Source organism: Oenanthe melanoleuca, chromosome 3, assembly GCF_029582105.1.
Source record: "Oenanthe melanoleuca isolate GR-GAL-2019-014 chromosome 3, OMel1.0, whole genome shotgun sequence".
Lineage (NCBI taxonomy): Eukaryota > Metazoa > Chordata > Aves > Passeriformes > Muscicapidae > Oenanthe > Oenanthe melanoleuca.
The window spans coordinates 80,495,059-80,557,043 of NC_079336.1; the positions used below are offsets into that span (position 1 = coordinate 80,495,059).

Here is a 61,985-nt window from a genome sequence, read left to right on the forward strand (position 1 = left end):
CTTTCAGGGAGCCTCTCTGCAGGACAATGCCTCCAGCATCCCAGTCCACATTAACTCTCTCTTCCCAGAGAAGCCCTGCTGGTGTGAAACAGCAAATTCCCTTGGTCAGTTAGATGAGTATTTGTGGGTGTTCTGTTTTGGACCTCTGTGCTCTATCAGTCATGGTACCACTCCCTGTGCTAGGCTGGCTGCATAGTCCAAGAGAACCAGTGGTGCTACTTTGTTCAGCCCAAGATGCACAACACCTGCTTGGACACCTATTTTCCACAAAACATCAACCCCTTTGCCCCTCAAAAAAACCCAACCCCTAATGAGTCTGTTTCCTTGGGAGCTGGGAATAAAATCAAGGCAGTAAAGGGCAGTAGTGCACCCCTTTTCCCCTAAGTCTGCCCTCGTGCCACAAGTCAGCAGGAGTTGCATCAGCTGCATTGCACAAGCAGGTTATTTGCCAAAAAGAAAGTGAATATCCATCACCAACCCCTCCAGTACCCCAGGCTGCACAAGACCTAGTGATGAACAAGTTTGGGGGGAGAGCTAAGGGCCTGCCAGGAAGAGGCAATGCTTTGCTCTCAGTGAGGTACGTGACTCTGGTCAGGGCTGGCTTTACCCCCATTCACCCATCACTTCCCCTTTTTCTTCAGGGATGAAGCACAGCCCACAATCAGCTAGCAAAGCCAGGCAGGGCATGCAGAGAAAGCCCAGTCTGGGTGCAGGTCAAGAGAATTATCCAAGAAACAAAAAGGAGTAAACATCTAAGGAACGTTTTCCTCAGCACCTTTTATATATCACAATATTAGTTATCTTACCAAGGGCAGGGAGAGGCTAAAAATATAGCTTTTTAATAGGTAAAAAAAAAAAAAAAAAAAAAAAAAAAAAAAAGAAATAAAAATGAACAAACCAAAAAACCCCAAATGCCAACCCTTGCTGACAGGCACAAGGTACAAGTCAGAAATTTAAAAAGAAAACCTTTTCTCTTTAAACTGTAGGTAACAGAGCTCCACCACCTCCTCAAAGAAGAGTAGAGAGAGGTATTTTATGGGTTCTTCAGGACCTAGGGCCAGGAAATTGCCCTGAATGGATTAGTATTTCAATGTTTAAAATGGTCCTGAACCACAGCTGGTCCTGCTTTCTTACTATCTTCATCTCTCAGAATTAAAGGTTTGAGTTCTTTTTCCACAAGCTGCAGGTTGCTGGTATCATGTTGCACTGGGCACTGTAAGGCCTATGATACACATGCAGTGAAAACATATCAGGCTTTTTAAGTGCCAGCTGGTCTGTGATTTTTTCTGTCTATTAAGCTATTGTGTTCAGAGATCGCCTGCCAGGCATGGACCATAAGAACAGCCGTGTAATAGATACAGGTTTGTCCTGTTTTCCTACTTCTTGATACCCTCCCCTCTATAAATTAATGACACTACTAAAATTCTGAGTGCAGAAGGTGAACAATAGTCTCCAACCTGCTGGGAGCTGGTAGAAATATTACTGGCTGCTTACCAAACTCCTGCTATGTGCTGCCCTCAGTTCCATGAGGAGCTGCCACCTCCCACTTTGGCTCTTTTCGGCATCAGTCACCAGTCAGGCACCTCCTCCTTCACTGCTCCTGTGTAGCTGGAGGAAAAGCAGAGGTTGGCTATCCTCACTCAAATGTGAGAGCATCCACTCTTTGCTCCCATGCCCATGCACCTCCTTACTCTCCTAGCTCGTGCCTCAGCAATTCCACTCAGCTGTCTAAGTGCCAAAGTTCAGGCTCTTCCTCCTCAGGCTGAGGTTGTCCCAGTTTCTTCAGATGGCTCCATCTCTACCATGGGTATCACCAAGTCACATTTTGCTGCTCGTTAAGGCAGGTAGTTATCTATTTTCCAGTGTGTTGCCAAGGGAACTGTTAGAGTTGAAGGACTGCAAATACTTCTAGCCTGAAAAATGGTGAGCATTGCTACTAGAAATATTGGGAAAATTCATAAACAGCTACTCATATTTTAATAGCTCTGGCATGAGATTCAGATACCAATCATAAATGTCCATTTTATTTTATCACAGTACTGATTAATTCTAACACTTCCCATCTCTGTGCATCTTCTTTAAAAGCACTGATAAAACATAGCCCTTAAAATAAACTGCAGTTTATTTCTCTACAACTGTCCAAAATCCACATTGAATAACACTTAGCTATGCTGTATCTAATTGAAGACCAGATGCCATTGAACTGAAGTCATTAATATCCCATACAAGTTCAGGCATCTGCCTGCATAAAACAACTGGCTTTTTTGGCTCTTTACCTTCCAGCTCTTTGGGCCAGGACCAGTCTCATCTGTAAGGTGCATTACGAGTGTAGGTAGTTGTAAAAAGAAATATTGACTGCCATTCTTCTCATGACAGAGAGGATAAATTGTAAATTTTTTATTGCAAAATATTAAAATAAATTACATTTTACAAAGACTTAGCAAATATTTACATACAGTGTGATTCCAGTGACAATCAGCAACAAAGAACAGACAGACAGGCATATTATGGAGTGATAAGAGTCAGAACTGCACAAATGTCAAAAGCTGTATGAAAGACAAGCTAATTTTTAAAAGTTAAATCCATCACAAATGGAATAAATCCCACGAGGCACAAAAATTACATGTCTACAAAGTTCTTTTGTTTAGTCAACAGACATATTGCTTTTTGCTCTCCTCGTCTGTCTCTACTCTCTCCCAGATCAACTGGAGGAAAAAGAAAAACTTCGCATATACAGCTGTGTTACCATGGATCTGTTATCAGCCTGGTTTTAATTCTGCGTGCTCTGTGATATCCATTGCCAGCAACAGACTCACGAATCATTAGTTCAGAAAAATGTAACACTCCAATCTTGTATTTCCTCAGTGACGTCGTACCAGTGTATCAGATGTGTCAGGCTGCCTGATGTGAGACAGGTATCTGAAAGTGATGCCCTTCTGGTAAAAACAGGCTTCCATAGCACAATACAAACCCAAGGAGCATCACAACGATGCCATGAAGAATGGGGTCACATAGTCTTACAGCACTTAAAAGGCCTTTTGTAGGAACAGACTTCCATGGTCACGTTTCAGGATTTAAGTTTTGAAAAAAAGAATAAAATTGAAAGTACTGGCTCATCTTGGCAAAATTAGTAAGTGAACCCATCCTTCACATGATGTGGCTGGAAATAAAAACTACTTGTAGGCAAAAGCTAGAAACAAGAGTTTTCACTGCTATTCCATCCCTTCCTTACACATGCTTTTGAGCTTTTTCCTTGTTTAAAAATCCCCCTTTTCTCTCTTTCCAGGAAGAGATCTGTCTCACCTATAAAATAAATTCCACAGCTTTAAGAAAACTGTTAACATTATTAGTTAGCCAAAAGAAATCAACTGGCATCCAAAGAAAATGTTTCCAGATTGACCAAATAATTGAAATAACTATAAGACATAAGCAGGTAGCACTGGGGAATTCATTCAGAGACACTTTTGGAGCTGAATAGAACAAAATCCAGCCTGGACACCCCTCTAAGTCACTACATGTAAATCTGAAGGCAGAAAGACATTAGTTTAGAACCCCCAGGCAGCTGCTTTTCTCAAGATGTGGAAGACAGGCAGGCAAAAATCTGTCTTGTTTAGCACTTCGGCACTTCTGAGATGGCACCATAATTTTAAAAACCCTGGGAATGGTTCAGCTTTTTGGAGAGAGCCACTATGAAAGCTATGCACCAACTAAATCCCTCCAAAACTCTGAAACATGTAGGGCTTAATGAGACCAATTCTGTTGGCCCCTGTGTAAAGAGGAATTTTTTTCCCAGTGTTAAGATTACATTAAGGCACATGGTGGGATATCTTGAGAACAGTTTTGTGAGGTGTGATCATGTTTCCCCGAAAAACTGGGAATATTGTACTTTGTTTTAATAAATTTAAACTATTACTTTAAATCCCACGATACTTATTATGCAGACTTTTAGTCTATGCTGACTACACTGGGAAAGGCCAGAGAGCCACATCTAGCTTGATAATATGAAACAGATCCCATCTATTCTCAGCTCTGGCGTACAAGTGCACTTCGCTACGCAGAACAGAGTCTGGGTTCCAGTGTGCAGCATCCCCTCCCAATCACAGCAGCCCAGCCAAGTGTCTGGGTTGTATTATTTCAGTATTAAAGAGACTTTTTTCTTTCTTTTTATTCTTGTTTTTTAAATGAAGATTGGACTATGCTTTTCCATTCCACGCACTTGCTGGAAGTCTTTTCTCTCCTTGTTGTCCTGTATCTTTCTAACAGTTACTAAAACTTTGATCTTTGCATCAATAATGGAAGACAAGTTGGAGGACAACAAAAGCTATATGGAGTGCTTTCTCATTTTCTTTTAAGTTAGTGTGGACTTGTTTAAACAAAAAATATTTAAAAAAAAAAGAGAAGGCTAAACTGACTACACAAGCATCCTGCGCATATGCACATAATCCTACCTAACATTTCTTACAGTTATAAAGTACAGCTGTCAACCACAACCCTTCAGATACAAAAAACTTGAAGGGCTTGGAGTAATTTTAGAAGAGTGGGGATTAAGGTATTTTACTAGGAGTAAGTAAGAATCATCTTGATATGGCCTCTCCCACTTTCCTGTTCAGACACAAGTCAAATTCATCCAGCCACCCCTGATCCAAATAGCATAAATACAATAAAATTTGATTACAAATGAGAATCTCTCTTCAACAACACTACCATAAACTGCAGATTAAATACAAATCAAATTATGTTGACTCCACAGTTGTTTAGTATAACAGAAGTGGACACGAGTTGGCCACAATTTGGCCATTGTGTTCATATTCTATTTGAAAAAATGCCATATATATGCAAAATGCTAGGAAAGAAACAGAATAGTAAAGATAGTCCCTTTTCTTCCCTTACTGTTATCACAGTAGATAACTTCAAAACTTCCCATCTAAAGGCTATCCAGTCAGAGTACCAGCTCCTCATATATCCTTCTTCTGTGGAACAGGCCAGCAACTGAAGCTGCAGCCAATATTTGTAGTTATCAGAGATAGCCAGTAATTTAAGATTAGCATTGCAAGGTTCCATAAGGTCTTCTTACAGAGCTAGTGAGTCTGCCAGCATTTCACTGAAAACGAAACAACTTTTAACTGTTCGCTGAACTCTGGAAACTTTTGGACATGCCAGAATGACTTAAATATCCTAAAACTAAACAGATCAGCAGAACCTGACATGTTAAGGTTTAAAGGTCTTGGCTATTTTCTGTTCCAAATATATTGGATAAAACTGAAGTCAGTACCTTTTGCCAGCATATAATCAACAGCCTCATTTGAAAGAGTTGTCAGGGTTAATGCATAGATATAGAAAAAGAAAGAAAAATAAAACCATGGTAAAATTTCTTTGTAGCCAAAACAATTTGGGCACTACGTGTTATGAACAGACATGTTTCCTTCTAGTGAGTAGCCATCTCCAAGTCAAAAGATAATACTTTTAGAAGCTTAGAGCCAAAGTTCCTTCTAAAAAAAGTGCCTTATGGCCTGAAGTCACTTGATCATATCTCAGTTTGCCCACGGTTTGATACTGCCCAACCTTCTATCAAATGGGATAGAATAACCATTGTATATGCATGTAAGTCAAACTCTAAAAACAACCAAAAAAATATACGAAGTGTAATCAACTGTTTCAGAAATCATCTCCCATTCAAGTCATGTCTAAAGTACCAAGGCAGGGAGGAACATCAAACAACAATACTGACTAACACACTGCCCAGATCAGCAGCAGTGCTATAGGTCCCTTCTAACAGGCATTAGGGCATTTGGAGCATATCTGTGCTTCCCAAGGTGATTTTTTCCTAAGGAGAACAGTGTCAATAGAACTTCACCTGTACACAGATACTGTATAAGGTTCATTCAAGTATTTCCTTTAGGAAATGGACAGTGGAAGGACACTTTCAACACTAAAAAAGTTCATTGCATCCTGCTTGTGCTCATACACACTTAAATCAGTCACTTTACTCTTTGACAGTGTGGGGCTGATGTGCAGCTTAGCAGCCCAACTGGCAAGCTTCATCCCAGATGATTCCTCCTTGTTAGAGGGCTCCTTCTCCATCCATTCCTTTGGAACTGTTAATTTTAGTATTTTATTTATGAAATTAGAATTCACTATAATTTGACAAGCACTACAGAGATGTTTCAGAAGCTTCCTTCTCAGTCTACCTGCACACCTCAGCTCAGATCTGTGTGTCCTGGCATTCCATCCAAAGTTCCTCAATAAGTACAGCGTGCTAGCGCCGTATTTTTGGCAGTAACAACTCAACAATGGGCAATCCCCTTGATTTCATTTGTGATAAAAGCAGGATTCAAATCCACGTTTTCAGAGGTGAAAGGCTAATGGAGTAACCGAACATATCTGATGCCCAAAACAGTCTTGCAACAGTATAGTTACACTCCCAAAGTATTTCCTCAATGAAATGCATGAACTCAGAGCAGATCCAGTGTATTAACTAGTCTTTTCTATTTTGTTCAAGAACCATAAAATCCAAAATAGGAGTAGGACTCCAAATTCAACTGTTATTTTACAAGTCTTTCAGAAAAGCAAAGCTGACGGGCTCAGAAGCCAACTTAGGATGGGAAAAGCATACTGGAGTTTCTTAGTTTGGGACTTGCTTTTGTTTTCAAGAGACAGGAGAAACTGCAAATCAACTTTTCTCCTTGCTCTGTGTTCAATATGCACTGACCATTTCGGAAAACCATTGTCCAGCATGCTTCACGTAGCAGCCTTCACATTGCTTACTGTATTATACTCATTCATCAGTTGTTCATAAGGCACAGAAAGTTCTAGCTCATTATTGGTAAAGGTAGATTCATCAGAGGATGGGAATTTTACCAGTTTTTTTGCAGCTTCAGATTCCTCTGGAAGATTATCATCCATAGAGGATTTTGATGTTTCCTCATCATCTGAGATATCTTCCTCTTCATCATCATCTTCATTTACAAATGTTATATTGGCATTCTCAAATATTAAGGGTCGATAGTCTCTGGAGTCCCACACTTCACCTTCTTCTTCACTAATCCTGTCCAGCTGGTTCACAAACATGGTTCCTTCTAGAGGGCTGTCTCCAACACGTTTGTTATGGAGTGGTCTCAGTACATGACCATTCTGAATGTCCAGGGAAGCTTCATCATACTCAAATGACTCAGTCTTTGTGTAAGTCACCTGAACATCTATACTGGCATTCATTTGTTTGGCATTTTCCACTATAATCATTTTGTCATTGCTTGTCTTCAGGGCCTTCTTCCCAATTTGCTTTATAAGGTCATTGTAGGTCTCTTCCTTCTTTGAAAGAAAGCTGAAAATGTTGACATCCTTTGAGGTACCCATTTGAAGGGGTTTTTTAGACCGAGGATGGTTGTCAAATGACTCTTTTCTTTTTTTCCTCCGTTTCTTGATTGCTTTGTGGACTTCCACAAACATACTGACCTTCCAGTTAACAAAGAGTGAGAGCCAAGCTAGTCCCAGGTAGATCCATAACTCCACAAAATATCTGTAAAGCGCGTGATAGTTTACATTTGGATTTACACCTAAAGAAAATTAAAAACAAAAACATTAATGAAAGAAGACTCACAGCTGATAAACCTTTGAAGTTATGACCCTGAGAACTGCTCTCTTCCTCACTAAAAAAAGTGCCTTGTTATTTGAACATTGGCCAGAGAGGTAAAGAATAGGGAAATGAAATAAAAAGCTGAACCCACATCTTTCACTTCTTGGCCACACATATTCTGACCACTGGACAAAAAATAAAAATGAAGGATATTTATCCTCTCCTTATAAGATACAAAAGTGAACATTTTCCTGTTTGAAAATTACAAGTCTTCTTCCTGTCACTGAAGTATGTATATATAGGTACCCCTCTTAAGAAAAAGATTGAGAGTTCCACTTATGAGGACCAAAATGCTGAACAAAGCAGTGGATTTTAGAGAAAGAAGAACTTCAGGAGGAAGAGGGGAATATGCTCAGGACTCCCCCTTGATTAGTTCTAGGTAGGTGTAGAAAGCATTGCCCAATGCCTAAACATCCTGCTATACTGGATCCCATTCAAAGGTTCACAACTAACATGGTGGGCAGGATAGCTCCTTGCCTGAAATAAAGACCTGGGGCAACTGAAGGACTTATGAACTCTAGAACTTGGCTGCAAAATTAACCCAATAAAGGTCTTAGGTGTCTACACCAGCACTGAAGAGCCAGATCTAGTCCATTGGATCAGTACCCAGCATTAACAGAATTTTCTATCCTGCAAAATGTGCTGGAAAAGCTTAGAAAACATATTTTCAAAATAAATTTGGAAGTAGAATTCCCACACTATGCATGTAACGAAATAATACATAAAATACAATTACTAACCAGCAACAAAATCTCCAAATCCTATGGTGGTGATAGTGATGAATGAGAAATAGAGGCCTTCAATGTAATTCCATTCTTCAGTTACCATGAACACAAAGGGAGGAATAACCAGATGGACCAAGACACCCCAAACAATGAAAATAGCCGTGCATGTAATTTGGGCCTTCCTCTGTGAAGAAAAAAGAAAAATTCAGTGAAAGATCTCTATTTTTTCCCCCCCACCCATGGCACCAAGAATCATTTGACAGTACCAGATATTTCAGTTTTGTGCTAACAATTTAGCCACCATAATTAAAAGTCACTAAAAGTGATTGAAATAAACACACCTTTTTTTTTTCTTTTAGGCAGAACTCCCTATTATTACAACTGTTTGCTCAAAAAAGATTGTTTGCTCAGTTTTCTTTCATGCTCTTGGAAGAGTTTAAGGAATTACTGGTATTTTATAAACTCACCTGGGATATGGACATAGCACTCTAGACTAAAAAACCATCAGTACCTCTAATTTTCCTTGTACTCATTCAAATACAGAAGATCAGAAGTGTTTCAAGGTTTTTCTTTCTTATTTCTATTTCTTTCCCTTTGCCACTCATGCCAATCTCTGCACAAACCAGCACATATACATGCATTTCACTGTTATTTCCTATACTTTCTTCTCAGGTGCAAACCCAAGAAATTTCTTGCTCTGATTCTGAAACCAATCCCAGTGCCCTCCAGGCACTATGACTCTGCACTGCCTCCTATTTCTGGGCAGAGTTAGAACTGAGGGAGGGGGAGAAAGAAACCCAAACAAACCACCACTAAAACCCAACAAAATGCCACAAACAAAAAACCAAAAGCCTGTAACTTGGAACAAAATATTGTTTTGCAGTAGGTTTGCTGCATAGCAGGAAATAGTCATGCAAGCATGCAGGCAGGTGGGAGCCAAGCAGGACAGACAATTTTCATTTCTGTGCCTGAGGAGCTTGAATGAAATGTCTGTGAAATTGAGCCTCGTGTACATTTGTCCTAAAGGTCTTCAAAATAAGACATAGTACCAAAGGTTTGTATGAGACCTCAGTTTGCTAAACTTCTTGCAGAACTAACACATCAGACCCCATCCCTCTTTTATTTCTTTCAATGCAACATTTGGGAAAATTTGTATTTGTGCAAATGCTCATTTACTACGAGATAAGCAGGCAAGTTAAGAAGTGCAAGCTTAATTCAGGCATCAACACTACACAGCTCAAGGGTAAACAAGTAAGGGCTTACCAGGCTTACTCCTCTTTTTGTCAGAAACTGGCCCAGCCTCTTGGCACGTCCTCCAAAGAATTTCCCCAGAGCACTGATCCACGTCAAGCAGAGAGGGACTCCAAAAAGCCCATAAAATATGCAGAAGAGACGCCCAGCGTGCGTCTTTGGGGAAACATTTCCGTAACCTGAAAAAGACAAGTGTGTCTCATGTGTGCTCTTGAAGAGGATTCAAGGCAGCTCTGCCTGTGCACAAAACAACACTCTCTGGGCTCCCACTGTGCTGGGCACTCCTCACTTCACCATCTAAAAGGGATTTGGTTTACTCCAGCTGCTCATCTTCTGAAACTGGATGCCTTCCAAGTCTACTCTATCAAACACATATTCCATTATTGCACTTTAAGTATTCCCTAGATTTTCTGCACCTTTTTCTGGACAGGATGGGATAAATCGAAAATAAAGCTCATCTCAGAACTTCTAATATGTTGCTCCAATCTTAAGCAGCACTGTTAAAACTTGACTGATTTAATTTTATGGAATGAAACTCAAAATTCATCCTGAAGCTAGCTCCCAGGTGAAAGATCCACTATACACATTTAACTTGTGACCTGGTACCTTTGCAGGGTAAGGGCTTGGGAGTTAAGTCCAAGGCAAGAATGTCCTAGATATTTCAAAGGAATTTATTTATTTGGTGATCACAGAACCCAAGGACATTACAGATTCAGGTTCTAAAATCAGCAGCCTATTTTCTGAATTTCTGACAGAGTTTTCTTATTTAGGTGTGTAACTGACTTCAACATTTTTTCCTAAGTTATATTACAAGCTGGATATTGTGAATTTTAAATAATAAAGAAAACCACAGTACTTAATATGGTTTAACAGTAAGACTCCTACATTCAGTCCTCTTTGGTTGTTTTGCATTACTTTTTTTTTTATTGTTGGTACACCAAGTGTGCAACAACACCATGTACAAAAGATTTTTCTGTAAAAGCAGAAGGCAAATTATGTTGAATCCTGAAAACCTATATATCACAGGAGGAAGAATTCTTCCAGTGCAGAGGGTCTTACAAGCACAAATCAGTACTGATATTTAAAAAGCAACAGTTCTGCTTCACCTGTTTTTTAAGAGGTGGGTAAAAAGTCTAGTTAGTTCTACAAGCCAGAAACACTGATAATTTAGTAGTAGCTCAAGAGGACATGTGTGTATAAAATCCAAAAACCTCATATGCACTTGCTTTAGGTATTAGTTTAATGGAACACTTTGCTATGCTTTTGTTTTGGAATTTTATGATTTGGAAATTTAAGTGTATGAATCAATGGAACTGGAATGACACCAGCCAACCCCAAAAGCACCTTTATTCCATTACTTATTGGAAAGACACACTTTTCTCTTCTGTACACGCACACAGAGTGCCAAAACCCTTGTTTTTTTCCCCTATGAATCTGCAGGTGAACACGTACTTCAGGCAGCTTCAACCATGGGGACTTTATTTGGTGGCTACCTTGACACAGAAATGGGAGAGTACAAACACAGCAGAGCCTACAGAAAACTGCAGCTAGGAAGGTTGACACAGTAAATATTTACCAATTGTAGTGATCACAGTAGCAGCAAAGATCACAGCGTTGGGCCAATTCCAGTTGTTGAAAGTATTGTTCCCAGTGATGGCAACCCCCTCTTCATGAGCCTCAGACACAATCTGTAAGGAAAAAGTAACAATCAATCTTGTAAAATCCTATCAGCCTAAAAGAGAAATGTGGCTGTCCCTCTCAGGTTTTGCCCCTTAGGTCATACTTTCAAAATAATCTTCGAGTGTTTTGTGAAGGCTAGCCTAGTATATTCACTAACAATAATTGTATGAAATACTGAAAGCTTGCTTCATACAAGAAGCATTTCAATAGAGGGTTTTAATTAGATAAACTTTTACTTGACTTACAAGTTTAAAACTAATGGATCTCTTCCAGACAGCAAATAACATTCGTGCAGACTAAACTAGCACTTAACCTCCAGTGCAGACATTGAATTTGGTTTAATATTAGGGACAACTTCAGAACTACTATCCATTTCAGAACACTGTTACATGCCTCAGCTTGACTTGGGTATGAATGTCATGGAATCCTTGGCAAAGCTCATGTGATTCATGTTAATTCACCTGCTGTCTCTACCAAAGTCAAACCATCTACAAGCAAACAGTAAAACCATACTCTTCAAAGACAGAGAAATCAACATTTTTTTCACAGCATTTTATGCAATAGGACTCCAATCACTGTCCTTGAATCAGGCCCTTTTCTTCTCCCACACTGGGATCTGGTATGCCACGATGAATGCAAATCACTAATTACTATTTAGTACAGAATATGAAAGTTTCAGATCAAAACCATGCATCTTACTGATTCTGGAGTGCACTTCTATCTCCCCAAAGTAAAAGGAAAAAACCAAAGAGATACCGTATTCTCTCTGGGAAACCTCTAGTTATTTAAATCTTTACTCTGTCACATCATGATGCAGTTAAAGCCCTACCAGGTTACTCTGTTTTTTTCCCTTCAGTCTTTACACTGAACAAATCTCTAAGGCTACACCCATACACAGAAAAGATGAAGATATCTTCAAATGCTGATTTACAACATTACCCACTGTCTACATTTCTCCCTCAATAAGTGTTGAACATAAAAACTACCAGTAGCTAAATATCTAAAAAAATTAGAAGTCATATACTTTTTAAAAAAATTTTTTTGAAATAAACATGGCAGGTGATGTTTATCTTAAACTGTCAAGAACTTATAAAGGTAAGTACAACCAACTCTTCCCCCATCACCCCTTCCTTCCTTTTCTACTTGATTAAGATCTGATCTTGGACTCAGCAGAGACTCAACATGAAGTTCAATCACTACTGAAAACATACACAAGTTAACACACGTTTTAATTATTCTTGAGACTTACTACTTATCACCACCCTCCTACTGTAATAAAAATGCCCTCAAAGTGAATGTATTGTACATATACAAGATGCAAACAATTTAATTAAAAATGCACTTTCAACACACAGGCTGTTCCAGAAGATAAAAAGAGAAGCATTGGAAGTGAATGAAGGTAAATAACTAGATTTTTTTTCTCCTGGTAAACTCGAAGTGTGTGTAAAACTGTATGCAATGTCTTTCCATAGCCTACAGGCTCTGGATAAAAGAGGAGAGAGCTCTCACCAAGGCACTCATTTATCATGAGAAAGTGGTATGCAAATGAGAGGCAGCCCTAAAACAGGCAGGTTGAGAGCAGGCAATTAAAACACACAATGCCACCCCTCTTCCAAAAAAAAAGGGTTACAAGAGCTCATCTGAGAAGAAACCAGTCAAAGTACAATCACTCATTTCTGCCATGGTCTGCAGAGGAACTTCCTGAAAGTCCCAAAGGACATCCATATCACCTGAAAAACACCATCTGTTATCTATTATTCTTGAAAAAATGCTTTGACTTCTTCCATTGCCTAAATGTTACACTAAGCACTAGTTTTCCAGTCATTTTCCATTCCATAAGCAGACTTGGAATTTTTTTTAGTTGTTGTTTCCTCGCAGAGCAAGTGATCTCCAAGAGACCCAGTGAACTATTCACTCCCATTGTCATGGGCCATTATCTCATTGCATTTATCCCCTTGGCCTGACCTCATGAGCTCAGTTTCCCTGTACATACAATTATGTCAAGACCTGCCAGGATTTGAGGTCTGGAGGTCTAAAGAGGGCCCAGATCTGAGGGGAAGAAGCTGCTGGACTGAGTGGCACACAGCTGCCCTTCACAGCCAAGCAGCTAACACTTTTGGGGGAGATGGCCAGCTCTGCAAGTTTGGTATAGAGAACCCCAGAAAATTAATTCTCCAGACACAGCTGACACCCTCTTCCTGTCCCTATTTGCACACAGCTATTGGCATACAATTTTCTATGATCTATAGTCCAGTCTTTTAATTTATTTTATGCCTGCAATAAGTCTGAATGCACTATATGCATCCCCACTGCAGGAACAAAGATGGTCACAAAACATGCTTAGATATCTTTGGTGCTGTGGGAAATATGTAGCTGCTTTCCGAGCAGCATAACTTTTGCCCATACTGAAATAATTAAAGATTTTGGCTTAAAACAAAAAAAAAAATTGACTGGACACTATACAACTGAACTGCAAACTGTTTGTTTTTTTTTGCTTGGCAAATGTGTTAGGCTCTAATGTCAGAGATGATTTTGTTTTCATATGCTAGGATACAGAATGCCCCAAGAAGGCTGTGCTTGATTTCTTAAACTACAGAAAATTTCCTCCAAACAGTCTTTGGATTGTAAAATAGGAAGCAAGGAAAAAGAGGAAGAAGAAGGTAGATGGTGCAAGTGTTCTTAGTATTTTGAAAGATGTAATTGAAGTATGCCCAAATGCAAAAGCTGAAAATAACTCATAATTTATATATCACCTTAGGTCTCACGTCAAGACAGTTCATATTGATAAAGGCAGGACTGCATTTTCAGTCAAATGTCTTTTGCCTCACAAAATCAAAACCCCTCTTTTCCCTCATTCCCTACAAGTCCAGTTCTGCTTCTTGGCAAAGGAAAAAGGGGAAGAAGTTTTAGAGATTCTGGTGTTATGGTTGAAAGTTAAACAGACTTAAAACTACTACCTCTTCTGGTGACATTAACAGAAGTAGAAATAGGGATGTAATTTGAAGGTAATCAAGCAGACAATAAGTTCCATTTGCAAGGTACCTCACCACTTCTCCACAAATCCTTGCACTGCTCCAATACAGGCTTGTGTTTCCTGCCTTTGGTGACATTTTTATTAATGCTCTGATGACCAGGGGAACTCCAGATTCACCAGGTTTCACAGGAAATAGCTGTTAAATCTCCTCTCTATCTTGGACCAAGAGGAGGAATTTCTCTCAGATGTTTTAGGCACCTGCCATTTGAATCCCTGGAGCTGGAAAGTTCTCAAAACAAATTTAAAAACAGAAGGCAAAGCCCATATAGATCACACATCACTAATGATTTTATTCTGAGAGTTAAGGAGTGCAAGAAAATCTTCAGATACTCAAGTAAGGAACAGTTGGGTCTGATGACAATAAGCAACAGGAAGAAAAAAGGACATCTAAGGTATTTGTGGCCAGATAAAGAATACACCAGACTGAAGACAGAAGACAATAAACCGGTTATATATAAACTAGAGCAACACATCCTGCCCCTTAGGCACCCATACATACAGGAAGAACAGCCAGATATTGCTCAGAGCCAGGTCTCTTTTGAAGAGGCTAAAGCCTCCCATTTATTCAAAGCATTCCCCGGGGATCTGACATATAGATCTAATGGCAGCTTTAAGGTTCTCCCAGGGTGTGAACAATTGTCTTTTGAAATGCTGTTTTTCCACAAGAAAGGAGATGTAATTGGACTATTAAGCCTGAAATTAGACCCAATGGCTTTCATTCTACTCTCAACAGAATTACAGGGTAATGGACAACCACAGCTAGATCCAAAAGCTGAATCCATTAAACCAACGACTGCCCATCCTTTGAGGACTCCTAGGCTTTGTCCTCACTTCTAACTCCAAAGGAACATAGGAGTAATTTTGCTTCTTTCTCAAGTTCTTTTATCAAGGATGTAAAGATTTAGTGCACTGAAAAACACCATTTCGGATCTACCGTACTTTAAAAACCTTCCTACAAGGAATAAAGCTTTTTCAGCAATCTTTTTTCACCTTGACATCTAAATCTTTTATACAATTTGAAGAAACCAGGAAAGTGCAGTAGTTATCTAATCATAGGTACGTATAATATTGACAACTTAGCCAATCACAATAAAATTGTCCTGGGTAATAAATTTTAAATTTAAACTATCAGATGACCAGTACACTGCTCATCTTTAACTAGATTCAGTTTTTAGTTCATCTTTAACTAGATTTCAGTTTTAACCAAAACCAGTAGCAGCAGGGTTAAACAGATAGGTGAAGTGGTACAAGCAGTTCTATGAACAAAAAGCCTAAAAGAACTCGTAGAGACTTTACATAGACAGTTAAAATCCATGCCATGCAAATTGCACGCCCTTTTACTTGTCCCACATGGGTTTTACAGTGATTCAGGTTTTCTGGCTCCAGTTATAAAGTTACAGTAGCAGTCAGCTGTTTACAATAATCATATCCTTAAATGCAATAAAACCATATTTAATTGCTAATGAATATCTTTCCAATAACAACCTGAGTCACATGTTAAGACTCCAAGGTCGGAATATACATTACAAAATTCTGCTGACCTGGATAATATTGTCTCAGGATTGACTATACATATGTAAAGAGAAAAGAAACCCTCTCAGCCAGTAACCCTTTTGAAGGAAAAATGCCTGGGTGGTCACAGCTAGATTGACAGGACAGCTTCCTCAGACTCATGTACATGGACAGCACAGTGGCCATGGCCAGAAGTTTCCTGTCCTGTTGGCATATTGCACTTTGATGTCTGCTTGCACATTAAAAGCAGCAGAACCTATTTCACAGGCACAGTCTGAATTTTGCAAGTACTTTATAACTAGTCAAGTTGTAGATTCACAGTGAAACTAGAATATATTAATCCTGGCTTACAGCTGGCATAGCTCAACTACTGAGCAAGTTTATGTGTTTAGTTTTTAAACAACAAATATATATCTAATGCAATATTAAACACCATAATCTATTGTTCTGAGTTATAGTCAGAACAGAGGAAAACAACAAACAAATAAACAACATAGATATTGAAGGTGATTGGCTTTCACTCTGTACACCCAAGTGCCCCAACTTAATGGAAGATACTGTCCATCAGAGAAAATATTTTCCTCTCTGGAATACCTTGGCAGCTTGAGTTTTGGGTAAGGAAGGGGAAAGTGAAGCCAACTATGCAACTAATGATTTTACCAATGAATAAAAAACTCTTTCTCCCCTTTACTTTTCATGACTAGATATATGAGGTGTACACAAGTAATGTTTTATTAAAATTTCCTGTTTGAGTTCTTCATATTAACCTATATATTCTTTCACCTCTCTTCCCAACCTCAAAGACAGATGCAGTATTGCTAAGAAAATCTTGCTGTGCCACGCTGCTTACTTTGGTAGCCAGAGACACAACGTGGCAGAGCTGCAGAAAGCAGAAAGAATTCACATACGGTGAAATGATTTCATCGAGGCAGCAGAAAAATCAGCTATTCCCATGTCATCTTTAGAACGGCTGCTCTACATGTGTCAGTGCACAGAAATGGAAGCTCATCACTTCTTGGAATGGAAAAAAAAAATTCTTTAAGGATTAGAATACAAAAAAAACACACAGCCTAGAGTACAAAACAGCAGCACCCTATCTGGACATGTTTCTGCCACTTGGCACCTGGCACCTTCAATATGTTATCTGCTCAAGGCAAGAGTTCTCAGGAAAGGATGGTAGTAACCACCCTCCCCTTCTGAGCAGCTCAAAGCCACCAGAAAAGCACAGAATTATGGCTCTTGTAATTTTTTTCACTGCCATCTCTAGTGTAAAGACAGACTTACACTAACTGCTCGCTTGGACTCAAGAGTTTGCAGCTGAATCACGCTGGCAATACAACCAGGGCCAGCACACAGGGCCAAGGGGACAAGCCTTTGAGGCTGCCTTTGCCACTTGACAGTCTCTGCAGGATTACACGAACCAGCAGGACTTAGGACAGCTGACCTCTCATTTCCCTCTCAGCATTATCTGTGTTTGCAGTATGAATTTCATGTTTGTCAGGGCAAGAACCACGCCAGATGTAAAAAGAAGTCTTTTAGCTGAGTCCTGGATTTCCTACTTCTCTTCTGTGGGAATGGTTTGCGACCTTTTTTGAGAAAGAAAAATAAGACAAATGAACCACATTGTCTCAGTCTGACAGGCAACACCCTTGTGTCTTGCTAACCTGTGAAAGTTTTACTGTCCTTTACTGACCTATGCAGAGAGTTGAGCTGGAAGGTGGTTGGGGCAAGAGGTGCAGGATATGAGTCAGCAGCACCTGCATTACAGAAGGATGGTGGGAATTAATAAATTCCACATTAAGTGAAGAGTACATCAGTTGACTACACACGTCTGATTCCGGATCAACTAAGCATAAAGCAGTGAATACCCAGCTGGCCTATATTAAACTAGGTTCTGCAAGGCTCTTGATAATCCTAGAACTTGTATAGTCTGTTTTAACAAACAAAATCCAAGACAGAAACAGCTTGTTTCTAACAGGACAATGGGGTTGTGGATGGCAGCCACCTACCACAAGGTCAAAGTTGAAACTGAAGCAAAAAATAGGAAGTAGTCTTCGGGGGAATAACGTTAACTTTCACTTCTAGAATAACAGAAACTCCACAAGCTTCATGCTTGATGTTGACAGATGTAAACAACACACATAACCAAAAGCATACACGAAAATTATGCAAAATCTAGAGCAATCACTACGAATATGCAGGATTCCTTCCCCCTTATCTATGAATTGAAATAGAAGAAAAAAATAAAAACAAACCCTGGAAAGCAAGTGTTATGCCTGAGGTTTACATTCTATGTAGATCTATTGCAAATAGCAGGGGATAAGTTTTCCCCTTGCTGTCAAAACCAATTCCTTTATAAATGCAGTGCAAGTGCTATTGCAAGTACATACATATTTTGCATTTTTCAATCAACAGTTTAGTCTTAAAATACAGTTCTCTTATCAAAGGACAAAGTTTTGAAAATTCCCAGTAGGAGAAAAAAATCTTGGCAAAAGATAGATTAACATACTTCAAGGAAGGAGCTTTTTCCAAAAATAGCAAGATTTAATCCAGAATGAGATTATATTTTCACACTTCTACAAATACAGCTGCAAATACAAATACAGATAGAATATTATCTTCTCACTTTTCCAGAGTCTTTGGAGAAAATAGAACTCAAAGAAGTTTTGTTTTTTAACTGCTTCAGCATGTGAGTGGTTCTTATTTATGTGCTTTTAATAAGGCAATTATAAAAGTTAATTTAAATTTGCTACAAGTGACTTAAAATGATCCACCAGTATCTTACAGCATACAAAACAGAAAACGTATATGTAGAGTTCGAATGAATTTGATATAACACACTTTATCCAAAAGGTTATATAACAAGATTGAACTTGCTCTGCAGAAGTTTGGCTAATCTTGTTGATTCTTCATTTACCCAGCCAACTTCTTAGTGTTTTATTCTGTTCATGCTACAGTGCTTCTCAATGCATAAATGAATTACAGAACCAAGACACTCTATTGCTTTCCCTTCATTATGCTTTACTTTGGTCTGTCAGGAGCTTGTGCCTTCACCTAAGCAGAATTTTTCTTACCTAATTGAGCCTCCAGCAAATGCCACTTCATACAAAGCTGTCCCTACATCTAAGCCTGATATTTAAAGAATGCATGTAAATACATGCCTGGTTTTCTCTCTGCATAGTTTTGTGATACAACAGACAGCAAACTAGACATCATTTTTGGCTGTTAGTTTAGAACACAGAACACCCAGAAGGTTTCTTTACATGTCTTTTTCCTGATTTCTTATCTAAGTCACTTTGTCACAATTCATTATTGATTTATTTTTAAGTGGGAAAACTCCTGTTCTGAGACTTCAATGTGGCTAGCACTTCTTTTCATTTAAAGCAGTCTTGCTAGTTTTATTGCAGTATTTCATTATCTCCATTTACATGGAGAAAGCACAGAGTGGGATACTTTGTCATGTACTGGACTTTGAAAGCAGATTCCAATGAAAGTAATTAAGCACATGCTATGAAGAAAATAGCATGTGGATTAGAGCTCAACATCCATTTTAATTTACTGATTAACCAGCACAGAACAGGCTGTCCAGTAAGAACACCAAAGATAAGAAACTACCAAACAAGATACTACGAAACACAGAGAAACATGGAAATGATCTTTACCAGAGAGAAAATACTCTTGACTAAGTAACTGCATCACTGCACTCTAAAGAAGCCTTGTGTATGTCCTTCAAAGGGCATAACTGAGTTTGAAGAGGATTAGAAACATTCACATCTTAATCCTACATGCATACCTTTACACTTGAGAATATTCACCATTTAGTATAATCCTGAGGAAGCTTCTATAAAGTTTATTTAGATGCTCAGAACTGAGGAAGAACACTGACATACCCCAAGGCAAACTGGAGCTCCTCAACATGAGCTCCAAAATCTCTCTGCAAAAGAGTTTGTTGGATACACCAGTGAATTCCTATTTACATCCAAAGTTCTATCACGTTAATAGTTTTTAAAATTAATGTACCCAATCCCAGAACTACCTGTAAATACAAAGAGTATTTAAACAACAGCATCCTTGCTATGGGTGAGTCTATTGTGTTTGTGTGGCCAAGCTTTGGTAGTTGGGGGTGCTTCTGAGAGTATCTGCTTGAAGCTTCCTCCATGTCCAGCAGAGCCAATGCCAGCCAGCTCCACAACAGATGTGCCACTGGCCAAGGCAGTGATGGTAATACCTCTATGATAATGTAGTTAGGAACGAAAAAATGTTATTGCTCAGATGTAACTGCAGCCAGAGCAGAAAGGAGTGAGAATGTGAGAGGAATAACCCTGCAGACCCCAAGGTCAGTGCAGAAGGAGGGGCAGGAGATGCTCCAGGCTCTTGAGCTGAGATTCCCCTGCAGCCCATGGTGCAGCCCATGGTGAGGCAGCTGTGCCCCTGCAGCCCATGGAGGTCCATGGATGCAGAGATCCACCACAGTTCCACCTGCAGCCTGTGAAAGAGCTCCACACCAGAGCAGATGGATGTCCAACGAGGCTGTGGCCCCATGGGAGGCCTGTGCTGGAGCAGGGTCCTGGCAGGAATGTGCAGACCCATGGAGAGAGCTCACTCTGGAGCAGGTTTCCCGGTAGGACTTGTGACCCCATGGGGGACCCATGCTGGAGCAGGCTGTGCCTGAAGGACTGCACCCCCATGGAAGAGTGACCCACCCTGCAGCAGTTCAGAGAATTGCTGCTCCTGTGAGATGGACTCATGTTGGAAAGTTCATGGAGAACAGCCTCCTGTGGGAGGGACTCCATGGCAGAGCAGGGGAATGACCCTTCTCCCTGAGCAGGGGCAGGAACAACGTGTGATGAGCTGACCCTAAATCCCCATTCCCTGTCTCCCCGAGCCACTGAGTGGGAGGAGGGAGAGCCTGTGAAGGAATGTGGGGATGAGCACAAGGTGTTTTTAAGATTTATTTTACTGTTCATCATCCTGCTCTGATTTTGTTAGTACTAAATTCAATTAATATCTCCAGGTTGAGACTATTTTGCCTGTGATGGTCATCAGTGAGTGATCTGATCTGTCCTTATCTCAACTCACAAACCTTTCACTGTATTTTCTCTCTCCTGTCCAGTTGTAGAGGGGACTGATAGAAAGACTTTGGTGAGTGCCTGGCATCCAGCCAGTGTAAACCCACCACATTTTACTATTGCATACAGTCTCCAAGACCTTCCAAAAAATGTGTGTGGGTGCAGTTTTTCAAAAGCATTTGTGTTTAGATACAATGCTATTATAAATAAAACATAAGAGATAATACTGTCACAGCTCCCTACCTTTATTAAGGCTAGTGGCTTAAAAATCTATCCTGACTTTGCAGAATAGACCTGCTTTCTAATAATTCTGCCAAGTGTAAAAGTTTTCCCACACCTTCTCCCAGGCACTGATGATAGATAGATAGCACTTTTCCACCCTTTCCCTTTGGCATCGTTATTTAAACACAGCACCAATCACACACATGTTAAACAATGCAGAAAGTTCTTCAGTGGACTGCGTCCCAAATTTCAATCTGGGCGTTTCAGGGTTTTTCCTCCTGGGTTTTATGTTTTTGCAAGTGTAGAGTGTCTATGGGAGCAATGCTAAAATTATAAATTTGTAACAGGGACCAAGCAGTGAGCTTTATTAATCCATAACTGCTGACAGTGACAACTCAGTGAAGAGAGGAAATAATTAGTTTAACATGCAAAGGGCAGTCTCATTAAAGACAGTAGTACAGGCACAAGCACTTCTTTTTGTCTCTCTGTCCTCTTTCTCTATTGTTTCCTAGTAAGCAAAATGAATGAGGGTAGAGAATGAACATTTGTCACAGATCAAAACACTTCTTATTTCAGTCCTTTAAGTGCTCATCTGTTTTCTTGTTTTTCAATTAAAATTTAATCAGACTAAGTGATCCTTTAGAAAGGCAATCTGTTAATTAACCCATATTAGACAGCAGAAATCATGTACTTCAAGCACAATCTCAATTTATTATCCAGAAATAGCTCTCATTAGTCAGAGATGAGGGGGGGGTAAGTTTTTACATACAAATTTAGAAGACATATGCTCTACTCTGGTTTTAGCTTGTTATCTCAAGGCCATGCAATAAATCATAATTTAGAGGAGATGTAAAGAACCATCTTTTTTACAAGCTTGAACCTGAAACACACATAAAACCCTAATTGTGGCTTAAATATAATATTTATGAGTCTAGAAACTTCAGGACACAGTCCAGTGGAAACAAGTTGTCAGTTTACAGATAAATTAATTCCACATCATTGTTTAGAAACAGAAAAGGTAAATAATTCTGCAGCTATTCCCTGCTTGAATAAATGATCAAAATTAGACAAAGCATGAGCAGCATGAAACAGGATACATAAGACTTCAGGATAAAAATGTTATGGCACTCTATAGTGCCAGCATTTGCAATATTAAACATTTTTTTCTCCTCCTTTTCCCCAGCACACACTTCACCCACTACCTCCTACCCCCCAATTAAAACCAGACATTCACGTGCTAGCCATTTTAGTAATTCACATAGATGTAAATGCTGATCACTGCAATGAATTCTACTCTATCTACAAAAAGTCCTTAGGGTTGCTTCTGCTTGGAGAAACCATCTTAGTATTGCGCAACTTTGTGCATGATTAGCTGCTCAATCAGTGCTGGAAACTAGCACCACCACCTTTTCCTTCCCTCCAAGGTGGACACAAACAGCACAAAGTATATTGACATGCTTGGGTTTTGCAGGGAAAGTTACAGCTGAGTAATAAACCTAATCAAGAGAGCTTTCCTGAGGATATGATGCTTCCCAAGATGCAAGTGAACATTTTTTTGTGTGTCACTTGGCATGGAGAACAAAGACTGAGAGTTTTAAAGTGAGTGGAAACTATCCTGGGAAACAATCCCCATTGAAATGATGAGAGAGCTATCTCTTGTGGGACAAACAAATGGGTGGAGATCAAATTTAACCCTCCTAGCTTCCCAACTTCTGCAATATCAGAAAATTAATAGAAAAACAGTAGCTCCAGGAAAGGCTTGCAATAACAGAAAGTGCCCCCTGTAGAAGAGAACCCCGGAAAAACCATTTGACTTAGTTCCATTATAGAGACAACAGACTAGCAAAACACAGTTTAAAATGCATCTAATTTCCTTAATTTCCTACTTCAGTCCATGTTGTGAACTTAAATTCTCCTTGAATTATCCTGCAGTGAGAGTTCAAAAACTTCCATGTCTTGAAACTGGACCTTATTGCCCTTGAGAACAATATAGGTTTTGTCATCAATTCTATTTAGAGAAGATAAGCAAGTTGTACTGCAAAAATAAAAGGTGAGAGGAGACAGCGTTGCTTTTTTGTACTGTATCAAAAACTATAATGCAAGACCACAAAAAAAAAAGCCATTTAAACAAAAAGCCAGTTTGGTATCAGAATAAACTAAAGAAAAAAAATAAGTGGAACTAAACTGCAAATTAAAACAGTCTCTAAACCAAGCAATAGCTGTTAATCAAAGCATTCAGCATGGTAGTGTGTAAGAACCTCCCTGTGCCTACACCAAAATCCAGATTAACAGTGATTAGTTTAGCTAATGTAAATATTTCTGCAATGTGGTATTAGAGGTAAGATTTTGGATCTGGACTCTTTATTACTACTACAGTGCACTGGGGAGCATATTTTTGTCCTCCAGTAAAAACCTCTTAGTAAGAGAGAAGGAGCCCTTCAGAGTGATGTTGGAACAAAGTGTTTACTCTTTTACCATTTTCTGTGGCTCCATTCAAAGACATCCAGGAGATCTCTTCCTCAAAGCTGGACACGGTGCCGAGTGCCCGAGAGACAAATGATGAAGAGCAAAACAAATTACTTGGAAAGAAACAACTCTACTGATAAATAGAAGACTAATACTTTTGCAGCATGAGCTTGATTCATTTTTTCTCCTGACTGACTTCTAACTAGGTCTTTAAGTAAGATTTGAGCCATACAGAATACATATCTTTTCTTCTACTGAATATATAGTGGCTCTACAAAGTGGATGCATTTCCTAACTGACTTTGTGAAGCCTTATCTTAAGGTCACACTGAAAAGAAGTACAAGTTAAGATTTCTGATTTTGTAATGATAATTTGCACTCCTTATTTGTACCAAGTGCTATTCTACTGAAGGTTTACAAATGGCTGTTACGTCTACAGCTACAGACATAACACAAGAGCTGTCCTCTTAAGCAAATTTTGCATTAAAATATTCCATCTGACAATGGAAACAGAGCAGGAATCTGAGCAACATGGTCCAGTGAAAGGTGTCCCTGCTCATGGCAAGGGGGTTGGAACTGGATGAACTTTAAGGCTCCTTCTAGCCCAAACCATTCTATAATTTTGTTCTTTTGTTTTATAAGAAGCGATGCAACAGTAACCTTTGTCATTACAGCTCTCCATCATTAGCATCTATTTTACAAAATAGTGTTTTAAAAATAGGCAGTATTAGACATTTTCAGTCAAAACACACATATGTGTTCTCTAAAAAGTCCTCACATTGTGTACATGAGCGTTTGTGGAAACCTATTGTAGACTGCCCAGACATGATCTGGATAATGCTTATTGATTTCATGGTCTGCAATGAGTTCTATGTTTTGCCTTTCTCCATCCTCATGGAAACTTCCCACTGCTTTCCCAAACTACCTTTACTGAAAGGAATGTCCAAACCTGAGGCTTCATTTTGCATGCAGTAGATGTCAAGAACAAAATCACAGATGGATGCTCAGCCCAAACCTAAGCCCACTTCCTCACTAAGTCAAACTGAGGCCAAGCCAGCATTGCTCATATTAATTGACAGAAAAACAGAGTAGTAAGATCTTTGGAAATATTTGTTGCTCTTTGAATACCATGAAATCAAACATGCAATCAAGCCTTGAATAGAGAGTGAAACTTAACAACACTGATCAGAAAGCAAGCAGTTACAAGATGCTACACGGTGAATTTTGAGGGGTTTTGGCAGGCTGAACCGTTACAGTTGAATGAATAAAGCTTTCCCTCGCTACCAACCACTGCTGTCCTGCTGCTAATTTCTCTCTGACCTAACCACTGGCTAAAAACATGCTTGATTAGGGACCTCCCAGCCCAATGTGTAAAACACAAAGACTAGGGGTAAACTACTGTGGTGATTACTGTGATGAACTACTGTAATTAATTCTGCAATAACCTCCCCAAGTTTTGGAGTAGTTTCTATTTTAGAGTGAAACATGAAGTCATCAAAATTTAGGTGGTAAGAGTCCATTAAAAAAACAATTTCAGCAATAGAAGTTGTACTTCTATTATGCCGTACAAATAGGTGTTACTGTTTCCTTTGGAAAAAAGGTCTAATCTGTAGGGAAATTAACCTCTTGGAGGCATGTCAATATTTTTACAGCATACACTGGTTAAGACCTGCTTGTGTATGATGTATAGCATGGACAGTTAATTTTCCTATAAGTCATAATTCATAGGACAAACAATGTGAGGGATATTAATGGAAAGAGATCAACAAGGTTATTTCCTTTTTGTGACTTTCTGCAGAGTTAAATAATAAGTGAAACTCTTAATTCAGCAAATAAGTTAACTGGAACTATTTCGTCATTGCAGAATTGAATACTGAAGCTTCCCTATTTGTGATACTTGCAGATCCTATGCTTCAGCAAACTAATGCTTAATTTTATTTCTCCTTTTGATTTATGTTCAATGGATGTAAATACCAACTGTTTTGAAGAGGCATCTGGCTTTTTTGACAGATCATGACTACAGAATTTAGCAGTTTATATGGATTTTCCCCTATTAATTTCAGGACTAGATTCCAATTTTATGAACTACTTAATAAACTATTTTGATGAAAAGCATATTCAGTGCTTTACCAGTGCTCTTTTGATTAATGCAGTAATAGAAATGTTTCTTTTTCACTTTCCCAAGTTCCACATAGACATATTTTGAAGACAAATTAGCTAAAGGTTATTGCTGCATGAGAACTGCAGCTGTTCTGCAGATGCTGAGTGTCCCTACTTTTCATTGGCCCACAATCATTCTCATTCAGAAATAAAATGTATCAGACTATCAAAGCTTCCATTAACATAGCTTAATTTTGTGGGCTTCTGTTCCAATATGCTTATAACACACTTTGCCTTGGATGGGGAGAAGAAAAAAAAGTATTTCAACAACTTTTAAGTTGCATCAACTGAAATTAAGACATTGGAATAATCTATAATACCAGATTAGGCCTCCTTCCTATCTGAATACATACATGGTGACTAATGTAGCCAACTCCCCTTCAGAAGGGCTTTGGAAAATGCTGTTGTCCCCACTTCAGAGATAAGAAAGTGGAAGCAGAAGAGTCAAGAGTTTAATCAAGCCCTCACACCAGCTGGTGACCTATGTTAGGCAGGGTTAGAACCAGACAGTGTTTGCTTGAGACTCTTGCAACAGAGCTGGTACCGATTGCATAAGCAGATGGTAACCCATGCAGCAGTCTGTTTCCAAAATAATACATTTCAGTTCAGTTGCAATTGATTTAAGTAGATTTAAATGAAACCAAAACAGTCCTATTGTCAATAAAAACACAGTTGATTGAGATGAGTTTATTAAATGCAGAGGGGCTGGAAAGAAAATGTTGATATTACACAGGAGAAGTAGAAGAGGAAACTGAGTTTAAAACGAAGCTTCCCGCCACCCCCTCCCCCCCATGCTCTCAGAGTATAAGAATAGTTAAATTAGGACAAGTCAAAACACAAGTGATCCAAGCTTGACAGCTTTGCTTACAGAGACCCAATATGCTTTATACTCAGTGAGTGAACTGAAGCATAAAGTAGCACTGCATACTACATTCTCTCCCATTTGTAGACTTGAATTATAATATGGTACAGGTTAAGAAACTGACAGAAAGCTACTTGTTTAGAACACACTAAAAACTGTTCAGTTTCTTAGGCACTAGGAGAAAAATGTCATAGACTGCTGGTTTCACAAGCACTTTTGTATTTCATCCCCAAATTTCAATACAACTTTAAAGGTCTTGTTTCTCTGAAGACATGCTAAAAGCTGCTGCAGAAGTAGCATGTTAGTAGCATCACACACCTCATTTCCTATTCAACAACCCATGTTAAGGAGAAACAAGTACTAAAAAAAAGAGGGCAGGTCCATGTAAAACAACTTACTTGTCTGACAATTCAGTTAACTTACACATGCTAGAATAAAAGTCTTGCTTGTCCCAACAGTATCAAATAAAAAAACCAAAAGTGATCAGACTTGGGTGGAGCAGAATACTGCTTGTAACAACATTTTTTAATCAGGCAGACTTCTGAACTACAGAACAGGAACAAGAAAAAGACACACTGTTGGCTATTAACTCTTTGGAGTAGTACCTTCACTAAGCCACCTTCTTAAGCCAAACAACCAACCAGGTTTCCACGGTCAACCAAAAACTTTACATAACCTCACCAGTCTATCTCCCTATATCACTCCTGTACCAGGCAGCAGGAGGAGGAGGCAAGGCAAGGCATGCTTCCAATGTCAACAGGGACAGGATGCTTTGTATGAATAGCAAGGTGATGGGTTTATCTGAAGAGGTCTAACAAGGACAAAAACCTGCCACAAAAAGGATCTTAGCTTTGAGATTTCTGTTATTATGTATTTAGCTTTATCCAGGGCTTAACCTGAAATAAAATGTTTTTACATTACTTACTATAAAACTTTTCAACACTAGATTAACTCAAGACTGATCTTTGAAGAGGACTGGGGAAAGAGTGGAGGCTGCTCTGAACAAATGTTTCCAAATACAGAGATCTGCTGGCACAGTGTGATCAGAAACTGAGATAAAAGACTAGGAAACAGTCTGACCTAGACACTCTCAGACCTGTAATAGCTCGGTTTGCCTAGTCTATTTCTTCTGCTGGGTGAGTGAATTAGACTGGTAAGAACATCAGTTTGTTGCTAAAAGCTGGCTGTGCACTAGTCTTTCTTAAAAGTTGTGTCAGCATATACACAAAGCCCCCTTTTTTTCAGGAATTGTAAAGCATTCAAAACCACACACACACACATGCACTACAACACAATCTTCTGCTATTTTAATTCATTTGGCACTACATTATTAAGTACACAGAAAGGGCTTCCTTACCAAGGGAGCTTTCAACCACCAACTGACAGAAAGCAGAAGAGATGCTGCTTCAATAATTCTCCAATAATCTTTTCAGTCCTGTACCACATCTAGTTCCTGGTCAAATCCCACTAGTAAACTATAAATTGCATATATCCTGGAGAAAGGATTTTAAGTAAGCTAAAAAGTAAGTTTAGTCAATTGAAAAATTTTTCCACTTTAAGACTACCAAACCATGCATACTTTCAGTTTCACAAAATTTCGCATACATTTGCAGGTTTCCCCTGAACAGCTAACACAAGACAAACTGCAGGCAAAGAGCAATATACAGCATTGATGTCTGGCAGGTAATTAACAGACTCTGTGCCCCATCACTTCTCAACTGTCCCATCCCTGAGGACGCACCAAAGCCAAACCAATTTGTCTTCTTGCTACTGTATTAAAGGCAAGAGGATCAACTGGCAAAAGTACCATAGTTGTTGCCTTCTGTTACTCTTTTCCCTCCTAGCCCGGATTTCCTGCAACTGACATCTGTGACTGTTCAGTAGCATCTATTGCCTTCTCAGAAGCTGAGACAGAGGAAGCACTTGTACATTTTTAAGTAGAGAACCCTCAAGCTTAAAAGCTGCTCACATACAAGATGCTAAGGGAGTCAACAAAACCACAGAAAATCTGCAGTTATCTCAAATAACTGAGACAGTTTTTCTAAGATGCACAGAAATCAGCTGAAAGCTCCTAGTCAATGTCTAGTGTGAAACTACTTTATGACAGTGTTTCTCCACTAGGAGACAAGAAGCAGCCAGCTGCGAGGACATTTGTCCAAATAACCAAATGTCTAATTGTAGCAAAGCTGAACAAGCATTACTAAAACATGCAAATAAAGCCAAGGCACTCTCAAAGTTTGACCTGTGTTTTACTTCCTCTAAATATAAGATAAAGACATCTAGTCTCATTTCATTAATCAAGTTGACAGCTTTAGGACTTGCAGAGACTATGTAATAGCTTCATGAAAAGCACTGTTATTCTATAGTCACAATCCAGTTAAAACACTACCTGAAAAATCTAGTATTACTGTAACAAATAACGCAGAGACACAATAAAGATGACTATTGGGTTTGCTGCTAAACAGAAGCAACTTCAAAATTTTTTGCTCTCTCTCTCCCTTCCCTTGCCTTCCACCTGAAAAGCCATAAAAAGTTGGAAGTCGGAAGTGGTATTTTAAAAGGACAATTGACAGTGATACAGGTGAAAAATTTTCAGAGAGCACTGATAAAAATAAGAAAGAGTGAAGCATAAACTCCAGTGCCCTTCAAAAACCCTTGTGCCAACAAGGCAAGCATTGATTGCTCTCTGTCATTCTGCAGTCACGTACACACCACTTAGACAGGCCCAAAGCCTTAACTGGCAAGTTATCATAGATCAACTATTTAACTTGATTTGAACATATTTGCATTACAGTCTGTAGCTGGTTAACAGCAATGTAAGAGCTGAGCATGTGGTAGGTTGAGCATTCCAGCCAGACTAATGCAAGAGAGGCCAAGGGAGAAGTCAATATGACAGTGAGCTTGATTTGACCCTTCAGCTGCTTGGCTCCAAATACCTCCTCTGTTTCTTTGGTGGCTGGAGGAGACTCATCAACCTCACTTCCACTACACGCCAGAACTAACCCACCTACAAACCACTGTTTCTCTAGTGAGGGACCAAGCAGCCTTTGCAGTAGGCTGGGAGCAGAAAAGAGCAGAAGCAATATAAGCATTTGGAGGTCACACAGAGAAGTCATCACTGATAATTTGATATTTTAGCCAGGCCATCAAAAATACTGTATCATATCTGACTATTCTTTCTATCTCGGGACCTTCACAACCCTTTGCAGAATTATTTTCAAGTTCCATCAGCTATTACTCACTCACTGCCATTATCTAACAATCTTATGACTTATTTTGCAGTCCAAAGGAATGTTAACTGTCACTGTTATTAGGAAGTATCAGACTTCAGAGACCTGTGATAGGTCCAACTGGGACATTTTTGCACCTCTTGCAACCTCAATGAGACACACAGGTCTGGGTTTCGTTTCTCAGCAGTTAGAAACTGCTTACACAGTATTTGCAAGATGCCAACACAGAACAAAGTCAATTTAGTCTTTGGCAGTTTGCTCAATCACAATCTGTGTCTACCTTTTCACTAAGGCAGAAATATAGTCTTACAGACTGGCTGATCTGTAGCAATCGATCCCACAAGAGAGGTTAAAAAAGAAAATGTCCATCATAAGAAACACTACAGATACATATATGGTTAGAAAAGGAAACACAACCTATTATTTGTTTCCTACTTCCTTTTTAACACTCACATTTCTTTCTCCTAAGAAAATCAGTGTATGAAGTTTGATTTAAAAACATTTCAGAAGCTATTTTGCACCCAAGAGTGTCTGATCCACTTGAGTTCACACAATACAATGCAGGGAAAAGAATAAAAGAAAGAATAACTTCCTTACTGATTTGATTGTAAATAGAGCTACTAGGGCAATACATACCTAGGAACAATCTCTCCTGCCTTCAGTTTAAGTGTTGACAAGTACATAACTAACAAAGAAAAATCTAAAAACTCTGATATAAAGACCTGATAATATAAGATGGGAAGACACAAACAACAAGTAGCCAGCCTGAAGAAACTGGTGTTTTTAAAAAAAGATCTAGTAATGCTAGAATCAGCAGTGCTGATGAGGGACCTGACAGAATCAAGGCAGAAAACAAAGAAAAAGCTCCTTCAAGCCCAAGGCATCCCCTCAAGTAGACAGAGCTAGCAAAAATTCAGAATACATATTGCATGCTTATTTTGAAAGTTCAATTGCAGTCAAAGTGAGGATCTTGTAAGGATGCCTGTAATACCACAGGTGCTTCAGGTGTGACCACAAGTGAGATTTTAATTTAACTGAAAGGTGCAACTCTTCCACTTTACCTGTTACCACATTTTGTTACATACTACAGAGCAGACTCAGTTTGTGATCTCAGCTCAGTTTGGACCAAACAAAGCCCAAAGACATACCACTACTCCAAGTTACTCCAGGAAGAAATTTAACTACATGTTCATATGCATTCAATCCATAGAATCAAACAAGTGCCACGGACAAAATAAAACCTCTGCAAATCATAGCCACTATGATCAGCAGATCCACAGCACACAGGCAAAAGTATTCTTTGCTTCCCAGCTGCTCAGATTATTTACTGTCACTTGTAATCCATCTTGTACCTCGGTTGTCTATTACTATATTGACATTTACTTGCACTACCAGCAAGGAATACAACTGATCTGAAATTCAACAACATCCAGAGAAAGGCAAAACAATTCATTATGTTTAATTTGTATTAACAGCAAAAACAACAATTTGTTTTTAGAAAGGAAATCTTTACAAAGTCATCATTACACTGTATCTTCACTGGTTACAGAAGGTATCTTGCAAAATACAGCATGAACCAAAGCATAGAACAAGCTGTTGATAATTTGCAAGACTACTTGCATACCATGGTCTCTGGAGCAGAGCTTGCCAAAAACACACCTAGTAGCAGAAGGTAACATGAAAGGTAACACAAACATTCAGTTCTAAGGTAACAGAAGGACAGCATAATAGGAACACTCCAGAATTAAGTTCATAACAAGAAAAAGCCCATAGCAGAAAAATTATAGCTTCTGATCGATTGCTATTGCTCCATCAGCAGAGTCGCAGTGTATGCACTATCAGCTTTGTTTAACTATGTTCCAAGAAAGTTCAAACAATTTAATCGTTAAACAGGGGGGAAAAAAAGAAAACACAACAGAAAAGCATGGCTGCTTATATTTGGTTTTATGTGTAGAAACACACAGAGAAAAGCTATGGGGTAATGCAGCTGGACATTAGAAGGAATTTCTTCACAGAAAGAAATTGTTAAGCATTGGAATGGACTCTCCAGGAAGGTGGTGGACTCACCATCCCTGCAGGCGTTCAAGAAACAACTGGACATGGCACCCAGTGCCAGGGTCCACTTGACAAGTTGGTGTTTGGTCAAAGGTTGGACTCTATGATCCCAGAGGTCTTCTCCAACCAAAATGATTGTGTGCTGCCTGCCCTCAATTCTTTTCAAATGCTGCAGTGGCAATATCCCTAACTTACACTCTGAGGCATCTTAGTCAGCTGTGGACAGTGGTTATACATTTTCATCTCAGTTCGTACCTGCTGAATTTAGAGGATGCATAACTAAAGATATAAATTTGACAAATCTAGGAACACCTATTTCACAATCATAAGCCTTAATTTACACTGCCAAGTTCTCATATGAAAGATATCAGAAGTAGTTAACTTTGTTTCATTGGCAGTCACTTGCCCTTGTCCGAAAGATGCTCGGCTGAAAAAGGCTTAGCCTTGAAAGACAGGAGTCAACTGGCATGCCAGATAATTCATTCAGTCCCCTATTTATCCACCCCACCTTCCATATCTTCAATGGAAGGGATCAGGAAGGTAAAGAGCAAACAAACAAACAAACCCAAGTAAGTCTGGAATCTCACTATGCATCTCCTGAAGAGCATAAAAATGGGAAAATATAATGAAAAAAGATGCCCCTGCTAACTTTACACTGAAAACCAGATCACTCTGCAAAGCCAAATAAAAGCCATCGTCTCTCTTAAATATTGAACAAAGCATTGAAAATCTAGTTCAAGTTTTTAAGAAAACTAATTTGCAGACTCTCTCAAAAGTAAAGCACATAGATTTATACCTTGAGGGAGCAGCTTGAAAGTAAAGCAATGTGGGAAATAATGTTCAGAATCAGAGAATATTCTTAAATTTTCACAATTTAAGATAAATTCCAAGAATATTCAAATCTAAAAGCAAGCTTCACCACCTTCAAACACAAGCCAAAATCCTGGAAATGCACCTGTAGGTACTTGGGAAAAGTGAAGGCACTTTAAAAAACAGGGTAGAAACTACTGTTAATCCATTTAACTGTTATTTCCTTTAGCATAAACCATGTGCCATTTATATTCCAGCAGCTATCCTTAAAAGCCTGCTAAAATGTTTGTTCACAGCACTGGGCTTTAAGTCTAAACATTTAGGTTTCTAAAGTTACACCTCAGGCCTGTTTAGAGTCTTGTACACTTTTCAAATAAAGATGTCAACTATTTGTTCTCATACTCAGTATGTTTGTCTGCTTCCCCTAACACAGTCAGCAGTTTCTCTTTTCATTTTATTGCTGTTTTGAAGGTAATCATTTTCACTCATCTGCAAATGATTCCCTTTCTTTTCACTAGCCTTGATGTTTATCAGTGGGAAGCATATCATTTTTCAATGACTCTGGTGTGCAAGTAAAAGATTTCCCAGTAAATAAGACGTGGCCCAGGGTAGGCAAACCTTTGCTCATGTGAATAGACACGAGGGTCAAGAGGGCACCTCCTTGCATGAATAGCTCCTTTATCATTAAGCTGATGTTTCACAACCAGGATGGAGCAATAAAGAGTAAAAGTAAGGAACTGGAGAAGAGGGAAATGACTGAATCACCTTATATTTGGTTCAGTCTTCCATACTCCCTCCTACAAGCATGGTAGATAAAGGTGTCATCACTGGATCTCTGCTTTCCTGCACTTCCTAGAGTTCCAGGACTTAGGGCCACTGAAACAAGTGGCAATAACAAGACTTAGAACTGTATAAACAGACAAAGCTGCCACAGTACTTTTAAGATTCTATAATGATTATAAATATGGCATAGTGACATTAATACTAAAAATGCTAATTTCTGCATATATTCCAAAGAGTTATGAGACATTTCTCTTCCAAAGTAATTGTACATAAAGATGGGAGATTACACAGTTCCTTATGTCAATGCACAGTCGTGGCTGAGGGTCTTTGGAGGCTTAAATAATGTGAATAATATGGCATCTCAGCCACACTTATATTTGAGCAATTTGACCTCTACCCAGAACATGGACAGGCACAAACCAGCCTACACACTGCCCAGGGTGAGTCACCTTTAAAATCAGGGTCTATGTAGCATTATTCCAAGAAGTGTTTAAGTACTTTCTATACCTCTTATAACTATGGTAAGTAATACGGTAGTCTCAACAATCAAAAGCAAATGGATTCTTCATACAAGAGACTCCTAAAAGTTGCTTTTAAGCAAGTTTATTTTTAGGCATTTCTCAATGGAGGGAAAAGGCTTTCTTTTTAGCATATCCTACAATACTAAGCTTGTAAATTTCTGCAAGTGTGTTAAACAGATTTCAGTAAACATTTATTGTGGTGTATTTCTACTGTAATACATTGTGAAACTTTTATTGCAGAATATAAACTTTAGACAGTATTTGACCAAATACAGCCCACTTAACAACCAGTTGAACTGTTGGTACAGATGCTGGTCTGTATGAAAGCTGAGAACCTGTGCTGATAACCTATTTGTCATTTTAAGTGCTCAAGATCAACACTACAGATCTAGCTTTGTAGTCATTCCACACAGTTTCCATTGCACTTACAGCTAGCATTAGGCTCAAAGGAACACATGAGCTAACCTGGGTGGGGAACAAGGGCAGCAGAGAGACCGGTCTCTGAATAAGTCAGTCCTTGTCACCTTTCAGGCTGCTTCTGGAAACAAAATTAGTACTGTTAGTTCAACTTGAACATTTCTTGGCATCCTTTCATTTTACCAACACCCATTTAAAATTCTACAGTAGGTGATATTTGCTGAAGAACTTTAACCAGTATGTTTTCAATGGGGGTCTTAAGTAGAACATCAGAGAAGTAACAGCAAAGCTCAACATGGCTCTCTAAAGTCACATGAATATCACTGGGGACCAAAAAGAGAGTGAAAGAAAAGGCTTCAAGATGAAATCATCTATTTAAAAAGAGACAACAGCAGAAAAATGAGTTAAACCATGTAAAATCCCAAAAACAAACTTAGGGAGTCTGTGGAAGAAGCTAGAGGAAGAGGCTCAGAGCAACAAGACAGAAGTCAGGATGAGGATGGGTGGGGAGGTGTTAAAAGCCCATTTTACAAAACAAAAACGTTCTGAAATCATTATAAGAGAATAAATTTGCAGAGTTTAATAAAAGAAGAGGATGATCAGGATTTGTGAAAGAGACGCTTTAAAGATTCAGCAAAACCAAAGAGAAGCAGCATTGAGTGGCTGAGAAAGGACAACTACAAAGACTATTTCTGATATACTTTACAGCTTACTCAGGACAGAATCCTGATGTCCTTACATAATTTCCCCCCATAACAGCTAACCTCAGCTAGGTTAGATTTCACCCTGCCATCGTCCTCTGTCAGAGTGTCACACTCCCCTCTTTCCCAGCACTTTTTACATAGAAGTTGACTATGAACAGGCACAAAACGACAAAATCTTAAAGAAAGCAGGCAGTAAAGTCTGCAGTTACCAATAGGAGTGAAATAAGGGTATTTACATTTGGGCTAACCTGAACTTAGGATGACAACAGAATATCTGTGTGGGATCATCAGATTGGCAAGACTGGACATGGAAAGTAGGATATGATCAGAAGAAGTGCAAAGGGAAACCTCAAACCAAGAATGAGAGTATCATCAGGAGCTAATGCATTGAAGAGGGAAGGCCCTCCACATTTTTCCACTGTCATCTTGTATTTTAAGGAAAAAAGCCTGAAACCAAAAAAACCCCAACTTTCTGCCACTTCAGGATTCATTGTGATACGCATCATGGGAGAAAACAAACAAACATAAAACCCTGTAATGATTCCCTCATACCAACATAATTTTCATCCTAAATTGAGGCAGAATATAGACTCTTCATTATGTCTGCAGAAAGTTAAGCATGCCAGGCACATACAAATAAGGTTTTTTTCTTGAGGACATTAAAACAGATTTGGGATATCATCTAGAGTAAGATTTCATTAAGACTCCAGAACAGCAAAAACATACTCCAAACACATAGCATGTCTTTCGTTTTCCAACATATCTTTATAGTTTCAAGCCTTCATCCACCTGTTCCACTAAATACCACAAAGACACTTAACAGGGCACTAAGATGGTAAAAATAAGGACACTGCCACCAGAAAGCTCTGCTATCTGAAACAGACAGAAGGAAGCCACCAACCGAAGAAAGGGAACTTAAACAACAGACTTTTAGGATAAAGAACCTATACTCTTCTAAGCTTGCACAGTATCGATTACATCAAGAAAACTAATGAGCCACTTTATATTCTTCTGTATTTGACCATTTTAATGGACTTTTAGTGAATTTGAAAATAAAATAATTTTTTTAAAAAACCCAAAACATAATGAACAGAAAATCTACCTGGTATAAAAATTTCTGAAATAAAAGTCCCAAATGGCTCATTCTCACCACTGGAGCCCCACATATCTGGGCAGCCTGTATTTTATAGTTCACTAATGCTTCCCATGACATTTTAACGGATTCCACATCCATAAGAAGGCACTAAGTTTATACTGCTCTCGGATTGAATACACGCTATCGATTAATAATTAGTTTTGAAGAGGCATTCTGGCAGATGAGCGAGACAGGACGATTATCAACTCATGGCTTGGAAAAAAGTCAGTCTCCTAGAGAATAAGAGCGCAAGAGTTGCGAGCATCCCTCCGTGCGAGCCGTGCACCCTTTCCCCCAGTTACCCCGACTGACCCCCGGGACCCCCAGGCACCTCTCCAGCATTTAGCAAGGGAAGAAACAAAAAAAAAGAAAGGGAAGAAAATCAGACCAAATACAAGAGGATCGAGACACTTGGCTTCACCTTCCCTTCCCCTCAGCACAACATCCATCGAGGCAGAAGGAACCACCCCGGGTGCTAAAACAAGAGCCGCATTCACGGGCGCGGGCTGAGCGGCGGGCGGGAGCAGAACCGGGCGGCACCAACCCCCAGCCCCTGCAGGGCTCGGACGGAGAGAGAAGGCAACGCGGACCCATTTAAAGCCTCTATCATTAAGTAGTTAGGAACCATTAAGAGGTTTCCCTACGCTCCCGCTCGAGGGACAGTTTTTCGGCACCGGGCTTTGTGAAGGCACAGACACGGTCGGGCTGTGCCGAGTCCCGGCTGGTTCCTCAGCGCGGGGTTTTCCGCTCCAGGGCGCCGGCAGCACCTGCTGCTCCTGCCGCTGCTGCCGGCACCCCCGGCCCCAGCCCCGGCCCCCGCCCCGGCGGCGCCCGCTGTACCTGCAGGATCTTGTCCAGCCCCTCTTGGCCCAGGCAAGGGAACTGCTTGAGCAGCTCCGTCTTCTGCCGCTTGTAGTTGTCGGTAGCCGAGCGCCAGTGGGGCTCCTCCAGCACCTCGAAGATCGCCGCCCCAATGGACAGGTAGAAGATGATGGCCGAGGTCAGCAAGGGGCCCCTGTCCACCATGGTGCCGGCGCAGGCACGGAGGGCGGGCGGGCGGAGCGCGGCGGGGGGGCGAGCCGGGGCCGGTGCCCCGCGCTGCGGCCGTGGGTGCCCAAAGCCGCCCTGTCCTTCCCCTGACACCGCCGCTGCCCCGGCCGGCCGCCGTGCCTCCTCTCCCGGCTTCTGCCGCGTTCCCTCAGAGTCTTCCACACTCCCCTCCCACTCTCTCCTCCTCCCTCCTCCGCACCGCTCCGCTCCACTCCCCCCGGGCTGTCTCCTTCCCCCACTTTTCTCCCCTCCCTCCAGAGCAGCGATTTGAATCTGGTGCTCTCCCGCTTCCTCTCTTGCCCCCCCGCCCGCGCATGCGGCGCTGCCGGCGGGGAGAGGCCGGCGGGGCGCGCCGGGAGCCGGCCCGCGGCCCGGCCAGGGGCGGGAGGCGGCGGTGGGTCCGGCCATCGGCACCGCCATCGGCACCGCCATCGGCACCGCCACCGCCATCGCCACCGCCCGCCCCGAGGGGCCGCCGGGGGCGAGGGGAGCGGGGCCGCGACCTCCGCTTCTCCCGGCCTGCCTGCCGGGAGCCGGTGAGGGGCCGGGAGGGCAGCCCGGCCCCCGCCTCTTCCCCTGAGCGCGGCTGGTCCCCGCAATCCTCGCCGTGTTTCCCCCAGAGTCAGGGTAAGAAGGGGTAGCGTGGCTCGAGTTTTGTTTTACTTATTCCCTCATGCCGGCAGGTTCAGCGGAATTCCTCGTCGACGCCGGGAGGCTGTGAAACGCGGTCTGTGGCTTTCCTGGATTCGTGGAAGCGCGAGGGGACGGTGAGCAGGAGCTCTGAGGAAAGGAGGTGTCCACAAATTTCACCCCTTCCCTGAGACGTCCACACGTGGGCATTACAGATCATCAGGAGCAGAAACTGCATCTCCATTTCTTCCATGCTCTTGCTACCTTCAATAAATACCGCTCTGTCCTCTGTCTGTGTGTTTGGGAGGGAGGGGAAGACATCGGATTTTCCATGAGATGCTGAAAACATCTTCCAGGCCGAAGGTCTCTTGAAGCTCACCCTGTTTGTGAAGCCTTCTTGAGCTGCTTACAGCCACGCACAAGCCCTCGCCCCTCCGTGTTCAAATGGGGCTGGAAATGAAATTGAATGGGGCTCAGGGAGAGATACAGTGATGTGTACGAATAAGGCAAAGTGCTTCTGGTGTGGACACTTACAAACATTGTTTTTGTGGGGGTAACAAAAACTAGCCCTTCCTCCTCTAGCCCCCACAACAGAAGTAAACACTCAAGAAGTAGAGTAGTTCATATCAACTGCTTCAACACGAAGAGATTTGGGATGTATAGGTACTCAGTTGGAGTCCAGAAACTAAAAGGCTAAGATAAACCCCTGAAGACATAGTTGAAATGGGAAGAAGGAGAATGGGAAAGACAAAGGAGGGAGGTAGAAAATATGCAAGAGAGCATGAGAAAACAAAAAGAGCTCATAACAGGCAGAGGAACATGCATTGGTTAGAAGGTACATGGAGATGCCTATATAACACTGAATCATGTCCAATGGATGCTCGCCCCCAGGGAATCACATGGTCCTTAAGCAGTCCTTCCTACTAATGTATATAGTGTTCAATAAAAATATATCTGCAAGAGGTTCCTAGCAGCCTAAAAGGAGGACAAAATACACAAGCACATTAAGTGATCAGTCTTTGCATGGGATTTCCCAATTATTTAAAGTAAACATTCAAAAAAAGTATTTTCAAACTTAAAAAAAATTATTTCTATATACTAGAGAAAATAGCAAGAAAAAAGCATCATCATAAACATTTCTAAAATATTGTAAAGAAACTCTGCTAATCTTTTTTATTAAGGTAAAAATGGGGGATGCTTCATGAAGTTGAAAGGCTGTAATTTCCTTTTAATTAAAAGGAAAAGAAGAATTTCATGATGCACAATTACCACATGAATGTTATTCCCTGGTGTTATCACTTGGCCCAAGACCTTTGCAAAACTTGAAAAGCCATTGGACACATAAATTACAATGCGAGCGTCTGTCATTGTCTCACTCGCTGATTTAAAAGTTCAAAATTGCATATAAGTACTTACAGCAAGTGACCGAAAGTGTTGAAGAGTTTTCAGTAGGCAAATTATGATATCATTTTCCTTTTGGTGCTCTTGCACCTTCTTCTGAGTCACCTGCAAGTGGTTAGGTTATTCCAATAGCAGCAGCAGTAGCAATGCTGCACTTGTGTGTTCCTGACCCTGAACATCTGTGCTTGGTAACTGGAAGGTATTTGATTAAATTTTGAAACTGTACTCTTCTCCATCTGTCTTTAAGTCTCTAAAGGCCCATTTATACACTGAAACAGTATCTTAAAGGCACAAGGAATGACACGAATGACCCTGGATCCTCTGCAGTTACAGAGCAGAGACAAAAGTAAAAACACTTTCAGGCATTTTACAGAAAGTTTGTTTGTGATTTTGATTCATTCATTATTTCTACTTTCCACTCTAAACTCCCAATCACTGATTGCATAATTAGTAGTCTCAGTAACTGAGTCAGTCGGTATTTAAAAACAAACAGACCTGTAAATCACATACCATTTTTCCCTGTGTTGAAATGCTATTGCACTTGCTAGACTGTCTCCTTATGTTTCTCTGGGTTTAAAAGAGGTGAGCCTGGTAAGGATCGACATCCAGAAGAACAGTTTATTCCCCAAGGAACCATAACCAGCTACTCCTGCAGGCAGAGGTGATCCACTGAGTATCAACAAACTTCAGGTACGTAGATATTTCGGTTTGATTTCATTGTCTTTTGCAGAACAAATTACAAGGTATACTTTTATGCTGCTGGCCATGTAGTGCTCAAGAAGGAATGTTTTGTGTAGCTGGCCCTCTTTGCACCTCCTGATCTAAAATGCTTCTCCTGACCTCAGAAAAGATCCCATATCCTTTTATTCATGGCCCTTTTCTCCTCTTTGTTTCCCTTGGATTAAACAGTACCCCTATTGTCAACCCACAGCACCTGCCACATAGGCCCCACAGCTTTTCATGCTAGCTAAGTTAATCAAAAGGCTGGGGTTATTCACTCACAGGCTTTTAAATCTCATTAAAAATCAAGGGAGAAACAGCAGAAAGCACTGAGGTGAGCAATACCACAAGTATCAATCATTTGTATTATTTGCATAGGACGTTATTTCAGGCTGTCCAGTCCAAAAGGAAATTTCTTTCATCCAAGCTGTATGTCTAAGACACATTTGCTGTACAGATGTTTCCTAGGACAGCCTGGAATGAATGAATGAATGAATAAATGTCGGGAAATGTTTTAGATGGAACAAGTAAAAGACATTATTTTGGGCAAAAGAAACCTGTCATGTAGTGGCAAAGACTGCATGTTATACTGAGTATGAGCTGTGAGCCTCTCTTCAAGCCTCTGCCATTTTCACTTAGAAGTCTGTTTCTGGCTGGTTGATGACTGTTCTCAATGCCTGTCAATTCTGCATCTTTCATTTTGTTTTAACTGTTGAAAGTTAGACACCTCCAGCATTGCCTTCAGGTGTTATGCATCCAGCCGTGTATGGTTTAACTAAGTGAGGGGTGCACTGTCGTGACTATTGTGAGCTGTTTTGCTTATTTGATGCAGTCCAGTGCACACAGAGAGGGGAAGGATGGTCTGCAGATGATGCAGAATTTTATATGAGGCGTTTGTGGAAAGTTCAAAAATTCTCCGTGGGATTGTTCATACCTTTTGGCTTAAGTATTTACAAAAGCACATTTTATGCTCTGAATGTACAGTAACACATAGTAAATCATAATAAAAATAATAAAAACCTTTACCAAAACAACCTGCATACCTCTGCAAAGACTTCTTCACCCATGGACAGATAATGAGTGAACAAACACCACATGACAGATATTAGTCATGCTGCTTAATGAATAACTGGTGATGAGTACAATACCTGTGTGGAATGGCTGTAATATGTTCAAGGAAAAATATGCATTTGGATCATCTGTTTTTCACTGAGGTGCCTGCAGTGCTCAAGAGAAATGTCTTCATCAGGAAGAAGCCTAAGTATTTCAACAGTTTTTCTGCATCTGTTTCCTTGACTGCCTTGTTCCTCAGCCATCCACAGTAGTCACTGGATGACGAAACATTTTTCCTTCAAAATATTTTAAAAAGAAATACTCTGGCCTTCTCTTGCTGTTCCACCATGACCTCACTGGTAGTGCCAGAAGCTTTATGGCAGTCCTTCATGCTGACATACATGTCAGTGATCTAAGCATTTCAGAATACAGCTCTACAAAAAAAGACCGACTCGTACAATGTCAGTCCTGGACTGGCTTTTACCACCATGATACCCAGAGGACATTACTCTTCTAGATAATATGCTCAAGGATAGCTGAGCACCATGGTAACAGAGTCAGTGAATATGCAACAATCTGTTATTTTGTTAGATAAAACATCACTGTCAAGTCTTATTTTTGGGTCATTAAGAAGGAATTAAATTTTATTTGTGTATAGTAATATGGATGAATGTTTGCACATTTGCACATGTTTGTCCTGAGACTTGTTTCCCAAACCAGTTTAATTTAACTTTTATCAGTCTGGTGTCATGCAGTGCATGCAGTGCATACCTTCCCCAGTGTTAGTGCCTGAATGTGGCAGTGCTGGATTACAGGGGGGAATTCAAGGAGCTGTTAGCCTCCCCTTCTCCCAGCTGGGTTGCACAGCTGCGTGTCTGTGTGCCAGGTTGTGCAATGCAGGGCCTTGTATGTGACTGGGCAGCTCCCAAATCCAAACTGGGCTCCCTTCCATGCACGGTGTGTAGCACTCACGTTTTGTTAGTCAACATGCCGGAAGAGCTGTTCCCACCTAACTCTTCCCTTTATAGAAAAAAAGTCAGCACATTAATTCTGGCAATGGGAAAGCAGAGGGAAGGTTGATGGCATTTTTTTTTCCCCTCTTGGGTGAATAGAGCCTCGTGGATAACAAACGAAGACAGCTATACGCCAAAAAAACATTGCAAAGGATCATATTTTTATCATCTTGTTCTCCTGTTCCAAACCCTGCAGCAACAGCTTGTGAGGTTAGATTTGGTCTTATCTAGGGAAAGAAAAGATTGAGTAAGTAAGTGAGAGAGTTGGCTACATGCAGTTAAAGGAGTATGGATTTTTAAGATTTTTGTTTCCTATGGACAAAAGTTATTTTGTGCTTGGTGTCCTGGGATGAAAGAAGGGTCATGGCCCATGCAGTGTCTATGCATGTGCCTCTGCCTTATGTGTTTAAAGGAGTTTTGGAAGAAGAGAGTTCCTGGCATAGTGAACCACCACAGCCCCTTAGCTGTCACATAGTTCTTTGTGATCCCTTCTCTGGCACATGTGGTATTGGGAAAGAAGACAGCAAAGGCAGAGCACTAACATCCATAGCTGTCCTGCAAGTGAAGGGCTTGCAAAGTTCTTAGTGGCTTTTGACTTAGTTTTGTACTCTCTTAGACCACCATCAAGAGAGTTTGGAGGAACTTGGATTTCAGTGTTACTGCCTTCCAGTGGTGCCTCCCACATGCCAAAACTCAGTGTAAAAGTAGCAAGCAAATCCAGGTGACTTGCAGATATGACTCTTGGGACGTAACCTGAGACAAAAGTGGCTGGGTTAGAGCATCAGAAAAAAGTCCACCTGGTCTGGTGCTTCGGCCAACAACAGGCCTGTTGTCATTGCTCTAAGCTTAGAAGCTGTCTGCAAGTCCTAACTTCCAGGTCTCACAGTGAGCACTGTGCTCTTGGCTCTCAGTGACTTTGTAGGGATATGTGCGTGCATTGTCACAGTCAATTGCAAGATAGCCCATGACTGAGGTGGAAAAGCAAGTCAGATGCTGGATATTTTCCTCCTGTTGTGTAGCACCTGAGCAGTACTCTGTTCATCATTCTGCCTCACAAGTGGAACACAGTCCAGGGAAGGTGAATAAGCAGTGAGTGAAAGGAAGCAGACTCAAATTGCCCATGTTGCTGTTCTCTTTTGGGAGTTCATGGGTAGGTCTTGGTAACTCAGTGCAGACTTACAATGGTGCCAACAATGAGGTGTGGGGGAGGCCTGGCAGGGAGAGTTAAGGGAAGCCTCTGCGTATAAGAATAGACAACTAACTATGCCTGTGCATCTGCAAAAATCTCTGAAGCAGCTGGGAGAGAGAGAGAGAATTTGGGGGAGGGAACACTGACCCCATCAAGATAAAGGGTTGTGGTGGTCTCTAAGGGCATCCAAACAGAGGTGAACATCCCAAGTTTTTTTGTTTATTCAAGAGGACCATCTGAGGCTGAACTTCCCCAGGGAATACCGCATTGCCAACATGGTTTATAGAAACTAATGGTTAGCAGCCTGTTAGAGGTTTCACAACTCATTTCCTTTGATTCTTAGTTATTTCTTTTGCCAAAGCGAGGTGAAAAAGGGGGGAGGAGGAGGAGGAAATAAAAACTAAATGGGTTAGTTAATTTATTTTATAAGATCAAGTCAATAAGCAGATGGGTGAACTCTGCAGATGGCATTGCTTCAGTCAAGACAGAAAATTCAGAGCTTTCCCTGCATGTGTTTTTTTGCAAGATTTCTTTGGAACAAGGAAGCGTATGCAAATAATGGGACCAATCTGCAAATGCTCATTCAGCTCAGCAGCCATGAACTCTCACTGACTGTGGGCACTTGTAACAATAAAGTTACAGGGAAGCCTGGCTCTTAGGTCTGCTTCATATTCTACCTTTGCTTCACTACTCCCTACTCTCAGCCCCAATCTTTTGCAATTCAGTGACAATCTGAGTTAATAAAGGTGTGTCTGTGACCCTATAGAGCAATTTGCATCATCATCTTTTCTGATGAAATTTTCACAGGGGTAGGAGGAGCAGCAGCATTTTGTCCAAGTAAAGGTTGCCCTGGCAATACACCAAGAAGCCTGAAGCCCTTAATTTTCCTAAGAGAGATTTGATTACTGCAGCCCATATCTGAGTGCAGAAATGTGTCCTGCAGAAACTACACTCCCCCACCCCTTCACTCCCCCTTTTCCAAGATAAGTCTAAAAGTAGTCTAGAGCTTACAGTCTTGCATTACTGCCACTGTGTCACAAGCACATGCAGAAGCTTGGGCTGAAATTATTGTACTAGGTATACAGCAGATCACAGATCTGCCTCTGCCCTACCCAAAACATCATTTTTCATAGCTGGGTTGAAAAAACTGCTGTTTTCACTAGACAAAAGTGGCCAGGACCTGCCAGCTGACATTAACTGTATTGTTGTATGTTTCTTCAATGTGTGTCTATTATAAACAAACGACAATACAACTTCCATTTTGACTAAAGGAACTGATAATCGACAAATAAGTAATGTCTAAGCCAGATAAATAAACGAGCTGTTGGAGAAGTCTTTCTTCTGGTGTGCTGCCTAGTGCAAATACAGCAGCCTTGCTTAATAAAGGAGGCCTCATTTAGTTTTGGGCTTGTCTCAACACTAGTCTTTTACAAGCACTTTAGACAAGATCATTAATCCTGCATGTATCAACTGCAGACACGCCTCCTGAATTTCCTTCCAATGCTGAGAAAAACCCTAGTTACACAATTAGACCTTAACTAGCAAATATCTATTCTCAGCAGTGGGCAGTGAGTTATTTTGCAGCTATCAGAGTGTAAAAATGCCTTGTATGACATTTAGAGAGATTAAATTCCTTTGCCTCTCTTTATACCTGGACTGCCTGTAGGGCATGCTGCTTGGAAGACGTGGGAAGATTACAATTGGAATATCTATTATCATGATAATCTGACAGCTGTTAACAGAGCAGCGTGGTAAGGACATTGCTGGGGTTCACAGGTAAAGAAGAGAGGGGCTTTTGATACCTGTCATTAGGACAGAACAGTGAGAGAAGCTGCTGTGGTACCTCACTGGCAAGACACACTGAGGAGGTTGCTACTGCCATAAGCTGGGCACTGAAGAAAGGGTGGGATGGAGCCTGCAGGAAGCATTGTGCAGGCTGGCTGCCATGGGAGGCCTTTGCTGGCCATACTGTGGGCAACAGGGCCACCCTGATATCCAGCAAAACATACTCCAGCTATCATTTTTATTTTCCAGAAACAAGTTGGCTTTCCCGTCTGGGGTAACTAAACTAAAATGTTTTTCCTCCATTGAACCTTGATGCAAACTCATCTGTTTTTGAACAGAGATCTCAAGTTTTAAGATCCAATTCGAATCTGAACCTTTCCTTATGGTCCCCACTGTGTGGAGAATTCCTCTGAGTCTGACAGTTTTCCATATTAGAAATCTAATATAGTTTACATTGATCGTGGTTTGGACTTAAAGCTTGAATTTGGTCCTATGTGGACAGAAGGATTGAATATCTTCAACCTGTGGTGCAGAGAGAGAAAGAAAGGAAAAATAAAAAGGCCTTGAATAATATGAAAGATAATCTAAAAGATGGGATCCGGCACTGCCAAGGAGGCAGATCAAATAACCTTGTGGTCATTTCATATGTGGGTTTTTCATTTCATCATAGGCTTTTCAGGACAGTTGAGTGCCCACTTCAGGACCAGGGAGCAGGGGTAGGGAAGAGCTCACAGCAGCACCTTGACAGCCTGCCAATGCACACACAAGCAATAGGCATCTTTTGGTTAGTCCCTGCAGTGAATTATGTTTTCAGTTGTACCTTGCAGAGTGAATAGCAAATAACTTTAGACTGTAACACTGTCCAATCTGTTCCCCCATATGCACTTCTTTTCCAAAGAATACACTGTACTGTGCAGTAATGAGTGCGTTCAAATAACAATGGAAAGAATGACTCTGATATTCTCCTGAACTTATTTCAAAGCTGCATATCCAGTTCTCTGCCTTTTTTGGTCAGTCTCTTTACACCATTTATGCCTGCTTTTAAACAGACTGGGTAGAAGAAGAGATTCCAGCACACCTGATCCAACTTTTTAACTCAGCTCCACAGAAAAGCAGATATTACACAAACATGAAGTTAGAAAGTCAGTAGAACTTTCACTGCTCCCAGTACATTTTTATTTCTTAAAATTTAAATGCAAATTCCCCGTTGGTAAGGTAGGTAACGCTGATTGTGGGAGCTTACACATGAACTGGAATGCACGGCACAAAAAGTCATATCTTTCTCTAACACTAAGTATTGTCTCACATATGGGAGGCAATGTATCAGAACTCACAAATCCTCTTTTAGGCACCTGTAAAAAAACCACTGAAACCAACAAGTGCCACCTGCGACATGCAAAGCCCTCAGCTGAAACAGTCACATTCACAAAGCTGAGCTATGAAGTCCTCCAAGCTAAAGATTTATTGTTCTTCTAGGGCAGTTTTATGCAGATAACTTACTCCCATTGAGCTCTGGCAGTTTTTCATACCCTGGTTCTTCTCACAGTATCTTCTCCATGGCAAGTCCTGCAGCCAGCTTGTTTTCTAGATGGATAAGCTGCCTCTGCTGTTATACCAACACTTGCTGGGCCAACAGGGAAGACAGTGAAATCAGATAAATATATGGACAACAATAATGATATTGTATATTCTTTATTCCTTGTACTGACTTTCTCCCTGAAGGACTGCGCGCACCACAATACTGAGTGAATTTCTACCCTGTGTATAGGGCTAGCACATGGTTTCTACAATAGCTGACTTCTGCTTAATGCTCAGGTTAACTCTAAGTGGAAAATAAGTCTTGTTACACTTCTGCACATAGGCGAATTTTGATTAATTTTGATTCTCATTCTGGAATGGACCACTGAAGCCCTTCTGCCTACTGAGCTATAAAGACAAAGGTTGCAACTAATGTGGGGGAAAGGGAAAGGTTTTACACCACCACTCTGTCCTGTTTGAGGAGTCCATCTCCATAAATTGTTCATGCTTGGACAGTGCAGTTTCTATTCAGAAATATTCATGCTTGAGTGTCTGCCTTGTGCAGTGATAATTAATAAAGCACCGTGCCATAGATGGTGCCTGGCACAGGGCATTGCTGTCCTGTGAAAGGGCTCAGCTGAGCAAAGGGGCTGTGAGGACATGGGTGAAGACTCCCAAGTGCACTTGCTGAACGAAATACACTGCTTAAAAAATAGTGTCTTGGAATAAGACAAGTAAAAAGCAACAAGCCTCACATTGGAAAAGAGACAGACCAATTATTCCTTCAGAAATTCAGTTTATGTAGGAGATGGATAGAAGCCCTTCATGCCTCTAAAATCCTCCAACTCTTGCAGAAGACACGTCTACTATTAACCATTGTCCCAGATGTATTTCAGCTGCAATACAAAACAAGTCTGGCTCAACCCTTTGCAGACCTCTGAACTGTCAAAAGCCTGGAACAGCGAGACTCTGAAGCGATTGCATCACGTGAGAGGGGAGGAGGTCAGAGGGAATCATCAGTTGGGAATGCATGCCCAGATCTCAGCTCCTAATCCTGGGCTGACACTGGGCATGTCGGATCACGCACGCAGGAGATGCACGGGGCATGCCACTGCTGGCAGGTGCCTGCTGCCTAACAAGGTTGCTTTGAATGCTGGCCCCTGCAGGTTCTCCTCCACCTGCTCCAGCCTCAGGCTGGAGAGCTTCCTCTCCACAGCCACAGTGCTGGCAACAGCTCCTGCCCTGGGGATTGCTACTGCAGGGATGGGTGCAGGAGGATGGTGCTGCTGCAGGGATGGGAGCAGGAGGATGGTGCTACTGCAAGGATGGGCACAGGAGGATGGTGCTGCTGCAGGGATGGGTGCAGGAGGATGGTGCTACTGCAGGGATGGGCACACGAGGATGGTGCTGCTGCAGGGATGGGAGCAGGAGGATGGTGCTGCTGCTGGGATGAGTGCAGGAGGAAGGTGCTGCTGCAGGGAATGGTGCCAGGGATGCTACTGGAAGTGGAGGAGTGGCAGCAGAGGGAATCACACTGCCTCAGGCTCAGCAGGACTTCTCTTGGCATTACCAAAGGATCATGCCATTGCCTTCATAACTGCAGAAATACTGACCAAGGCTGACTTCTCCTTTTAGAAATAGAGAAATTTCTCCAGTGAACTATGTATTTTGTGGATGTTATTTGGCTTGCCAAATGGCTGTAGCCTGTCAGCCTTCAGTTTCTTCCTACCAGATCAGCCCAAGACCTGCTGTGTCTTGTATCTTATTGCTGAAAGATTAGTTTGTGCATGCTTGATTAGAGAGGTCCTGTTAAGAGAATCTGTCATACAGAGGTTACTAACCTCCTTGTAGCTTCCTCACAAAGCAAATGTGTCCTTTCCATAGAAAAACCACTGGAATTATCAAGGGATTAGCATATGTTAAGGAACTTTTTAAAAAATTATAGCAAGAAGGCCAGAGAATACACAAGTTCTTTGGGTTCCTGTGTTTTGTTGCCAAGATTCTGAAAAGCACTTCTGCTCAAGGACAGAAACTGAGGCTCTCTGTACTCTCAGAAGGGTGTCAGCAGTTGCAGAAGTCTGGAAGAGGAGAGGAAGTCTCATGGTGCCAGCTGAAGGAAGGAGCAGCAGTGGCATGAGAAGTGCCCCTTCAACCAGCAAGGGAAAGAGGAACCAGCAGCTCTGTCTCTAAGCCACCAGGTCTCTCTTCTGTGCTAGGAGGGTGCTCCTCTCAGTCCCTGCTTCAATTTAAAACTGTCTTTCAGGGAAGTAAATGCAAATGCCCCAGGTGTAAACTACTTTATATCACAGAAAAAGAAAGGAATCCATGAGGTCAGAAAAAAACCCCATTTTTAAACAGACTGAGTTTCATTGCACTCACTTCTCTTTGGACTCGCTGAAGTTTAGATACATTCAGAACTGGAGTTTTGGAGCAGACTCATCTCTGTTGTCAACTCACCCTCTGTTGTTGTGGATTGTTTATTAGAATATAGTATGTGCAAGATATCACTCTAGGTGAAAATGTAGAAAAATTAGTTCTGATTGCAGTGGTTGTAATAACCACTCAAACATTCTTAGATTCAAACTCGCTGGATTCATCAGGAACTCTTCAGCTGTGGATAGAATATATTTCAGGAAGTTGGAAGTAGTACAAAATAATCATGGACTGAAAAGGCTTTTGCCCTGTTCTGAGGTGCAGAGCAGGATTTGGCCCAAAATACACTATCAGAAGCTCTTTGAATTAACGTAATAATAAAATATGGTGCTTTTATTTCTTTTACCTAATGGTAAAATCTCCAATTCATTTATAAGTACTGTTTAGCACTAGCTACAGCTCTCAGTTGTGGGAATGTGTTTTCACAGGTAGCTGTGATATGGTCGTGTGATTTACCCTGATTCACAAGATTTAAAAACAACAAAAAACAAAGAGTAAACAAAAGGAAGCAGGGACAGGGAAGCAAGAAAAGAGCCAGGGAATCAATCCAGATTGGAATGAAAGTTTTGCCTCCTATTCCTGCTGGACAATATTCTCTGCCACCATCATTCTCACTAATTTATCTGACCAACAAGATGTCAAGTTACATACTGTCATGATTCTATGCAATGCTATTTTTGACATTTTTTTATTTATTTCCTTTTTGACCTCTCACCAGGTTTTCTTGGGGAGGGATAATAAAGTCTATACTCAGAGAAGCCCAAACTATATTACTGTACTCCCAGAACAGTTTCTAAACCCAGTTGCTCCTCAAACTCAGAAAAGACTGTATCTGTCAAGGCATCCCTTTTAATTTTCCCAAGCATTGGAAGTTTGTGCAGTGCTTTTTTGCATTAATTGCAATGACACAGTTGCAATACCCTTAAAAAGATAGTTTTATAATATATCTCTGTGTTGTTACTCAAGTGAGATTACTTCAGTTTCTGGCTTGCCACAAGAACCAGACATATAGGAAATGTATGGGCCTTTTCACATGAGAGAAAATTAATAGAGGGAACTTTGTAACTAAGGAGATGTTGAGAGGTGTGCACCCATTAAAGTCTCTGACTAACCAACCAGGGAAATGAGGGCAGACCACTGGTTACTGTGAGAAAGATGCTCTTGCAGTTTCCCCACCCAGAAAGGCTGGGTCTAAATGTTTGTTGTCAGTTGCTAGAGAGCCTGTAACTTGACATAAGCAGGCGCTGATGTCAGGGCCTCAGGACTAATACTGAGCTAAGATCTTGTCAGCATTTATAGTTAACCTTTATATTACAGATACATGGCACAAGGCAAACTTAAGTCAATGTTTACCTCTACAGTTAAAAGCAAGGAAAAGGAAAGAGAACAGTTGGGGCTTCAGGAGGGCTTGATAATCAAAGACTTGTGTCCTTGTAAATCTGATAAATAACAGACAGTCCAATTTTTTTTTAAGAGCTCCAAGGTTTCCTTTAGATAAGAATTTGTAGGAGGCTGGTTACTTCTGAAGGTACATTCCTCTCTCAAGGTCCAGCATGTGGGGAGGAACAACTAAAGAAGGAGCAAATGGGGAGAAGCAGCTTTGGAAAAACCCTGAAAAACCCAACAAACCCACTAGTACTTCTTTGCATAGAGATGGACTGTTGACACTCTCAGAAGAAGCCTACAGTAGGTGGATCTGTAAAGCAAGAGGAACAATTAAATAAGACAGTGGTGAGCAGAAGCACAAAATGCAATGGAATTGAAAACTAAACAAACCCTGCCATTTGCAACCTCCTGAGTCAGAGTCATGCCCTAAATACACAGTACTGTCTGAAAGTAGAACATGTTGTATTTAAGTACCTAAAAACAGTCTTAGTGCATACCTGTAAAATATTTTCCAGATCCAAGATAATATTCTTTTATTTACAATATGTTCCTTTAATAAGGAAGAGTTGACAATCCTGAACCTGCAGTCAGAGGTGCTTGTCTTAAAGAAAGCTCCTGGAACCATCTTGGCTCAGGTTCAAAGGCTGCTCGAATGTTTAAGCTCAAACTAATCAAATTAAGTATGTTCTTGACAGATTATGTTCCCCCTTTTGTAGGTCTCCCCTGAGGGATGTTAGTCATAAACTCAGCAGAACGCCTACACTGCATCCACACAATTTGAGGTAAATGTTAAAATAATCCCCCACCTGAGCACACAAGTCTAGTAACTGTTCAACCAGTTGTGCAATTTGCATGTGTAAATGAATTTAGCCTTCACAGATGGAATCCTATGTGTATTAGTTAAAAGTGGAATCTGAAAACTTTTCTGTAGTATTTATTTCCCATAATGGGATTTTATCACATCAAATTTTAAATCTATTCTATTCTATTCTATTCTATTCTATTCTATTCTATTCTATTCTATTCTATTCTATTCATCTATGTTGAGATATATCTATATATAAAAGTGGACAGAACACATCTGCCTGTGTTCACTTCTGGAGCTGTAACAGAGCTTAGCCAATTAAGAATGTGATGGTAGAGCTCCATACAAGGCTGTCTTTGCTGGTCAAATTTTGGCAAAGTGAGCAGAACAGCAAGACTGGCAAATTTTTTTCAAACTGTAGTGGCCTCTGAGATTTGCTGATTTCCTGGGCTCTGGGTGTTTAGATTTCAGTTTGTAGATCATTTCAACTCTTGCGCTATTTTTTGGAATGCAAATGTGCGGGTTATGCAATGTACTATTCTCATTCTTTATTGTCAGTACTCAGAAAGGAAGTGTGTCACCAGTCCCACTGGCTACTTACTGGCACCAAGTTGTTAGCAAAGTGTTGTATGAGTGCTCAGTTTCTGGCACTGACCTTTTTTAATATTTTTCTTTTCTTAAGAGAACAGACAAACACAGTTCTGAGCTACACAAAGGAATGTAGAAAAATAAGGTGGCTTAAGGTTTAAGACTGCCAGCTCTGACAGTATTATCAATTTCTGTAGTATAATACAGAAAGAAAGCATTTTTCATGATCAGTCCAGGGAAGAATTGAGTGGTTAAAATGATCAATACTTCACCTAACCTAATAGAATTCAATTTTCATCAATTTCTAATGAAAACAGAAACATCTTCCAGATATTCATATATTAAAAATACAACATCTCTCACTCACGTTTACAAAACTGTTTCCCTAAAAATAGCATTTTTTTCTAAATGGGTGAGAATTCCAAGAAAGGTAATTTTAAAAGTTATCCTACACTTTGTGTTTAGGGATTAAAGTTTGGGTAACAGTAATGGCACATTTAGACTTTTCAAACTCCTCACAGGAACAACAGAGCTGCTACTAAGAGCCATGAATGTGACTTTGCCTATATGCCTGTAGGCATAGATTTATGTTAAGTTATTATAGGTTTATATATTTGAATATTCCATGTCAGATAAAAGAACATTAACCAATGTAAGATGTTAGGAATTGATAAATCTCTTGACTAATCCTCTGGGGACATCTTCCTCATACTGATCTGCTTCTGGATTAAATGAAATATGTTTACCTTAAATTCTACTCTGTAACACCTTTAAAGTCTTAATCTCAAAGATTCCCAGGAAATTTTGGGAAACCAAGGAAAAAAAAAAAAGCAAACAAACCAATCAAAATCTGCAATACTCTTCTTAAGTCATGAAAGTCATAAGACAAAAAATATTTCAGCACTTCTTCCTCTTGGAAAAAAAAAAGAGTAAAAGGATACCTCTGAATACCTGGATTCTCTACCTTGTTGGTTTATTTTTTAGGAATAAAATACTAATAGAAATTTAAGAATGATAAAAAATTTAGAAAAAGTATTGTTTCAGTAAGCAGACACTGGTACAGGACATTACAAATTAGAAAAATGACTCTAATCATCTGAGATGATGGGGACTCTTTTCTGCCTACTTAAAACTCAATTTCTACTACTCAAATTTACAATTCTAATGCCCCATAAAGACTTACTGGGTGAAAAAATTTGCTAAAGAGTTCATGTTTCCTTCTTTCCTCGTCTCTCATGTTATTTAATCAGCCACTGATGACAGTAATTCGAATAGAAATAAAAAGCTTGCTATAAAACATCCAGAGAGTCCTTTAGGTAAACCAGTGTTTAAAAAAATAGCACTGAGAATACCTCTCAGTTCTAGACCCTCATGAGAATTAGAAAAACTATTATTTTCTCTTTGTAAATCACTTTAACATCAGGGTATGTTACTTGAAAATTTCAATCCTGAAAAAGAAATTGTCAAAAATAATGTTGATCCTGCCCACTAACTTTTGCAGCAGACGTGCTGTCACAGGCATTCTCTGGGCTTTGCTGGGTTTTAGCTGCTGCCCTTGTTTTTAGCTGCTGCTGGAATACAGCTTTGTCATATGAGGCTGCTGTGTTAGAGTGCTGCTTCCTACCAGTGTATTCCTGTCTCATTTCTTTAATTACTGTCCACTGTTCATGCCATTTGCAACATGTGAATGAAAACAGAAACCAAGGCATGAAAGAAATTGACAGTATAGATTAAGTTATAAATCTGTAACCTCTTTTAGTGTCCTACTTCAGACTTTTCTATCCTCATATTTATTTTATCTCGTTACAGTGATATGCCTGATTTATCTTCACCCCCCTAAAAAGTAAATCAATTGGGAACCCTTTGGTTAACTAATTAGTTGGATCACTTTTCCAGGCACAGGAAGTATTTTTCCATCCATCTCTATCTTCACAAACTCAAGATGTCTTTGACAGATAAGGTTATTCATTTCTTTGTCATTTTCAGTGTGGACTCTTTAGCATCTGAAGTACGACTTTTGTCAGCATAACTATATAGCTAAAATCTGTAGGAAAATGCCGGTGAAAAGAGCAGATACAGTGTTCTGCTTCTCATAAGGTAGTGAACTTCTCTCCTATAAACCCTTCACTGTCAATATATCTTCATCCTCAATTTAGAACATAATTGGAACAGTACCATTTCTGGGTGGGAACATGGCCCAAAGGACTTTCATGGTTCTTTTTAAGCCCAGTTGGCTGTCCTGATTAATGTGGAGTTATAATTCAGTTTGATAATGGGTACATTTATTTTAAGAGTTTTCTTGAAAAAAAATGTATTTAAAACATTAAGTTAATCTAAGATTAAATGCTTTGCTGCACAGGAATTTTGGTAAGTGGTTAAGAGTTCTGATGAATCAGAACTCAATGAGTAAATGAATAGCTACATGGCTATTATAGCTACAAAAGCTCCATTTAGATTACACATTCTCAAGCTCAAGAACTGCTGACATTTCAGCACAATGATTATTATATTTTTTTTACCAGAAAATATGTTAAATGTTACCACAGAAATATAAAATAGAAACTGATTTAAAATGTTTGTTATATTAATATTATATTATGCTATGATTACAGTATCTATATGCTAGATGAACAGAATTCATAAAAAGAGTATGCTTGTTCTGGAAAAGCAATTGTCTAAAGACAGAAAGAAAACAAGAAATATGAGGAGAGAGAAGTAGTATATTTTAATCATAAAATCACTGTGAGGTGATGTGATGCTGAAGGAAAGAGTGTCATTGACATACAAAATTTTATCTACTCAGACCTCAGAAGAAGAATACTTGTGAATGTTACTTGTCATTTTTCTTGTCATTTTTCCTTGCAAATGAATTTTAAGACAGTTTCCAAACACTATCAGAGTTAAATGAATCAAATATTTTGGGACAAATTGTCTGAATATGACAAAAGGCGATTGTGAAAATTTAATAGTTGAGAGTAGTAGGAAACTTGCAATGTAAAAGGGTTTTATTAAAAAATATATATTCATGAACCCCATAGTGTTTCACCAGAATGCTTTCAGTGCACTTCTGATAAAATGCAGGCTGGATCCACTGGGATGTGCAGCTTGTTCTGAGTCCAGCCTTTGGGTCTGGAACCAAGAGCTTGAGCTTCCAAGTCAGTGGTTCTGTGTCAGTGCCACACTGCTGACTTGGTGTCTCACATTTGTCCTCCAAGGCACCCAGATCCTCTGCTATCAGCCCTGCCTTGCCATATGGGTTGTTTCAAAACCAGTGGTCCAAATGTTTCCTTGCCTCCTATCTCTGAATGCCATTGCTGGGAATGTTGGAGTCTGTCTAAAATGAGGTTTCTCAGCTGGGAACAGCTTCTGGGTACCCAGAAGTCATGTACCACATGATTGTACCACATCAGTATTCTCATCTAAATGCATGACACCAAATCATTATTGAATTTAGGGTGCAGTATGGCATTTATAGCAATGATGTCACTGAAAGACACGTTCATGCTTCTCAGAGCAGTTCCTTGTGTAAAGTTTCACTAACACAGCTACAAAAGTATTAGGCAGGTTTAAGTCTTATATTTGTATAGAAACTGATGTTATCCTGATATAATCTGAGTGAACACAGCATTCTCTATTTGATTTAGCTTTAGTTAATTGCCTACTGACTTAAGCTAAATCCTTAAATCTACTCATAACTTCCTATTTATCAGGGAGTATTCTGTCTAATCATTATAGTTTTCTTTTCTGTAAAGTGACTTAGAAGTTCAAGACTCTTCTTAGGCATTACTTGTATGTTCAGGAACCTCAGACCTTTTTGTGAGACACTAAAATTTAAGCTTACCTTGAAAGTTACATCACTGGTCTTAAAGTAGCAAGAGTCGCTACCTGCACCGTGCAGCATAAAGCCCTAGATTAGAAAACAAGGCCAAAGTAAATATTTAGCTGAGGATAAACAATTAACAGTTCAGAGAGAGATCAAAGAGAGAACTCACACTTTTGACCAGGACTGTTTAAACTTGCCCAGCTTCAGGTTAGGAGCAGGGATCACTTTGAGGTCACCTTCACACTCAGAAATGACAGGAACTTCAACATTTAAACCATCTCAGATCTCCAGGCATAAGTTCTCTGGAGAACCCTGAACTCTAAGCTAGCTACACTTTTTCCATGCCTGAGGAATTCACGTGTCTCATTTAATAATGATCTCCAATCATGAAAGCCAGTGGTGATCACAAGCTCCTACACTGTCACTTATCTGGTATTTGCATCTCTTACTGAGGGGGAAGAGCAGGGCGTGGAAGGGAGAAAGACGACAAGCAAAGTGAAACCGAAGTCAGAGACAGAACTGCAAACATGCAGGCTGAAAAACCCAGCTGTTAAACTGTCCTATCATATGTAGACTCATAAAAAGCCAGGAATGAGGATGTAGCTTCTGGCAGTGTCAATACACCGAGTAAGCAAAATGTTAGCATGGCTTAAGACAGCTTCATGATCTTAATTTTCCTTCCCTGCATCTTTCATCAATCTGATAATTTAATATAACCAAGGAGATTTAATGTTTAATCTTCTACCTCTGTTGGACATGCATCATTTCCAAATCTGAGGCACGAGGGTATATCGTCATCATCGTATATTCTTGGCTAAACTCTCTTTGTGAGTGTAAACAGTGTTAGCATTAATCCTAGCTTTCAAGAGGCAATACTTTCCATGACGAGGGAAGATGATTTGAACAGAGAAACATCTAAATATCTACATAAGAAACTCATAGAATAACCTCTTTCTGTGCCTTGCTAGGGGAATGCAGCCAAATGTTTTAGGGCTTGCAGATGGACCTAGGGGTCTGATCACACCAGCCCTTTATATCTGCCTGTGAAGTTTTGGAATTCTGTTCCAGGCTCTGAGACAGCTGGGCAATGCTTCTCCAGTCAATATTACTCACGAGTGCACCACCTTGAAAATATTAACAACAACAAGCTACTTCCCTGTCAATAAAGTGTGCTATCATGCAATAAAATGACCAAGATGAAGGTACAGAGGAAGTACCTTAATGTAGTTGAAAACAAAGACTAACCTCTGTGTGAAACAGTGTGAAAGCTAAAGAACTGAATTTTTAATAGATCAAAATGGAAGAGTCAGGCCTCCAAAACCATGATTTAAATAAATAAATAAATAAATAAATAAATAAATAAATAAATAAATAAATAAAATTTAAAATCTGTGTTTCTTGTCCACATTGCACAGTTGTCTCCCCAGACTCACTTGCCCAGCAGGTGTGCCAGCAGGAATGAGATGACAGGATACACAGCTCCCACGTGTGTACCTAAGATTATGAAGTCCTGTTGTGCTTAGGTTCTAACCCACAGCCAGAATCACTTTCCTGTCCCACTGCTACTGTTTTGTGGCTGCAGGTATTCTTTACCTTTCCTTTCATCTTCAGAAAGTTGATGTACATCAGCCACCCCAAGCTTAAAAAAAAAAAAAGATAGAAAAAGCAGAGTTCAACACTGAAGACAAGCCCTAATCTGTCTTGAGGGGGTAATTTCCAGATGGATCTGGTGCAGAAACCACATTCCTGAAACTAATAGATGAAAGCATGGCAGCTGATACAGCTTAAATTTGTGACTCAGGCAAATCTGTGTTTACCAGATTAGGATTAATACTGATACCAGTCAGAACTGCAGTCCCTTAGTGCCAGCAGTAAGGGTTTGGGGATTGTCCATCTAAAAAACTACTTGCCCCACCTGAGTGCCACGAATACACCATTGATTTCTTCATGTATTTAAAAAATGGCAAAACAAACATTCCCAGTACAATCTGGGCTTTCATTTGCAGGAGGGCTGAGCTGGTTCAGGCAGGTAGCAGTAATTTGTCTGTTGGTATTCTTCTGATGGACAAAATGCCCATTATAAATAGGTTCGTTGCTTCTCCTGCTCTGGTGGCCTCTTGCCAAAAGTCTGGTCCTGGCCATAAGAGTTGGCTCTGCAGATACAGTGCTCCCATGTGCAGGGCAGCTCCAAAAACTAAGAGAAAATTAATTAGATATACCAAGGGAATTTTAGGAGATTAAATCTTCCCACAGCTGAGTGGAATATATGTTTGTCTATGGCTGGTGAATTCAAAGCCTATTAAGCTTTTACATTCCATTTATCGTGGGGAAAGGGTATAAAAGGTCCACAGGCCTACAAGTGGCCTTGGAAATAATAATAAAAAAAAACCCTTCAAAAAGTCATCCTCTGTAAACCAGATCATCTCAAAGGGAGCCTGTAAGATGGGTAGGAACAAACATTCTATCAGGGCCTGTTGTAATAGGAAAAGGGGTCCTGGTTTTAAGCTGAAGGAGGGTCAATTTAGATTAGATATGTGGAAGAAGTTATTTACAATGGTGGTGGTGAAACTTTGGAAAGGTTGCCTGGAAATGTGGTAAATGCCCCATTCTGGGAAACATTCAAGGGCTGGAGCTCTGAGCAACCTGATCTCGCTGAAGATGTCCCTGCCCATTGCAGGGGGTTTGGACTAGGTGCCCTTTAAAGGTCCCTGCCAACCCAAACAATTTGTGATCTCACAAATCAGATCATATTGCAGATATATAAATATTAGATTTAGCACAAGGAAGAAGGAAGGAGTATAAGGCTGGGAAGGAGAAAAAGGAGAAATTAAGACTGCCCAAATTTAAATCAGCTCAAGGTGCCTGGAACCCCACCTATAATTTCAGCATATGACTTTCAATACATGTATTTGCTTGGATACCAAAATGAGCAAAATGAGCTGAAATTGTACATGCTTCTTGAACTGATTTGTCTGCAATTCCAGTTTGACTGTATCAGTCAAACCTCATTCATTTTCCTGGGTCCCAGCACCCTTCAATGTGCACTTTACTCAAATTAGTCATCCATCAATAATGCTCACTTTACTCAAAAACCCATTACATATTTAACTACAAACAGTTCTCAGGTTCAAAGCTTGCAGCAACAAGATGACACATGATGGCTAAAAGGGGCTGAGATACCCCATGTCTCCTCCTGACCCCTCTGCTTACCAGAGGGAATCAAGAATGGAAATTTCCATTTTTGATGGACAGATGGATTTCCATCTGTCTGGCTACAGTCTCAGGTGGGCTTGGACTAACTGGATGTTCAATCTGATTTCTCATGGAAATTCCTATATTCCTCTAATTGAACAAGGTTCTCAATTCAAGGTTCAAGTCTGATTGCTGCAGTGCTATTTAAACACAGGTTTAAATGCTTTGCTAAATCAAGTTTATGTTGGTACCTTTTTTGGGCACTGCAGGAGTTGCACCACTCAGAGAAACCAACTTCTGATCACTCTGAATGCAAGCACATGACTGTTAGCTCTGCTGGGGTGATAAGCACATGTTAACCACTTGGGTGGATGTTTACTTAAAGCCATCTGCTCAGCTAATCTGTGTAACTATCTGAAACAATTCCTGAGGTCACTCTTTTAAACAAGGACATTGGACAGATGGTCAGCTTTACAATGTGGGTGGAGCACCACAGGTTTGAGGAAGCAGATATCATTCCAACAGAAGCCTGAATTACCCACTTTTCTTGCAGTTGATGCATTGTTAAAGCTGTTGCATCAGTTCCCAGCCAGTGCTGCTGGTAAGGTGACCATATTAATTCCTGCTGCTGGGACAGTGTAGAATCTGAAACCCAAAATTAGGTTACATGCAATTGTTCAACAGTTTCACTGCTCAGCTTCCAACTACCACAAACAGCAGCTGAGTAAGTACAACCATTTGAGTGTGGACACCTTCTGGAGAGCACCTAGACTTCTCTCCTTAGTTTGCAGTGCTGTGACCATGACTGTGATCACTTACTGTACCTTAATGCTAACTCTTTCAATTCAATAAAGATAAGGGAACCTCTGACCCAAAGCCCTTCTGGGGCTTTGCCTGGGTAAAGTCAGGCCAACAATCTGCCTACCTGTGTCTTGTTTTCTGTACTTACACAAGAAAGAAATAGCACATATCTTGCTCCTCAGTGTGCAACACAATGAGAAGATACATACATTTTTAGAAAACACCCATAAAACCACAGATTGTTCTCCTCACAGGTCTTTCAAGGGTACCACATATTGAGCATGGAAATCCTGACAGAAAGGAACAAGCTGTGTTTGGATGTTTTGGTTGTCCTTGAAAACTTTACAGAAATGGGGGAGCCAAAGGGAAGATAAATGGTTAAAATATTTTCTCAGCAATGAGGTTATCATAAACACAGAAAATTATGTTTATATAAACACAGAAAATTTTCAGTAAAATTTGTTCTGAGCAATTTCATCAGACACATCTACCAGATGGCTGTCAAATAATTGATTTTGCACCTTGGAAGCCAAATAAAAAGTGGAAATTCAGAATTTGAATCTTCTTGCCAAACAAATTATTAGAAATTTATTTAATCTGACATATTCTGGCTAATACAAAATACTTAATTTCAAGAATTTTCACAGAACATAAACATAAACATGTCGAGCAGCAGTAGTTCTCAGGACTGCTCTGGAGGAGACAGTTGCCCCATTTTTCAGTACCTCAAGAGCCCTGGCACTTGAAAAGGGCATGAACTGTCCAGATTCAACTCTATTCTCTCTCTCCATTGCTCACCTGTCAGAAAATTGACATAATCAGCAAGTGTGGTCAAAGAGCCACTCTCCAGTTATCTGCTGATGCACTTTCACTTCAGACAAACATTTGTAGCCCCAGCCTTCCAGGGAGTTTCTCACACAACAGGTGGAGACTCATTCCTGGACACTTCTCTGTGGTCTTTCTTTTGTAATACTGTAATGTGGAATAGTGGTGCTAACCCAGGCTTTCTCACAGCTCAGGTTGTGAGATACTGGATTTATGTTACAGCCTGACTCCCAGGCTGTCACATAAATCCAGTATCTGTCACATCCTCCTTTATCCTTGTGGTAATAGAAGAGAAAAACCAGGATCTAGACAAAGGTATCTACTGAATTCAAACTGGATTTATAAATAACACTGAGACAGATAATCCAAACACACTTTGCACAAAATTTGTCTAGCTCAAATAATTTCTTTGCAAACTCCTGAGAAAGGAGTGCCTGTTTTGTATACTTTGTGTGACACAGGAAAATTCAGAGGATCTGAGAAAATGGATTGTGGTCCAAAGTTTAATTGTAATTGCACTGAACGTGTGCAGTCTGCAATAGTCTGCATGAATATACAAAAGTTACATTAATGAGACAGAAAAGACATTCCTGGGCTGGGCTGGACAAGATCAATTGAATGAAAATGTGTATTGAGCTGACTGCCATTAAACATTTTTACACTTTAGATATAAAAGTTATAACTTCTGAAAAAATATTCATACAAATTCAGTGGAAACATAGTGATCCTAGTCTCCAAAAACATGATGTCTCTATTCTCTGTCAGATTCGTTGCCTGTTAGCTACATTCAAATTCAAAAAAATGTGTAGAGAAAGCAAATAAGGAAAGCTTTTAAGAGGTCCCTTGAAAAAGATGTAAGAAGGCATGCTGTCTCATGTGTTGATGCTGATGCACAAAAAGACTGCCTGGAAAAAGCCAAGACAGTGCCAAGAATGCTGGCATAAGTAGATGAATGACCAGTGCCTTTGGGGCACTGACGTTTCATTACATAAACAAAAATAGGCAAGACCATCACATGCACTCACATGTAGCAGGAATGAGGAAAAATTCTAATATTTTCTTAAGGTCAAGGATCTCAGCCACAGGACTTTTTGAAATATGTTGACAGATCACAAGATGAGTAGAAAAAAGGGGGGCACCCAACAGCTTTTATCTTCTTTGCTACTCTTGGAAAAAGTGAATCAACTAATGAAAACAAGTCATATTTCAGACCACACCAGAAATCACTGCAGTCTTCTGCCACCAATGTTAGGCAGGGGTTGAAACAGAAACTTGGATCAAAAGTGGTATCAAGACCTTTCTACTTGGATGCAATGGCTTATAAAAGGGCATCACTTCATTCACCACTACTGACTAGTGGTGGCAGGAAGGAAAAACCCAACCACGCCAGCTTCTGCTTTGTGTAGAACTCCAGGCTGCTGACATTGTGGCAAAATGCCAGGAGCCAAATTTCCAGTAAATGGGAACAACTCAGTCCACTGGCCAGCCAAAATACCTGCTCATCT

The 61,985-nt window shown here is 40.3% G+C and overlaps 1 protein-coding gene across 1 annotated transcript; it reads right to left on the reverse strand.

Moving 5' to 3' along the window:
- Positions 1 to 2,382: 2,382 nt before the first annotated feature.
- On the reverse strand, positions 2,383 to 37,529 carry KCNK5 (potassium two pore domain channel subfamily K member 5). Its single transcript, XM_056487249.1, has 5 exons — positions 37,109 to 37,529; positions 11,186 to 11,297; positions 9,622 to 9,788; positions 8,374 to 8,542; positions 2,383 to 7,553 (listed from the first exon to the last, which is right to left on the reverse strand). The coding sequence occupies exons 1-5, from the start codon at positions 37,292 to 37,294 to the stop codon at positions 6,739 to 6,741; spliced, it is 1,449 nt and encodes a 482-aa protein (XP_056343224.1). The 5' UTR covers positions 37,295 to 37,529; the 3' UTR covers positions 2,383 to 6,738.
- Positions 37,530 to 61,985: the final 24,456 nt, after the last annotated feature.

Bases quoted from the DNA above. Each gene is read 5' to 3' on its own strand.
- KCNK5 (XM_056487249.1), bottom strand. From the start codon at position 37,294: ATGGTGGACAGGGGCCCCTTGCTGACCTCGGCCATCATCTTCTACCTG. The intron at 8,543-9,621 runs GTAAGCCCTTAC...TTTTCTTCACAG, and splicing joins CAAAAAGAGGAGTAAGCCTG to AGGAAGGCCCAAATTACATG. The intron at 7,554-8,373 runs GTTAGTAATTGT...AATTTTCTTTAG, and splicing joins ATTTGGAGATTTTGTTGCTG to GTGTAAATCCAAATGTAAAC.